We start from the raw sequence: 70,687 nt of genomic DNA on the forward strand, positions 1-70,687 counted from the left end.
TTTCTCTGTTCTCTGTATCTCTGTCTCTTGCTCTATTCCCTTCTGACTAAATATGTGAAAATATCAGACATTGTCATATCAACCTCACTGAGTGCTATAATTCAGAATTCTCCACTCTTTAAAAGACTGTAGTAATTTCACTTACATGATGTTAGGTGTGTCTGTCACTTTGCACATAAAACACATCTTTTAGACCAAAAAAGGGCTTTTTTAAAATGAAAATGATTTATTTTTATATAAACCCAGTGGTGGATAATACAAAAATATCTACTTTTAAAAGACAGGCACTCAAATAACACATTAAGGGCTACAAACAGCTGGCAATTCTTCTCACAGAGAAAGTACTATGCATATATAACAAAATATACAACATATACAAACTATATGCATATAATACAAAATAAATACCATATAAATACAAATAAATACAAAACAAAATCTTTTTTTTGTAAAACACACCAAAGCTGAAATACAAAAGCAGAGTAAATAGAACCAGCATAATCCAAACACAGATCATTTTCACATATGCTGCATTGTCTACATATAATTCACAATTCATATTTTTGTTTGGCTTTTTTTGCATAAACTACAGCACATTCAGTTGGACTGACATTCACATTTAGTTTTATGAGATCTCAGCAGCACAGCAGACTCTGATTTACTGCTGTAATATCAGTAGATGTTCTATAGATGTAGATGTAATATCTGATGCTTTTATACTGTTCTACTCTGTCTGCGAGTGTCAGCTACAGTGTGCAGGTGAACTATTACCTGAATGCTTACATCCATAAACACGCGCACACACACACAATCAAAAGCTTCACAGAAATAAATATAACCGAGTAGAAATGTTTTCCTGTGCGCATACACAGTCCCTAGCTTCTAACAATCAGTATTATCTTTGCCAAAGTCACTTGACACAACCATTCAAGCACAACGTAACAGTCTGATATCTGACAAAAACAAACAGTTTGATGCCTCGCAAATACTTGTAATCGTGCACAAGAATGTAAGTGTACACATGCTGTGCACACACTAACTGTACCTAAATTTCTAAAAATGATATTGTTGTTATCATGCCAACCATTAGCTTATATTTGCTTTTAATGAAAATAGACTCTCTCCAAATCAAGGCAAAAACAAACAAATAAATGAATAAAATGTACAAATTATAAATAAATCATGACACCCCTGCTATAACAGACATAAATAAGAAGCTGTTGGTCTTCATCATTGTTCATTTATCAAATGTTAACCTTCCTTGTCCCAGAGATTTGTGTCATTTGTTTTGCATCATGTAAGCAATATCTTTGTTTCCCACATTAAAGACCCTGTTAAAGTCCCTTTGACTTGAACGATTTTACAGATATTTTATCTCCCCATATTAAGGTTAAAAAATAGTTCACCCAAAAACTTCTATCTTCATGTTAATCAAAACCTGTATATGACTTTTTCTACTCGGGAACACAAAAGTATTATGAGAAATGTCTTATTGGTATCTTTTTTGTGTTCTGAAGAAGTTTTGAACAACATTAGGATGAGCAAATTTTCATTATTGGGTGAAATAACCCTTTAAGGGGGAGGAGTGTGGTGCCGCCAGAGAATGCATAATCTTCTGAAATTTGCAGCATTGTCAGGGAGCATAAAATCTTGACTCCTATGTGTCATCCAACAATTTCTCTCCAGGTCAGGATTACAATTACACGCATAAGTTTAAAGTCTTAAAAATCTTGTGACATACTTCAGCGTTTTCGTCTCATGCTTCTCATCAAAATACAGAAGTATAAACGGGAGCATTCTCATTTACACTAAGTCTTTCCCCAGGCCATCATTGAAATGATGGGTGATGTTACAGACAGTTAAGGACTCACCGTCAAACTACAAAACACTTAAGAAGACACTGTTCTTCCTTTCTTAAGTGCTTCACGGGTCTGAAATGAATAAAGTGCATCTCACAAAGTGCACTGCTCCGAAGTGAAGATCCCCCCCTCCTTCTTTTCTCTCCTCCTGGACCTGTGCACCTTCCAGCATGCGGCCGCTATAAACAGCATGGCAAACCCCACCACCAGCAGCCCCAGAGACACCACTTTGGTTTGATGTAGTGTGTTAAAAGTGAAAGTGACGCCGGTCCCTGCCATGCCGATCACCAGTGAAATGACCCCGAAAGGAAACACGCAGCGGTACCATGATTTCTCAGTGCCGCCGGTGGCCTGGGCCAGCCGCTCTAGAGTGGAGAGATCTTCTGTAGCTTTGGGTACACGCATTGGTGCTGAGCCATCCGGGGTCTGGCAGAAGTCATGGTCCAGTGTGGGGAGCTGTACCAAGGCCGGAGGCTGGCAGGGCAATCGGCCAGCTGAGCAGCCCATCTCTGAGCTGCAAGCCAGGGGCGCGCAAGATGATGGAGCCACTGACCTCCTGAAGGCCACTTCTGATGCTGTTCCTTCCTCTGCTGATCACAGGATGTGATATTCCTGGCAGTGATCTATTTATAGAGCTGGATGAGGAGAGGACGAGTCATGCAATAAGAGTGCGGCATGCTGGGATGAAAGAAAATGTACTCACTTTCTCTGTCAGGCTGTGATGTGTTCCTTGCTCAGTTACATTGGTGTGTCTGCCCTGCTTGAAACGGTGGCACATTGTCTGTTTTGCTACCAGAGATGACTGGAGTATACAAAGCTGAGAGCCAGGGAGAAGCCAATGAGAAAGGAGGGGTTGGTACGAGGCATCTGATTGGCTGCCTTTGTCCTGTGACATCATAAATTGTTCAGAGAGCTCTTAACACAAGTGTGATTGATGATGCTGATACCCATAGTATATACCACCTACATTCATGCCCATATCTTGCTTCTCACATGTTTATGTTTCAGTTTTTTTTGTACATAAGCACCAAAAGTTTTTTTCTTTTGCCAATTAAATTTTATTGGAATATATTGAGCAGATGCTTTAATCCAAAGCATTCAATGTGCGGTATACATTTTATCACTATGTGCGTTCTCAGGAGATCGAACACATGGTCTTTGCACTGATAATAAAATGCTCCACAATTGTAGCTACAGAAATAAGAGGAACAAGTTTGTAAAAATAACCTGACCTTCCACTTCTGTGATAGTGCATGAAATAAATCAATTTTAGGTTACAAATTAACTAAAAATCATCATAAAATTACATTTAAAAGTAAATAAAAAATAAAATATTTTTTTCTAGAATGATAATAGTAAAATCCAAACTCCGCATCACCACCTCAACGTGCTAAAGTGATAGTTCACCCAAAAATGACAATTCTGTCATTGTTTACTCAACTTCACAAAAGAAGATATTTTGAAGAATGTTGGTGACAAAACAACGGCGGTACCCAATTCACTTCTATTGTATGGACACAAAACCAGTCAATGGGTACCGCCGTTCTTCAGTTATCAGCATTTTTCAAAATATATTTTTTGTGTCTTTCAAAAACAAGAAGGCCAAAAAAGTTTGAAATGAGAAGAGGGTGAGTTATGACAGATTAATTAATCAATCATTTTTGGGTGAACTATCCCTTCAAGGACACAGGAATGTCTCACACATTGCCAAATTGTACACCCTATATCCAAATTATAAAATGAGAGCTGTTTCTCTGCGAGTAGCGATTTGATGAAATGAAAAGAGATGTTGCACATCTGCAGCCCAATGTGGCCTGTTTCTATTTCTACCAAACCAAGGATCTTGACGTAACAAGCACAGATTAGGAAGAAGGTGATCTGATTTTCTAACAGCTTGGCACAATTAGAGAAATTACAGAGAGTTCCAAGAAGAACATTTGAGAACATGTTGAAGTGTTTTCTGTAAAAACACAGAAATGAAGCAACTGGTCATGTATGTATTTTACACCAGCATCTGTGTCTTTTTCCTTTATACATATGTGGGGATCAGTTCAATACTAGGGGAAACAAAATGCAGCCTATGGGGTTTAATCTACTAACCTTAAATAATTACCCTGAATCTTGTAGGTGACTCGACATGGGATGCGTGAGATGAAGGACAATGTGGAGACTTGGGAAATTAGGAGGAGCTAAACACACAAATACATTTTCCTGACTTTCAATATGCCATGAAATTAGTGATGAATAGGAAATTGATGCAAAATATCAGATGTACCAAAGGACTATTACAGCAGCGAGAAGATGCCATATGTCTACCTGACCTCAGAATGGTGACTCATGGCATTCAGGGAGATGCAATGCCAGGCTTGGCGCACTGAGATAAACCATGAGAGCCATGCTTACAACGGCCGGGGGCGGCCAGCTCCACCTGTCACCCGGTCGGGTGCCACTTTGTGCCAACTGATCAGTTCCTTGTAGTCACCATTGCATCACATGCAAAATCTATTTGTATTTATATGCGCTCACGTCTTCACAGAGTCTGTACATAATACACTAGTGAACTTGAACACGCACCGACTGCGGTAAATTGGATGGGAGTGTAGAAGCCTTTGCGCCGGCTTCCCCACACACTAGTCACGACCCAGAGGCTTGGATGCTGCTGATGGCTCATTAGCCCAGTTCCGTGGGAGCCTGTGAGCATGCACTCTTTTTTACTTTTATTATTTGGCTGATGCCTTTATCCAAAGCAACTTAAAAGAAAGAATACAAGAAAATTATTTTAAACAGTGCTAACTATAAAAGTAAACATTTCTGTCTGTGAAAGTGTGTGGTGTCTAACAAAAATAAATAAATAAACTACATTCAATTGATAATTAGCTAGGGCTATTGGAAAATAGAACTGTACTGATAAAATATATTATCTTTGTATTGTAAATATCAACCCAATCTTGTAGAAAGACAGAAAATGTTGTAATATTATATGTATATTTATTTATACAGTGTTTTCGCCATTATTGTGAAAATCATGTCTTTTGAAAAACTGAGTAGAACTACATGATGACGTGTGATGAGTATTCAGTAGAATTAGTAAATATATCATAAACATTCTTTAACAGTAGATGATATAATTGTTATATTAATTAAAATAATTTCAAAGGTTGAGATCTTAAGACATTTTAAACAAGTTTACCAATGTCATTAATAACAACAAATATCTCTGTGGTAACTACCATACTATTTATAACACAATGTGCCCACCCACATTATCTTGCTTCTTTTTACATTACAGCGTAAATTCGATACATCTAATTTATCCAATGAATGAATCAATTGCTTTCAGAGGAGAAACTGAAATACAAAATAACCATTTTGAGAACTAACAAAACAGTTCAGACATAATAGTTTATTTTTGTAAATGCAGATGGGAAAAGCAATATTAGTATGAGGCTTATTGTATCCTAGCCAAAGGCAGCACAAACTACAAGTGTCATTGTAGTCATGGAGACAGAAATATAAGTTCTGTATTTGCAAAGACGTTGTTTTTTCACTGCAGAGAGCCCCTTTTACACCACAGACAGCATGAAGGTCTGTCTCCATGGTTTTTCATATGCATTAAACAGGAGGAAGACAAAATATTACATCACAGAACAAGGATTGAATGAATGATACTGTCACTGATATTCAATGCTCTTTACAATGCTTATCAGATAGAACTACAAATAAATGTGATGACACCTTTCATGTATATTTTTTGAAAGTGATAATTTATGTACCCAATATATAACACTTATATGATCTACATGAATTTTTACTTCATGTAGGAAAACACTGAAAGCTTTCAGTGGGTGATGATAATTTAATTGTGTATTAGATAGTATTTCAGAAAAGGCAATCTCATGCACAAAATTTCTGTCGTGAGTAACATTACTGCCAATGTGGACTGTACTTTATCTCACTCATGTGAAGCAATGGCCCCTAGCGCCATCTGGTGGTCGTAAGGTCAATTACTGTGTTAGGCTAACGTACGGCAAGCTTAAAGCTCCGTACAGACGTATAAATCCCTAAAGTGGTATACAGTGCACCAAATGAAGCCAAAAAATGGCATTTTTACGTATGATAATAAGAAAAACAAATATTATTGTATTCTTTCATATGTAACCAAATTTTACTAGGATTAACATAAAGAAATGTATGTCTGTGACATACTGGTTCTTCTGCTCCATCATTCTGGTTATTTCGCATCTCTAGCAGCCAAACACTTAATAAAAGCATTAGCCTTTTTCTTAAAATTTCTTCTCAAGTGTTCGGCAAAACATTTTTTTTTACAGTTTTTCAATGAAATGAGGTTGAATAAATGAAGACAGTTTTTATTCGTGGTAAACTATTCCTTCAGTCTTAACATGCAACAAGTAACATGTGTTACTTTTTGTAATGATAACGTTTTATTTACAAAATGCTAATTATAGTTATTATTATTTTACAAAAGACATGGAAAGCACAACAGTTAAACGTTGCAAATATATTTTACATGTGATTATAAGATTATGCAATATACGTCTGCGATGGTGCACATACTGCGTGTGACGTAGGCGATGAACAACCAATAGCAAGATACATATGCGCAGCAGAGTTGCGCAGTTGCTATGTGAGGAGCGCAGCCATTACACATGGTCCTAAATCTTTACAAACCGTCGGACAGATTACATTGCTTAAACACTTTTTTTGTGCAAAAACCTTCCAATTATACCGATGTTAGCTCAAATTTGGGGAGTTTTATACATTTCTGCGCAGGAAAGTTGTGAAGCAACCTGGTTAGTAAAGTATTGCCAGGTTCAGCGTGTTTGCTAGTGCCAGTATAGGTTCACGTTTTGCGAATATTTTTCTTATCGCATACACGGTTTAATTTACATCATAGTCGTGTAATAATGGGCACACCTCTTAGAAATGAATCGTCTGCAGGTAGTTGCGATGACCTCACAACTGCAACCGACTCGACTGCAATCTTGTCTTCTGCACGAGCTCTACAGCAAGGAGAGCAACTAAAGGCCCCGACTCCTGTTTTGCTGTGTGAGTAATTATTGCATTCTTTCTTTAGAGTTAATGCATTTTTAAATGCCTTTAAATTCTACTCATTGACGACATTTACATTGCTTTGTAGTAGTTTAGTGTTATATAATTGTAATATAATTTCTTAAAAATATATTAAATGTTATATTAATTGTTATAATTGTTATGTATCACTTATCGAAGTACGAAACCATTGTATTAACCCATTGTTGTTAAAAAATGATGCTACTTTATTGAGCTAAAGCAGGTTATATCAGGTATATATATATACACAGATGCTGCTTTAATATTTTAAGAGCCAAGCCATGTTCTGAAATTAATCAGTATTATGTTCATTTATCACAGATGTTAACAGTGCTATATCATCACCCTCAATATTTACCAATAGAGACAATAAAGTCCCTCATGGTAAGTGTACAGTCTTTAACTTAAAATATATTATGTAACTGTAACATTTTCATGGAAGTATCTCAGCTATGTCTTTTTAAAGGTTTGATTGTATTGTCAACTAAGAATGCCTGAAAACTTAACAGGTGGTCAAGGAACTGAAGCAGTTTCGACATCATCTGAGTTTACCCATGGGGCTATTGTGCACCTCATTGAAGCAATGCAAAAGTGCAAGGATGTATATAGCTCCCGTGAGCGCGCACTTCTCTTCCAGAGTGTTCAGAAAGAACTGGAGAGCCACGGATATTCCTTACCTATAGAGAAGATTCGTCGCAAATGGAATAACCTCATCGTTACGTACAAGAGGGTTAAAGATCGTAGTTCATTGTGTGGGGGACCGACAAAGACCTCATGGGAGTACTTTGAGGTATGTATGCATGGTTGAAAGATTATAGAATTATCATGCTTTGTAGTTTATAAATTTAAACAAACAAAAAAATATTAAAATTTAGGTGGTTACACCAAAAATACCAAATATTTTAAAATGTTAGTCTAACAACAATAATACCATACTAGAATCTGAATTATTAACTAATATTTTCATCTTGATTTTATTTTTACACACAGATGATGGATAATATTTTAGGGCAAAACAGATTTGTTCAAACAAGCCCTGCCTCAGCCACTTTTGTTGGATTTGCAACCACAACTAAAGCCGCTGGAAAATCCACAGGACGTTCATCTAACAGCGTGCCAGTGGCTGCAATGACCACCCCATGCCTGCTTCCCAGTGGTATTATCACAACATCTTCCCAGATCCCTACAGTGGTGACTTCCCCAGTGCTGTGCAAAGTTACCCCCAAATCAAAGCCCAGTATCTCTTATAGCACAGACACACCATTGCCCTCCATTTCAAGCAGGCCAGGTTCACTGGTAAGCCGTCAGCCGCTGAAACGTAAATTAAGGCATCTTCGGCTCAACTCAATGGCTACACGGGCAGCCCAGCACAATAGCCAAGCTGGGGAACGCACTTCGATGCTTCGGAATTTTCTCAGCAGTCAAGATGAGCGTACTGAGTTAGAAGAGCAACGTCAGTGCAAGATAGATACACGAGAACGGCGCAAGGAAAAAAGTGCACGTGTGATGGCTGATGCTATGGGAACGATGGCAACGGCACTGGAGTTGATCTCATCTAAGCAGGATACCATTATCGCTCTACTTCAGAGACTCGCTGACAAGCATTAAGAAAAAAATCACCTTCCTTTTTCTCTTTTTTTTATATTACCTAAATGCTGAACTAAGTTTCATTTTAGTTGCATTGTGAAGTGTAAATGCAATCAAAATTCTAAAAGTAATCATTAAGTCTACATTGTAGATATGATTTTTTTGGCCTGTTCAAAAAACTTGATATCATATAGTGTGTAAAAATTAATACATTTACTTAATACATGTATTTTTAACTTGTTAACAATATGTATAATGCAGAAAATAGTTAGAACGGAGATTGAGTGAATATTAGGTCATATGTTTGTTAAATAAAATACTGGTTTTCACTTTTCAAAATAGTTTAAAATAATAAACGAGTGAAAAAAGAAAAATTGTATGACTCTGCCAGCTATTTATTCATTACATTTAAAAAAAGGTTGTAACAGGTGAGTGTCTCTACACCAGAATACATTTCTTTTATCAAAAAAGACTGAAAGAAAATCGGAATAAATACAAATTAAATAAACGTTAAAAATTTACAAAGCACATACTTGTAGCTAAAAAAAAGAATAGACGTGGACAATGGTTTTCAACTTTTCGTAGCAGTAAAAAAGGCTTTAGTATGTAAGCAGTCCTAAACTGAACATGCTGTTCTTGTTTAAAGTTGGTCTTTACTGGATCTTCATAAATACCTTACAAAATCATTTTAGTTTTTAACAGCTGATGTACTTGTAATACATTATATTAATACATGTTTCAATAGGGTTTAGATCTTCATAGGTTTAAAAACAAGTCCACAGATATCATTAATAATAGCAACATTTCTCTATAGATATCTCTGTGGTAACTAAGCCATGTATAACACAATGTGCCCACTCACATTATGCCAAAGGTACATCAATGCTTCTTTTTACATTAAACAGTAAGTTCAGTATATATAATTTATACAACTACTGAACCAATTGTGTTTAGAGGGAGTACTGAAAATGTGTAATGACCGATTCTCAGACGAATAGATTTTATGTTTAATAATTTATTTTGGAAAGTGTAGAAAATCAAAGCTCAAAAGTCAAAAACTGTCAAATAGTAAACAGAAATATCAATTGTTGAAAGTTGTAAATCTGCAAAATACCTTATGTAGTTGTACTGTGTTTACAATTTACAGATGGCACAAAAGAAAAGAAACAGAACGGTGACTTGTATGCTTTAAATAGGATGAAGACAACATATTACTGTACAGTCCAAAGATCAAATCGATGACACTGTCACTAACATTCATTGGTCATTTACTATGCTAAACAGCTGTACACGCTATTAAATACAATGACAATTTTAATGCGCATTTTTTATGTATGTAACGCCGCACCGAAAGCACGAAAGCAAAAAATATATAATAAATATAATACAACGTGTTTAAGGTCTGCAGTATACGTCTGCGAAGGGGCGCTTGCTGCGTGTGACGCAGACAAACAGCAACCAATTGCAAGACACATATGCGCATCAGAGTTGCGCAGTTTCAATGTGAGGAGCGCAGCCATTACACTTGGTACTAAATCTTTACAAACCGTCGCAGGACTACATTGACTCGTTTTTTGTGAAAATTTCGTCTATGTATAAGGAGTTTAGCTAAAATTTAGGGCGGAATATTTACTGATTTCTACTCAGGAAAGTTCTAAAACTTTATAAACCAGGTTTTCTCACAAGGTTTAGCGTGTTTGCTAGTGCCACTGGAGGCTTACGTTTTGTGGATTTTTTTATCCCATAGACGGTTTGATTTGATATTAATTCAAATAGTCGTGTAATAATGGGCACACCTCTTAGAAATGAACCGTCTGCAGGTAGTTGCGATGACCTCACAACTGCAACCGACTCGACTGCAATCTTGTCTTCTGCACGAGCTCTACAACAAGGAGAGCAAATGAAGGCCCCGATTCCTGTTTTACTCTGTGAGTGCGTTTTTTTGCTTTCTGAAAGAGTTTTAATGCATTTTGGTTGCTTTTCACTTATTTATGAAAGACACTCAGGTTGCTTCCTGGTAATATGCTAGTTCTGTTACACTGTGTTTAATTCAACACGTTGCTCTGAATTTTTACTTAAAGACAATTATAAAAGACTTAGGAGTAACTTTTAGTGGTAATATATCTCATGTGTGATTGTATTGCAGTCTCTAAAAATATCTGAAAACTTTACAGGTGGGCAAGGAACTGAGGCAGTTTCGACATCATCTGAGTTTACCCATGGTGCCATTGTGCACCTCATTGAAGCAATGCAAAAGTGCTGGGATGTTTACAGTTCACGTGAGCGTGCACTTCTCTTCCAGAGTGTTCAAAAAGAACTGGAGAGCAACGGTTATTCCTTACCTTTAGAAAAGATTCGTCGAAAATGGAATAACCTCATTGTTACGTACAAACGGGTAAAAGATCGCAGTTTATTGTGTGGAGGCCCAACAAAGACTGCCTGGGAGTACTTTGAAGTATGTATGAATTGTGGAAAGATTATATGAATTCCATTTTGATTTAATCGACCATTTCATAGTCTAAACACCCAATTATATGCTTTTTTTCCACTACAGATGATGGATAATATTTTAGGAAAGACCAAATTTGTTCAGACAGCCCCTGCTTCGGCCACTCTTCTTGGATTTGCAACCACAGCTAAAGCCGCTGGAAAGTCAGATGTATGTCAGTCTAACAGCGTGCCAGTGGCTGCAATGACAACTCCATGTCTACTTCCCAGTGGCATTATCACAACATCTTCCCAGATCCCTACCCTGGTGACTTCCCCAGTGCTGTGCAAAGTTACCCCAAAAACAAACCCCAGTACCTCTTTCAGCACAGACAAACCTTTGTCCTCCATCTCAACCAGGCCAGCTTCACTGATGAGCCGTCATCCACTGAAGCGGAAATTAAGGCATCTTCGGCTCAACTCAATGGCTACGCGTGCAGCCCACCAGAATGGCCAAGCTGAGGAACGCACTTCATTGCTTCGTAATTTTCTCACCAGTCAAGAAGAGCATACTCGCGTAGAGAAGCAACGTCAACGCAAGATAGATGCACGAGAAAGGCGCAAAGAAAAGATTGCACGCATGATGGCAGATGAAATGGGAAGGGTGGCAACAGCACTGGAGTTGATCTCATCCAAGCAGGATACCATTATCGCTCTACTTCAGAGACTTGCTGACAAGCAATAAGAAAACGATAGTTAACTTTTCTAATATTACCTATTTAGCTGAATAAAATTTCAACAACTATATTCTATCCAATTCTGAAGTAATCATCAAGTCCACAATGGATTTGAGAACATGTTGTCTGTTCAAACTGCGTGAGTTAATAGTCTGTAAAATCTTATTACATTTCTTTTAACTTAGTTTGTCAGTATGCCATTGCGGAACCTGAAATTAAGTGAATGTAATGTATTCATTACCTAAAAAACTGATTCTCTTTTTTCTGTATATAGTTTCAAATAAACAGTGTTTTTCTTAACTGTATGATTTATTTTGTTGCACATTTACTAAATTTAACGTTAATTTGTCTAACTAACTAATGTAACCCCATGGTAACACTGACGTAGCTCAGTAAAGAGCAAATACGTTTTTGTAAGTAACGTTACGTCGTGTGTTTACGACAAAAAAATACTTGAAAATGGCGCGTTGACGACGTTTTTTTATAATACTTTCACGAGGCCGTGATATCAATAAAACTAACACGCTTATAAATTATGAAGTATCATGAATTTACTGTTACAAACATGCCTTTCGATACGTAGACCGCGTGGCCTAATGGATAAGGCGTCTGACTTCGGATCAGAAGATTGAGGGTTCGAGTCCCTTCGTGGTCGGTTTTTTCAGTTATTTCTTCTGTTTTACATATAAGCAATAAAAGGGCAATGTTAAAGTCGCACAGATGTGTGTTATCCATTAGAAATTCTACAATTTCAGTTACAGTCATACCATGTTAGTATATATTGTATGACATGCACATTACTGTATCAGCAGAGTGGCGCAGCGGAAGCGTGCTGGGCCCATAACCCAGAGGTCGATGGATCGAAACCATCCTCTGCTAGTTTTTTCATAATAAAATAACATCTAGAAACAAATGCAAGCACCTTTGCTCAAAATAGCTTTTGTTTATATAGATGTTAGCGTGCTGTATATAATACTGTATAATACATGGTAAACACTTTATCATTAAAAAGCATCATGCAATAATTACAAGCACTTTTGCTCAACATAACTTTTTTTAATATGTTTAAGCATGTATATAATAATACTGTATAATGAATGGTAAACAAAAAAATATCATACAAACTGCAAGTTTTTTGTTTTTATTCTAATTCAACCCGTCTTGCTTGCTTTGTTGAAGAATTTATCTTCTTCTGTTTGAGTCTCATCAAATTTCTTTTCTCTAACCTGGAAAAAACATATGTATTAGAGAAAATTGACGCCACATTACATCTTAAATATTTAATAAGGACAACATTTTCCTTTATGCATTCTGACCTATGAGCCCTCAGGACTACATCCTCCTCTGATGGCTCAGGTGGTCGCCTACTAGCTTCAGTAATGATTTCTGAGATCTTCAGTAAACAGTCTTCTAAATTTCTCTGTTGGCTTCTGCTAATCTCGGAGGTCACAAATAACTCCCCCGCTTTGTTGACACGAGTTGTATTCTGTTGACATGAGTATTTAGATGTATTTGTAGTAATGCATAGGCCTATTTTTGTAGTCTTTAAAGAAAATGTTTTTTTTTACCTTCAAAATAATCCCTTTTCTTACTTCTTCAGGAATCCAATGCGCTGTTTGGACGTGGAAACGGACCTCTGCTTTTGTACTGACTGCAACAGAATATAAATCGATCAAATTAATTACTGTGCTAAATTACAGATATTGCATAATACATGCAATTTATGTTTTTGAAATGCTATGTCATCAACAACAAATGATGATGAAAAAAAGTGATTTATAATTTACCCTTGTTGACATGTTGACCCCCTGGTCCGCTGCTCCGACTATACGTTATCTTTAGTTTATCTGGAAGACAGTTTTAATACTTACTGTATTGGCTGAACCATACCATTTACGTACACATTATAATCCTGGCAATTATTCTTCTTCATTTTACCGATTGGGACGTGCGAAAGCCGACCATCCTAATGAAACAGAATTTTTTTATTATTATTTTGCAACGCGATTTTTGCACATTACTAATAACCATATACGTTACAGTAAAACGATTATTCTTCTGAATTAGAAAATGTTACCTCTGTTGAATGTGGGTATTTATGCATGTGCAAATGACTATTTGCTATAGAACGTTTCGCTCGTAATTTGTCACTATTAAACACGTTTACCAAACGACGGCACATATCCATCGAAAAAGGCAGACTAGACACTCGTAAGGAACACACACTTTTCACTACGGATGCCGCCATGTTGTAATTTGGCTGTCAAGAAGAAACATCCGGGTTGCGCACTGTTATGATTCACACGTGCAGCTTTCCTACCTAGTGCACTTGGAAGTAAAAGGGTGGCTGTGTCAAATACCCCCACTTGCGGTCTTTGCCTTTGACCACTTGACTACTTTCATGACGTATTTCCTTTTTTTGGCACTAGTGTTCTAGTGGGGGTGAAGAACCCGAGTGAGCAAGTAGTATCTCTAACCCGATGGGATACTTAGCAAGTACAAACATATAACGTTGGTTAATAGGGGGTTTCTAATTATGACGTAAAAAGAAGTTTTACAAAATACATAATCCTAGAGTTTTCACCAATAAAATATGTAACACTACGATTTTCCACGAAATTATTTGTAATATGGAATTATATAGTCAAGTCAAATGTATTTATATAGCACTTTATTTTTATTGTATCAAAAAAACAAAAGAAAAACATATGTTAGCCAAACATAGAATAAATAAAGATATAACTCTAAAATGTAGTAGTATACATACAAAGCTTTCCGCAACATCTCGAGAGACCCGAGCAAAAAGTCTCAGGATTCCTATCCAGAACATGATGCATGATGGGATACGCTTTGCCTAAATACCGCTCCGAAGCGGTATTCAATCTAGTGTGCGATTTGTTTTTATCGTGTTTCCGGGACGGATCGGGTAGCGACGTACACACTGCCCTTTGGCATTTTTGAGACATTTTTTTATATATATATATATTTTAATATGCTTCAGAAACAATTACAATAAGGCAATTAAATTTGACAATACAATTTCTAAGAAAGACCAGAGCACAAATAAAACAAAAAAGAATGTACATTTAGAAAAAAAACATACAATTACTGAGTAAAGGATAAATTAATTAAAATAAGACACAAGGATAGAAAAAAAATTAAAATGAAACTCTAATAACCTACATAACATCAGGGTCTTCTAAAAGCTCAAACTCTTCAACCTATTTCAAAAGTTTTCGTCCGACTTTCGATTTAATTTGACGAAAACAATGGTTTTGATTTTTAGGCACTTACACTTATGAATATGGAATTTTCCCAAAATAAGGAAATTATTTATCAAAAATCCAAAGTTTGACTCCTTTATAATAACTCCAAAAAATATATCCCTTTTGGAAAAAGCCAATAGATCAATTGAATTCATTAGCCACTCATACAAATCACACCAAAAAGCTCTACTGTATTGACAATTAAAAAACAAATTAGATTAGATTAGATTAGATTAGATTCAACTTTATTTTCATTACACATATAAAAGTACAGTGTAACGAAATGTAGTTTAGGTCTAACCAGAAGTGCAATTAGCAAGTGCAGGATATACAGTGTGAATAAATACAGAATACAATATTAGGAAAAATACTATACAATAGGCATGTACTATGAAAATACTTTACAGAAGGAATGTTCTATGAAAATATGACAGTCAGTATGTACTATGAACAATACATACAGATACAAAAGGCTATGTACTGTGGACATTAATGAACAGGTGGTTATGAACAGATAACAATTTAGACTATACAATAGTGCAAGTGACTTAAGTTTGCATTAATTATAGACATTAGCTTTTAAAGTTGCAGTGCAATAGATGAGTCAATGCGGTTATTAAAGGTACGGTGCAGTATATTAGTTAGTGCGGTTATTGAAGTTATAGTGCCATAGATGAGTAGATGCAGTTAATAGAGTTACAGTGCAGTAGATAAGTTAATGCAGTTATTGAAGTTATAGTGCAGTAGATGAGTTAATGCAGTTATTGAAGTTATAGTGCAATAGATGAGTTAATGCAGTTATTCAAGTTATAGTGCAGTAGATAAGTTAGTGCAGTTATTGAAGTTACAGTGCAGTAGATGAGTAGATGCAGTTAATAGAGTTACAGTGCAGTAGATAAGTTAGTGCAGTTATTGAAGTTACAGTGCAGTAGATTAGTTAGTGCAGTTATTGAAGTTACAGTGCAGTAGATGAGTAAATGCAGTTTGAAAGTAGTCCATTAGTGCAAATGAGCATTCAGTATAATATTCCTGGTGTGCAAGTGAGCAGTATAGAGTTCAAATGATGCTATGTGTGTGTAAACAGTCCGGTGGGGCAGATAACATAAAGTACTGGTGTGTACAGTTCAGTTATGCATGGCAGACCTGTAGTGCAATGTAAACAGTGTAATAGCAGCATTGAAGTTAAATTTATGAGGGGTAGTGGAATCAGTGGCGGGCAGAGTTCAATAATGAAACAGCTCTGGGAAAAAAGCTGTTTCCTAGCCTGCTGGTTCTTGTCCGGAGGCACCTGAAGCGCCTACCAGGAGGCAGGAGAGTAAACAGTCTATGAGCAGGGTGAGAGGAGTCCATGAGAATGCTGGGAGCTCGACGCAGACAGCGTTTCTTCTGGATGTCCTCAATGGAAGAGAGTGTAGTCCCTGTGATGAGCTGGGCTGTTTTCACCACCCGCTGCGCCTTCTTGACCAGGCATGAGGTGTTGGTGGTCCAGGACAGGTCCTCCGAAATATGGGTCCCCAGGAACTTAAAACTGGAAAAATGTGCTGTTGTTTAAATTAATATTAAACCTATATCTAAGAAATTCCAAGGAAGGATAAATATCATTAAATACTTTATAATGTAACAGACTAAGAGCGGTTCAAAAGCACCGTATGACGACAAAAAATTCAAGGACCGTGACGTCGCCAATTCAAGGACCGGAGCCAGGCCTGGGGTTGGGGCTCGTATGCGAGCGCCTGGCAGTCGGGCCTCCCCCCATGGGGTCCCAAGGAGCGACGTGGGGCCACACTCCCATGGACCCACCACCTGCAGGAGGGACCGTAAGGAGCCGGTGCAAAGTGGATCGGGCGGCAGTCGAAGGTGGGGGCCTCGACAACCCGATCACTGGACACGGAATCTAGCTCTAGGGACATGGAATTCGTCCTCTCTGACGGGGAAGGAGCCTGAGATTGTGTGTGAGGTTCAGAGATTCCGACTAGAGATAGTCGGGATCACCTCTACGCACAGCTTGGGCTCTGGAACCACACTCCTCGAGGGAGGATGGACTCTTCACCACTCTGGAGTTGCCCATGGTGAAAGGCGGCGGGCTGGTGTGGGTTTGCTTATAGCCCCCCAGCTCAGCCGCCATGTGTTGGAGTTTACCCCGGTGAATGAGAGGGTCGCTTCGCTGCGCCTTCGGGTCGGGGATAGGTCTCTCACTGTCGTGTGCGCCTATGGGCCAAACGGCAGTGTAGAGTACCCGGCCTTCTTGGAGACTCTGGGAGGGGTGCTGGAAAGCGCCCCGACGGGGGACTCCGTCGTTCTGCTGGGGGACTTCAACGCCCACGTGGGCAACAGTGACAGTGACACCTGGAGGGGCGTGATTGGGAGGAACGGCCCCCCTGATCTGAACCCGAGTGGTGTTCTGTTATTGGACTTCTGTGCTAGTTACAGCTTGGCCATAACGAACACCATGTTTTAAGCATAAGGGTGTCCATCAGTACAAATGACACCAGGACACCCTTGGCCGGAGGTCGATGATCGACTTTGTGGTTCTTTCATCTGACCTACGGCCGTATGTCTTGGACACTCGGGTGAAGAGAGGGGCGGAGCTGTCAACTGATCACCACCTGGTGGTGAGTTGGATACGAGTCAAGAAACTCCTCGGTGGCAGGGCACCGGGGATAGATGAGATCCGCCCTGAGTACCTCAAGTCTCTGGATGTTGTGGGGCTGTCTTGGCTGACACGCCTCTGCAGCACCGCGTGGCGGTCGGGGACAGTGCCATTGGACTGGCAGACCGGTGTGGTGGTCCCTCTTTTTAAGAAGGGGGACCGGAGGGTGTGCTCCAACTATCGGGGATCACACTTCTCAGCCTCCCCCGGAAAGTCTATGCCAGGGAGAGGAGAATCCGGCCGATGGTAGAACCTCAGATTCAGGAGGAACAGTGTGGATTTTGTCCCGGGCATGAAACGCTGGACCAGCTCTATACCCTCTCCAGGGTGCTGGAGGGTTCATGGGAGTTTGCCCATCCAATCCACATGTGTTTTGTGGATTTGGAGAAGGCATTCGACTGTGTCCCTCGCGGCATCTTGTGGAGGGGGCTCCGGGAGTATGGGATTCGGGACCCTTTGCTAAGGGCTATCCGGTCCCTGTACGACCGGAGCTTGGTTCGCATTGCCGGCAGTAAGTCAGACTTGTTTCCGGAGCATGTTGGTCTCCGGCAGGGCTGCCCTTTGTCGCAGGTTCTGTTCATAGTTTTTATGGACAGAATTTCTAGGCGCAGCCAGGGGCCGGAGGGCGTCGGGTTTGGGGACCACACGATTTCATCTCTGCTCTTTGCGGATGATGTCATCGTGCTGGCCCCATCAGACCAGGACCTTCAGCATGCACTGGGACGGTTTGCAGCCGAGTGTGAAGCGGCTGGCATGAGAATCAGCACCTCCAAATCTGAGGCCATGGTTCTCAGTCGGAAAATGGTGGCTTGCCCACTTCAGGTAGGTGGAGAGTTCCTGCCTCAAGTGGAGGAGTTCAAGTATCTGGGGGTCTTGTTCACGAGTGAGGGAAGGATGGAACGAGAGATTGTAGTAATGCGGTCGCTGTACCGGTCTGTCGTGGTGAAGAAGGAGCTGAGCCGCAAGGCGAAGCTCTCGATTTACCGGTCAATCTACGTTCCTATTCCCACCTATGGTCATGAGCTGTGGGTCATGACCGAAAGGACAAGATCCCGGATACAAGCGGGCGAAATGAGCTTTCTCCGCAGGGTGGCTGGGCGATCCCTTAGAGATAGGGTGAGAAGCTCGGTCACTCGGGAGGAGCTCAGAGTAGATCCGCTGCTCCTCCACATCGAGAGGGGCCAGCTGAGGTGGCTCGGGCATCTTTTCCGGATGCATGTCCCACCGGGAGGAGACCCCGGGGAAGACCTAGGACACGCTGGAGGGACTTTGTCTCCCGGCTGGCCTGGGAACGCCTTGGTGTCCCCCCGGAAGAGCTGGAGGAAGTGTCTAGGGAGAGGGAAGTCTGGGCATCCCTGCTTAGACTGCAGCCCCCGCGACCCGGCCCCGGATAAGCGGAAGAAAACTAACGAACAAACTTTATAATGTACTTCCTCAGACTTGCGCTCTTCCTGCCTGTCGCGTACATGCGCTATCAAGTGGCCAAGACCGCAAGTGGGGTATTTGAAACCAGCCTGTGTGTTTTCAGAAACGTTTGTAATGGACGAAATTACTTGTATCCATTTTAAGAATTATAGTATTCAGCTTGTTTTATTTGTCGGGGTTTTACTTTTTTACTTCTCTTACATTGTGCAGATTATAAAAGTTTCATTGCCAATCAGTTATTTTATCACGTTATTTACTTACCTAAGGCAGTGGTTAAACGTAATCCTTCACATAAAAGTAAGGTTCCACCGAGATTTGAACTCGGATCGCTGGATTCAGAGTCCAGAGTGCTAACCATTACACCATGGAACCTGTTGACTCAAAACGTCTCAATAAATTGGTGTATTTCTACAAATACTACGTGTTTCACAATCAATTTAGATTTAGTCAATCAATCCCTGTACGGCCCTTTAAAATTTAAAGAATCTCGATGCCTATTTAAGAATCTTACTGAAAATCCAACACTTGAAATGAGTCAAAAACGCTCCACCCCAGATGGGACTCGAACCCACAATCCCTGGCTTAGGAGGCCAGTGCCTTATCCATTAGGCCACTGGGGCCACGTTGAATTGTTGGAAAATCACTTTGTAGTCAATCATGAGCCAAATTTTAATATTTAATATAATATTTTATAATGTACTTTATTTTCTGGAGTAACAACTTTAAAAAATTGTTTTTCCCAGCCATTATTTGCATAGTGAATTCCAGTTGCATAAATCAACGTATGTTGGGGATCGCTGTAAATGACTTTACGTTACGTTACGCCTTGATTCTTTAAAACGCCCTGATTGATAGAAGACCTTAACAAGCGTGAACATCGTGCGTATTGGAACCAGACTCTTAATGTTTACGTTACCCTTCCCGCAATTTGTCCGTAGATAGGATATAGGAGGAACAACAGGCGCTTTGCCAACTTTATTTCCTGGCTGAAGAGACAATCCTGATATTAAATCCAATGTACCTAGCATTAGCCTGCATACTCTAGCCTTCCTCGCCGGCTAGAGGAATGCTGTCATTTAGTTAGGCTGATATATTTTCCCATTTAGATTACCCACATTTCAGCAAGCACAATGAATTTACTACCATCCAATCCACACGGCAATGGATTACTTCATGCTGGATTTAACCAGGATCACGGTAAGAAGTTACTCTTCACTAGAAAGCAAGCTAACGCCACAAATTCACAGCTAACGTTACCGTTATGAATCGTAAAACGTACGACGCCAGTGAGCTGTGATTTATTCATCACGGTATAAACATAATTGGGGTTTGATGTGGATGATACATTTAATTGTAAGGTTTGTTATTGAAGTTAACTAATTGTTTTACCCAAACAGACAGCCAACTAAGAGCTGGTTAGCAACAAGGATGTAGTCACATGAGTGTTTTGCTTTAATGGCTGGGGTCAGCAATATTTTGTTTTATTCTTTCATTTTTGTTCTGTTTGATCCCCAGCTGCATGTTTGACTATAAAATACAATGTTGTTATAAAGATACGGTTTTGGCATATTATAAATTCAATAAAGACCGCAATTCCCTTGATGTTGCCAAGCTAACCCAATGCTAGCTAGCTATCTTCGCTACTGTTTTGTGACTTGCGATATGATCATTTTGATAACGAATACTCAATACATTCGACTATACTTACGTTATATGATTGTACCACAATAAACATATCATCGTGTGAGCATTAAGTGTGATTGGGTAACTATTTCGAAATAAGCTTTTAATGACGCATCCCCAAATCTTAACGGGATCGTTCGTGCAGTTCGCTAAATGTCATATTTTAATTTACATTTTGCTCTAGCCTTTTATTGCACTACTTGTTGCACTACTTGAGGACCAACATCATTGCTGCTAAAGGAAGGTCTGCACTTTTGTCACCAGGACCGATGTGCTAACGTCAAGCTTTCAAAAGTTGCCACAAAAACGTACATATTGTCACATGTCCTTGAGAGCAAATAATGCCAAGGTACAAGTTTAAACATTCTACTTAGTAAGCATATATTAGATTTTCATTATGTTCTGATATAATGATGATAACGAAGACAAACAGGCCTGAATATTGACAAGCCTTCATGATGGCATGCGACATGCACATATGGTTTGTTTACACGGTCTAGAGCAGTCGTCTCCATCCGTCTTGTAAGCGAGTTCTACCTGAGCGAGTGCTACCTGAAGAGATATAATTCATTTAGAACCCAGTCCTACGTGGCACCCCTGACAGAATGTTTTAGATCTTGGGAGAGATCCCAATATGTTGATAACATACTTTCAAACTGTAAACATGCGATGCATTATTTTTTTGGCTCACAGGATCAAATTGAGTTTTGTTTAATATATTTTTGCACTTGAATGTATTAAAGCTTAAAACATGTGCTAATAATAACATTTCATGCTGATAGAAGCACTTCCTTGATCGGTATAGTCACATATTCAGCAACTGTCCTGAGAATTATCGTTGAGCCCTGTGTTATGCGGGCGGGCACCTTGGATGTCCTTGGAATGTCCTGTTAAAGGTTATGCAGTTTGCCGGTGAGCAGCAAGGAAATCTAAGTGTTGAGACAGGGATTCTTTATTTACAGTTAGTTTTTTTTATATTTGATTTTATCCTTCCAGGATGTTTTGCATGTGGAATGGAGAATGGATTCAGGGTATATAACGCCGATCCCCTCAAAGAAAAGGAAAAACAAGGTGGGTTTTATTAATACATGTAAATATTTTAAACATGTTTAGCTGAGCAAAAGTTCTTTGTTATAAATCCATGATGACACATCATAGATTTTTCAATGCATGCATTTTTAATGATCTGAAGATCTTGTTTTTTTTAAATCAAATCACTTTTACTGTAACATCACCACAGCACAAGTGCCATGGTATGTGAAATTCTTGAGAGCATGCTCCAGAAAGTGCAGAAACAATTTACATATAGACGACACTATTTACATACTTGCAGACTTATGCAGATGACAGTGAGCAATATACACATACATAAACTCCGTACACACAGTGTACTATTAGACATACTAACAGTTATCAATACATATTATACACCATATGTTCACATTCTGCATTATGTACACATATATATTATATTATACATAACCAATATTTAAAAGCGTGTGTCTATCGTAGACCGTTATACTAACATGGATATAACAAATAAAACATTCAATAAACTTTTGGGTGGTGAAAAAGCAAAAATACACATAGAGACCACACCAAAAACGTAACTATCATTACATTTATAACACGAGAACGTCTGTTTTGCAGTCACCATCCACACAATGGTATCAATGTTTTGAACATTTAGGCTTTATTATGTTGTAGGTGTCTCATTATTTTGTGTCTTTGCTCTCAGAGTTTCTTGAGGGAGGAATTGGTCATGTGGAGATGCTTTTTCGGTGCAATTATCTTGCGCTTGTTGGTGGTGGAAAAAAACCCAAATATCCTCCCAATAAAGGTATACTTTTCTCAAAGACAACGGTCTAAATTGCTCTATATGTAGCACATATTGAGAAGCACATATTGAGAAGCACATACATGTAGATCATAATGAATCGTCATGCTTTAATTCAGTAGATGAGCTAGGGTTCACAGTAAAATAATTTTATCATGCAGATGCAAGTACACATGTAAAACTATTTTCCTCTTTTTTTGTGTAAGTGATGATTTGGGATGACCTCAAGAAAAAGACTGTGATCGAGATTGAGTTTTCAACAGAGGTTAAAGCTGTAAAGCTACGACGTGACAGGTAGTTATAATCACCCTTATATGCTCTTGATGTTTTTATTTCTTTTTAATATTTGTTAGATTTTGATCTAGAAAGTATTTGTGCATAAACATAATAGGAATAGTTCATCCAAACTTAAAAATGGGTTCATAATTTACTCACCTAAATGCCATCGCTTTATGCTCCCTTCGTTTAGATAAACGCAAACAAATAATTTTACTCTAAAATACTGTCACCTACTGTGTCACCTTATCATCTTCAAGGGAACTAACTGTGTCTTAAATTGTGTCAAATATTAGTCTTTCATTTAGCCTAAACTTCAACCTGTATAGGTCTTAGAAAATCATTGAAGGCATACTGTTTGCCTTGCAGAATTGTGGTCGTCCTGGATTCCATGATCAAAGTCTTTACATTTACACACAATCCTCATCAGCTGCATGTCTTTGAAACATGCTATAACCCTAAAGGTAGATTGTACACCCCATCACAAAGTATTAAATGAAATGAATTCAGTGTACCGGCTTGCATTCTGAACTTTTAATACAAATTGTTCAAAAGTTATTCACAAAATTACAAAAAACACCTATATCTTTGATTTTCTCTGCAGGTTTGTGTGTCTTGTGCCCGAACAGCAACAATTCATTGCTAGCATTCCCTGCAACTCACTCTGGACATGTTCAGATTGTGGACCTGGCCAACACAGAGAAACCGCCTGTTGATATTCCTGCCCACGAGGGGGCTCTGTGCTGCATCGCCCTCAACCTACAGGGCACCCGAATAGCAACAGCATCTGAAAAAGTGAGTTTTGAGTTGAGATTCACTCTTCGATTATTCTAGGACTAATAACGAATGCATATGTGATTGGATAATAGAGAAAGTGTCTTTTTCTTTAGGGGACTTTGATCAGAATATTTGACACCTCAGCAGGTCATCTTATTCAGGAGCTAAGAAGAGGATCACAAACTGCCAACATATACTGGTAAATCTTGATGTGCATACCATCTACTATATTCTACCAGATGTGTAATGTGTGTATGTAACTGTGTGTCTTTCAGCATCAACTTCAATCAGGACGCATCTCTTATCTGCGTATCCAGCGATCATGGAACAATCCATATATTCGCTGCAGAGGATCCCAAAAGAAACAGGCAATCCAGGTTTGTGATGATCAATTGTCGTTGATTTAAGCAGATTTTAAGTAATTATTTTTTTGCTTGCAGTGTTTATAAATATTTTGTTTCTTGCAGCTTGGCATCAGCCAGTTTTCTACCCAAGTATTTCAGCTCCAAATGGAGTTTCTCCAAGTTCCAGGTCCCATCTGGTTCTCCATGTGTCTGTGCCTTTGGAACAGAACCAAATGCTGTTATAGGTAGACTGAAGTTTATGGTTTTGATAGCATGCGGTTAACAATTAGCTATCTGGTAGTGCAATTGTAAGCGTTTTTGCATGGATGGTCAAAGAAATTGTTTATTAGACTGTAATATTCATACAACCATATGACAATACTGTTCAATATAAATAATTTATCATTTAACTAACATTTCCACCAAATCATTCTCTTCCTTCAAGCTATTTGTGCTGATGGCAGCTACTACAAGTTTTTGTTCAACCAGAAAGGGGAGTGCTCAAGAGATGTTTATGCACAGTTCTTGGAAATGACTGACGAGACGATCTGAGTGTCAACCCTACTTCACTTTATACGTTTCTGTTTTTTCTCCAAGTTAAAGGATATCCAAGGACTCGTGTGGCATTCATGTGATAGACTCCTTTTTTTTTTGGAGATCATCATGTCACTGACTTGGAGGAGAGACCAAAAGATACTCTCAATGATCTCTTCATTCAAACTATAAGAGACCTGAAAAATCAGAGAGATTACTGAATAAATGGGACTTCACAGGACTGAAGTACTGTGAGAAAGGGGAGATCTTTTTTTTGGAAAACTGGTTTTTAAACGTCTTCCATGGGATTTTTTTTAAAGCGTTGGATGTCCTTGGCTAGGTAGCAAGAGCGATTTTCTTTGTCCACTAACAGAAACCTAATCTAATGCAGTGCCTCTGTATTAATGATGAGAGGAGCATCATTTATAGTATGTATTTACAAACTACTTAGTAGTGTTAGGTATTGTTTAACATGCTGTATGAACACAAAATACCATTGAAAATTATGTAACTACAGACTTTCAGTGTATAGACTAGTTTAACAAAAACATTTTGTGTAAACGTGTGCTCCTCATTTCTTGTAATGCAGTTTTCTTTATTTATTTTTTGCAAGTTGCTGTTGAACTTTAAGAGGAAGAGATGTATTCTCCTTCCTCTAAAGAGTTCTGTCGTTTTACTTGAAGGGATACTCCCCCTGGTTGTTCCAAACATCTATACATTGCATTGTTCTGATAAACACAACAATGGATAATTGTAAAAATGTTAATGACTGACATTTCTGGGATATCAATGACTGCCATAGTAGAAAAAAAATAAAATGATAGTCAACGGTGCCCGGTTTGCTTTCCTAAATTCAAAATTTGCATTTAACGGAACAAAAAAATGAATTAAATAATTTTTTCTACTATGGTAGTCAATGATGTCCCAGAAATGTCAATCTTTCTCGGAGTTCATCAGAACAAAGAAATGTATGCACCTTTGGAACAACTTGAGGGTGAGAATATGATGACAGAATTTTGGGTGGACTATCTCTTTATGCCAATTTGCTAAAACAAACACAAAGGGTATAAAATTAAAATTTTGTCATGCATATGTTTTGGTCCTCATTAATTAAAATGAAATCTACGAAACTGTAATAAAAATATAGGTTCTCATCCGAAAACTAATCGAGAATAACTGCTTTGCAAGGTTATATGTAAACAATTGTCTGGATGTAAATTAGATGCATCCAGTGGTTGGAACTGAACACAAACCACAATGAGCACTTCATATGTTAGTAACAATACTTTTTCATACCAAATCAAACCACTAAATTCCCTCACTATTGCACTTAACAGTGTGCCTGGTCTAATCGTGTAATGATTTTGTATTTTAAATGTATTCTTCTTTTAATCATAACTGTTATTTGAAATTTATATGTAAGCAATTTTGTTACTCATTTAATGCTTAAATGTGCAAGTGATTGTTGCTTTATTTTAAGAGTATGATGTTCATATGTTGTTTGACTGTGAGACCTGAAGGAATGGCCACAGAAATCAGCCACATATGACTGATTAAAAGCAGATTGTACAAATAAGAATGGAAAATCATTTCTTTTGAACTCCAAGCTGACACTATGACATACAAGTCTACCTGAGCTGAAATTACTCACTTGCATTTGTCATTTAGTATTTATGTTACATGCAGATTCTCTCTTCAGCTTATCCTTCTCTTTAATTGTTTAACTCTATGATAAGTATTATAATGTCATGGTGAATGTGCAATGCAACATACTAGCATCATCGCAACGGCACGTGACCTTAATATCAGCATTGCCGTAATGTTCTACTCGGCTATGGTGAATTAAAGGTGGGTGCTATAAGTTTTTTAAACATTTTATTAACGTTACATCGCACAATCAATGTCAGGGCGATCAAATCAAAAGGTTATTAGTGGGTCAATGTAACAAAATTTCAGATATTTTGTAGCTCGTCATCAAAATGTTAGTACGCTGCTGCCTATGTAACCCCTCCAGAGCGTGTCAGCACCACTACCCTAAGCTCCTCGCATCGCCAGCCAAGACCCCAATCCCTCTCTTACAACACACACCAATTACATGCGTGTCAACCAGCCCACGGTGCAACCAACCTTAAACACTACACGCTTGTTCTTTTCCTCGCTGATTGGTGAATAGCGTTTCTCTCACTTTCTAAGTTAACGCCCCATTGGCCGTCCTCCATGTCGCTCATCCCAGCCCCGCCTCCTCTGTTTGTTTGGTAGAGTTTATCCTTTTCTCATTCTCTCTGTCGCGGCTGTGGGTTGGAGCCGCCGTCCCTGGGCTTGCACGTTCCTTAGTATTTATTTCTCATCATTTGATTAGATCCCCCCACTAAATTTTGCAACCAGGCCTTCCGACTGACAAACAGTCGTTCGGTCCTTCATTTTGATAGTCTGAAATTTACGTCAAGAGAAATACTCGTAAAAAGATGGCGGTAAGCGGGATGTCAGGGTCGGTTGTCGCCCGGCTCGAGGGCCGAGAATTCGAATATCTGATGAAGAAGCGCTCGGTCACCATCGGTCGGAATTCGTCACAAGGCTCCGTGGACGTTAGCATGGGCCACTCGAGCTTTATTTCACGGAGGCACCTCGAGATCTTCTCCGCCGGCGAAGACGGAGCGGGCGGCGGAGATTTCTACCTTCGATGCCTTGGCAAAAACGGGGTGTTCGTTGACGGGGTGTTTCAAAGACGAGGGGCTCCTCCTCTCCAGCTTCCCCGCATGTAAGGTCATCATCTTTGCTAGGAATTACCAGCACCGCCTGCGATGCGGTGAAGTAGATGCGTTTGCGGTCAAAGCGTGCTGCATTTGTTTTGTTTCGCAAGGCAGCACGTGTTGATTATGACAACCGCTACTAACGCAGGTCTCATGTTGCCTGCTAGCACCGCAACCTTTGATAAGCACACCGGCTAATCGTTTACCTCGGTCTGTTTACACAACAAATCCAGTGGTCACTGTGCTTTCCCCAATTTCAAGTTTTGTTTTAAAATCCTTGTCTACGAATTGATTAAACTGAGTTTTGCTGCCCCCAAGCACACAATAATTCAATGACCGAATTGCCAAATTGGAAATTGTAGTTAAGAGTAAGTCTAATGAACAAAACATATGTTTTATACATGCTAATCGTTTTTTCGCGGAGAGAGTTTTATTTACACATTGCATTAAAATTATATATATGCAGGTAGTTAATGTAAGTGTGTGTGTTTTGCTTGGAAGCTGCGGTTACATCCATTGCTGAAATGAACGTCAGTAGGATCATAGGATGTTTTAATTGTATAGTGTTTTTTTTTATTCATTAATTCTATTTATAAGGCATATGCACCAAGTGTGTGCCTTTGTATTATTCTTGTATAGAAGTGGTTTTGTATCAAACTACATTCAGAGTTAACTTATAAAGATAAGAGGTTTGGCATTATTATAAACATGCACTGCCAAGTACTTCACGTGCACCTGGGGGCCAAGTAGTAAATTAAAAACACCATTGGAGAGCATGCACACAGAGAGGTCATTGTCTTTGAGCAGACTCAAGTATGTCTCTGATTAAATATATATATCTGTCATGTAATCAGGTCTACTTCTGTCTACAGTTCCTGGCAGTCTGCTGTACAGCTGTATAATTCAAAATGCACTTTGACGCTAAATGGTCATCTGCAATATATTTGACAGATTTGTTTTATTTCTGTGTGTAGGTGCTGCTTCAGATTTCCCAGCACAAATATTAAAATTACTTTCACTGCCCTGTCCAATGACAAGAGAGACCGCAGGAACGCTCCCGAGTCTCCTGTGAAGGCGGTCCAGCCCCAGATCTCACCGCTGACAATCAACATTCCAGACAACATCGCCCACCTGATGAGTCCACTACCATCTCCAACAGGTACAATCAGGTAAGCTGATCATTCAAAATTTCAACCAAACAGTTTTTTAAGTTGCATGCTTACAGTATTACAGCTTTGAAAATTCTGATATAATTTGGATATATTTGCCTGTCAGTGCTGCCAACTCATGCCCATCTAGTCCTCGAGGGGCAGGGCTATCCAGTTACAAGATGGGTCGTGGTCTCACAGCTGAACTCATCAATGAGAATTCTCAATCTGAAAATGACAAGGAAGCTTCCGGGGGAGACAGTCCAAAAGTATGGGATATTTTGATAATGCTCACAATAAATTGATTTTACAGATTATGTGCTGTTTATCAACATGTAGGCAAATTTGACATTGATTTTTCATGGTTAAAGGCTTAGTTTTTTATTTAAAGCTGCCGCTAACATTATACTATATATTTGCAAGGAATTTCACAGTCCAAACACGACAGTGGCCAGCACAGTACAAAAAGATGTCGTCGGCTGAGATCGTGCAAGCATTAGAAAGACTGCAGAAAGAGCGATGTCTTATTTGTGACCCTGGACAACAAAACAAGTCTCATTGGTCCATTTTTCAAAATTGAGATTATTACATCACTGTGTCAAAAATTAACTTTCTATGGATGTATGGGTTGTTAGGATAGTACAATATCTGGCGGATATACAACAGTTTAAAACTGTAATCTGAGGGAGCACAAAAAAATATTGTGAAAATTGCCTTTAAAGTTGTTGATCAGAGGCGCTGCAGCAGGCCATCCACTCGCAAAAATAAAGTTTTTATATATTTAAGGTAGGAAATTTACAAAATATCTTCATGGAACATGACCTTTACTTAATTTTCTAATGATTTTTGGCATAAAAGAAAAATCAATCAATGTGACCCATACAATGTATTTTTGTCTTTTACTTAAAATGTTCCCGTGCTTAAGACTGGTTTTGTGATCCAGGGTCACATTTATTGCATAAAATAAAAGGTCTGTTGATTTTAAGTATATAAAGAAGGATAAAAGTCAGGCAGGAGCTAGGTCCTGTGTTAATATTATAAAGACTTTCCGGCATAGACAGGTTAGGACCTGCAGTCATAAGGCTTTAATTGGAGATACTCAATGGAGATAACCGCTTAACTATTTTACTCTGCCAGATACTGCAGAGAGAGAAAGAGAGCGTGAGTGTGTTGACGCTAAAACTGGAGAGAGTGAGAACAGGATTTACTCTTTTACTCAATGAATAATCTTACAGATAATCAGCGGGTCACATGCGTTCCGAACCATAGAACATGATCCGTACGGATCATCCGTGATCCATTTCACCACTTTACCACGAGGGAGAGGAAATGCGAGTTGTAGAGTAGTTTGTCCGTTTAGGGCTGCTGCTCAAAACATGCTGGCAAATTCAATGTATGTAGGCCCGCTCTACGTGTAGATATAAATAAATAGCTTATTCTAAGATATTACAAATATAACTGTTCATTACTACACCTCTGAAGAAAGTTTTGTATATTATATTGCATTTCTGTCAATAGATCCTCCTAAAAACCCTGTATTGTTCTATTAATATGTAAAATCTTATAATGGTCTTTTTTTTGAACAGGATGACTCCAAGCCTCCTTACTCATATGCGCAGCTGATTGTCCAAGCTATCACAATGGCACCAGACAAACAACTGACACTGAATGGAATATATACCCACATTACTAAGAATTATCCATATTACAGGACAGCAGACAAGGGCTGGCAAGTGAGTGTATTTCTGTTGTTTGTTCAGTGTCTGGAGTCAGAGTGTGTTTGTGTATTCAGTCATTCTGCAGGGCTGTTGTGCTTGTGTTCAGATGTGATGAATCTATTGGCCCAAGATCAGGCCCAGATGGGATCTGTGGTTTTCTGCATTTTCTACAGGGATTTTTAAGAAATGAATAATTTTGCGGTATGGATTTACACATGACAAAATGTGTTAAGGGGATAGTTCATCCAAATTCTGTCATCATTAACTCCCTTTCAGATTGTTCAAAACCTGTATATATTTATTTGTTTATTTGTTCACAAATGAAGATATTTGTAAGAATATTAAGTAAACGAGCAGATCTCGCCCCTACTATTGCAGTAAATGGGGGGCGAGATTTGCTCGTTTACTGACATTCTTACAAATATCTTCAGTTGTGAACAAATAAACAAAGAAATATATAATAATCAAATCAAATCTGAATCAAAATATGCTTTGCTGTTAAAAAAAAAAGTGACAATGCAAATGTGAATATTAATGAAATGGCTGCAAAAGGAACTTTACTGTTTTTGACTTAAGATAAATATGTGCCCATCCACATTTACGTGTCAGTAATGTCTGTTGGGTGATGAGAAACCTTTTGGTCACGATACTGGATCATTCTTTAACACCATAATAACAAATAATTCGAGTTAAACAAAGGGAAATGATCCAATCTTGTGATGAATCTGACCGTGTTTAGTGTTTGTTACTCTGAATAGCTTTCTAAAGGGTCCCAATATTAGAAAGGTTTATTTTGAACAGTCTGATCAATTTGAATGCCACTTGTCTAAGTGGATTGTTTTGTGATGCTGTCCCAGTGTAATACAGACATTGCTAAGATGTTGTTTAAGAAATATGAAGCATTTTAAGGCTTTATTTGACATGACGGCAAGCGGCACTTAGCTTTGTTACTCATTTCACTGTTTACTTGCCACTATCAATGCTAAAGCTTCTAATACAGCATACACAATTATTCGCTTCTTCGGGTCTTGCCTTGGTTACACAAGCAACGTGCCTGTGGACACTGACACCTAATGTTGACGTGGACAACGAGGCACAAGTACAAACGAAATCCGGCGCATTGCCTACGCGTAGGTCCGACGCAAAAGTTTTCTGTTTTTAATATAGACTGACTATATAGATAGACTTTTTCACAAAGCAGCTTTACAGAAAACTTTAGTATAAGAAACAGGATATATTTTTTTTATATCAGAATCATGTAGAAATAGGAAAATGTTACAACTGGCAGGAAAGACGTGAAACAAGTAATTTAGGAATAAATACAACTGTGACAGTTATAAATTCCATAAAGTGCTGTAAGAATTAAAGGGATACTCCACCCAAAAATTAAAATTCTGACATGATTTACTCACTCGCTAGTTGTTCCAAATTGGTATACATTTCTTTGTTCTGATTAACACAGAATTTTTTTTGAAAGAATGCTAGTAATCAAACAGTTCTTGGCCACCATTAACTAACATTGTAGGAAAAATTACAAATGTAGTCAAAAGTGCCCCAGAACTGTTTGCTGTCCTACATTCTTCAAAATATATTATTTTGTGTTCATCAGAAAAAAAGAAATTTTTACAGATTTGAAACAACTCGAAGGTGGGTATATGATGATAGAATTTTTACTTTTGGGTGAACTTTCCCTTCAAGATCCATTCACATAAAGAATAATAACTTAATATAATGTAATTATAATAATGTGTTTATTCTGTGCTCACGCGATAGTTTTACATTTTAAATGCGCCAGCCCATTGAATGGATTTTGATTGGCTGTCTGTGTTTTCATATCATAAACTGGTAAAAATCACTCTGAATGTGATCTAAACTGCATCTCTGTATCACTATAATTGTGGTTTGAAATCGAATCATTTTTAAACTTAATAGATGTTGTCCTTGTTACCTTACTGCTTTAAGCCAGGCTAATTGTGATGCGACATTCCTCTTCCCAGATGTGAACATTTCTTTTTTTATTTATCTCCTTTCTAATTAGTGGTAAATTAAATTTGACTTGAAGTTTTTTGTCCTTTTTTTCAGAACTCAATTCGCCATAATTTGTCCCTAAACCGCTATTTTATCAAAGTACCCAGATCACAAGAGGAGCCAGGTAAAGGCTCTTTCTGGAGGATAGACCCCTCATCTGAGGGCAAGCTCATTGAACAAGCTTTCCGCAAGCGCAGGCCACGCGGTGTGCCGTGTTTTAGGACCCCACTAGGCCCCCTGTCTTCAAGGTAATTTTTTGCAAACTCACCTGCGGTTATTTAAATGCCTTTACGAGGCTGATAGCAAATAAATAAATTCTATATAATCAGAAGTGTTTCTGTATTGCATTGACAAATCCACAATAGAATGACTTCTGTCCATCATAAACCGGTGGCTAATTTGACAAGCGGAATAAAACCAAAGCATCCAGCTTTCTGCAAAGATGTTTTTTTTCTGCTTGCTGTTAATCCGACGAATTTTACTTGATAATGTAAAGCGATGTTAAACCTGTTTACGTCCTATGTTTACTTTTCTTGACAGCATTATTAGGTGTTTGTAGCCAATTGGTCAAGTAATTGTAATTTGCATTCACTTTGTTTGGATCTAACTTCAAAATACATCCAATACCAGGATAGGTATATTTGTTTCACTCAACCAGTTTAAACAATAATTTGAACAAAATAAAAAAAAGATACATCATATTTGCTTCAGGAGATCTTATAGTCTAATCCTTATTTTAAAAACAGTTGTCATGAAATATTAACAAGATTGGTTTGAGTATGTTATGGTGTTGTGGTGATGGGTTCAATCCATTTAGTTTTTTTTCTTACAAAAATTAAATCCAAATATTTCTTGAATATATTCACAGTTTGTTTTGTCCTTTCAGGAGTGCCCCAGCATCACCTAACCACACGGGGGCGCTGTCAGCCCACTCGAGTGGTGTACAGACCCCAGATAGCCTATCACGAGAAGGCTCACCTGTTCCCATGGACCCCGAGCCCACCCCTGCCTCCGCTCCTGCTCCAACTGTCCAGCCCAAATTAGCAGTCATACAAGAAGCTTGCTTTGCACAAAATGCAACAGGTAAAAGATCCCAAATCAATAGGAATCAGAATCAATCTCACAGTTTATGTTTGCTTTAAATATTTTAAAAACACACATTCTCACTCCAGGTTTGTTAAGCTAACTTAAATTTTTCTTCACAGGTTCAACTCTCAACACCCAACCAGTACTCATCACAGTCCAGCGGCAGTTACAGCAGACCATCAAACCCGTCACCTACGCAGTAGCCACCCCAGTGTCCACTCCCTCATCCCACCAGCCTGTCATGCAGACTGTCCACCTTGTGCACCAGATCCCTGCCGTTTCTGTTGCCGCCGTAACGCGGGCTGTACAAGCCCAGGCTGTTGCCTCTCAGGCTATGACCATTAAAGCAGAGCCACATGAGAACGGAGACCATCAGGGGGTCAAAGGTAAGGTGCACAAATTATTAAAATGTGGAACTTACGGTATCCTGTTTAAAAATTAAATTCCTTATTTTTAATTTTGTAATGTTTTTCTCAGTGAAAGTGGAGCCGGTGCCTGCTATCACTGCCACTTCTATAGGTGGAACAAGTCGAATCCTTCAAACATCCCAATCCGGCCCCATACAGACAGTTACTATAGTGCATCAGGCACCATTAGGCCAACATCAGCTTCCTGTTAAGGCAATCACACAGAATGGAACTCATGTGGTTGCTGCTATCCAAGGGTCAGGAAATACAGGTGAGGATATGGACTTATTTTTTGGATTATATTTTACTATTTATGATACAGATTTCTTACATGCTAACTAGACTCTAGTCCAAATATTCCATTCTTGTGAATCGTTAAGATCCCAAGAGTTTTTTTTCCCGGAGAGGGTGGGGTCTTTTGTGATTTGCGAAATTTGTAAAAAGTCTTTGGGTGCCATATTTAGAAAATTCTAAACACCGTAACGTCAGGTAATTGGTCTGCAGATACGTCACAAAGAGTGCGTTTTGAATGTCATTTTTGCACCCTTGAAAGGCACCGCTAAAGATGACGTAACGTTAAGTATCGTCTCTGATAAAGAGAAATTTGCCAAATGCTATGTTATGAGATGCAATTGTCAATCTCTGTCCAAGACATTCAATTTATCAAATTGTATTCCTTGTCATGCACATCAGCGAGTCCTCTCCATATGCTGGCAACCCATGCCTCTGCCTCGGCGTCCCTGCCCACCAAACGTCAGAACGGAGACCAAGCGGAGCTACCTGACACCAAAAGGGTCAAAACTGAAGACGGAGCTGTCCCTTTCCCAGCGGAGAGAGACAAGCAGAGCACCATTGATTAGAGCAGCCGTGTCTTGACCTTTGACCTCTGACCTCTGACCTCAACCCTTTTTTTGTTTCTCCCCCCACCACCCACTGGCTATACTCACATCACCTGTCAGTGAACCCAAGGTGCCAAAAAGTGAGGTGAGCTGAAACGTCAGCGGATTTTTGGAGCGGTCTAATGATTAGGGGTAAATGTAAAAAGGTGGATACAGGATGTGAAGGAGACGATAGAGATACTGTTGTACTTCGTGAAAGACTGTTGAAGGTGTGAAGGAAGGCGGGCAGTGGTCCTTTTACATAAATAGGTAAATACTCACAGATATATGTACACATATATTAATATAGCCTACTTGAAGTTAAGAAATTAAATGTATTTTAGATTCGAACTGGGTGTGACTCAGAAGAGAAGGTCTCCATCACTAGTATCTCTGGGCCGAATGTGAATGGAGAGAAGAGCATGGTGTATGGGCAAAAAGACAACCCCTTTGTGTTATGAACAAACAAACAACCGGCCAATGACGTATGTAAATTTATGAAACGCACACACGCATGCGTATCAAATGTGTGGTCACGATTCCCCCTTTGCCCCCGCCGTCAGAGGTCTTTAACATATGTATTAACCTGATGAAGACTGAAACATTCAGACAGGTCAAACGTGGACTTGCCAAAACATTTAAGATGGATTAGCTCTTAAAAATGTGAACCTGCTCATCATTTCAGCTAAATATTCACCAATGGAAAATTAGCTTGTTTCTCTTTGGCGAAGAGAAATGTCGGGAGTTTTCTTTCATGTATCATGGCAGCTAGCTACCATGTCCACCTACCTAATGCAGTCTTTAGTAGATTTGCAGTATTTTGTCGTACATGTGTACATTAGGATCTTATTTGTGTGTGTGTTCGTTTTCTGAGGCACAAGTACCCAACAAAAACAGGCAGTGCTGAGGTCATTTGGCAATTTTTTGTACTTAATTTTTATTTCACAAGGTTTTTTTTTTTTTAAAGACGTAGACTCCTAGTCATGGAAATGAATGTAGTTTCTTCATTTTTTGTTCCAAAAACACTATTAATTGAGGGTTTGAGTTATTTGCTATAACATTGAATCAAAATGATGATTACTTGCATCCTCTTGTTTTCATATTTTAACCAATAACCTATGAGATTTATATTTCAAATTGTACTTTGTTCAAAGATATGAGTTTGCATGAACTTGTTGAGAAAATGTGCTGTACCTGATTAGTTTTCCTGTTAAGGGAACTGCAGAAGACGAATGAAAAAAGCTAACTAATATTTTATAAAATTTGGGATCATTGCTGCACTTACATTTTTTTTTGTTGTTGTTTCCCTTTCTCCCTATTGTTTTTTATTTCCTTTATATTCAGTATGTCGTTGGCTGTGTTTGTTATCTTTGTGTTAAAGTTGTCTCTTTGCCTGTTAATATTATTTTATTCTGTTCAAGCAACTGAAAGACTACACGGATAGTACATGTTCCACAAGGAAAAATAAGTGGTAGATGTTGTTCAGCTTCAGTGGGTATATGCATTTTTTATAAATTAAATTAAAAACTCCATCACTTCTGTTCTGGATTCTTGACTGCTGATGAGGGGTCTGACTTATGAGTTTCTTGTGTGGTAGCTGTCTAAGGGACATTTAAGGGATAATCCATGCGAAGCCCCACGCCAAGTGGAGGGTGGTTGCCTCCGCGAAGTGCATTTAAATCCTTTAATACACGGCTAGCCGTGGATTATCCCGCTTATACCATGGTTATTTGACAAGTTTAAGCTTTTTGGATGTTTACATTGTCATTTTAGATCAAACAGATGTAAATTGTTATAAGAGTCAATATTATATGTAGTCAAACTGACTGGAGCTACCCATGCGTTAATGGCTTTTAATTCCAGCCAATCATAATCCAGTATTCAAACAGACCATTGTATAATTTTTGTTATTTTAGCTGTGTAGTACCATGATGTTCAAGTTAAAGTTTTATAATGAATATTTTTGGAAAGTACACAGTCTCAGCTTTATTTAGAGTTTGTTCACATTCAGATTAGTTGAAGGGTTTTGGAATCACAGCTCTTTAAAGTGTAGCTACACACGCTTTTCAAGGGACCAAAAGTAATTGGACAGTCAAATCAAAAGCCATAGTTACAACTCAGACCATAGTTAGATTTCAAAGACACAACAAATCCACCAGAAAAATGCCAGAAACATTAAGAGTGGCCAAATCAACAATTTGGTATATTCTGAGGGGAAAAAAACAATGGGGAGCTCAGAAACTAAAAAAATCCTGGGCGTCCATATAAGATAAAAGTGGTTGATGATGCCATTATCCTCTCCATGATAAAGAAAACTCTCTTCACAACGTCCAGACAAATAAGGAACAAACTCCAAAAGGTAAAGATGTCATTGAATTAAACAATAAAGAGAAGACGAGGACAACTACAGAGGGTTCACATCAAGTTGCAAAAGCCTCAAGACTACATGGGTAAATTAGATTGATAAAATACCTGTACACAAGCATTTTTGGAGAGATAAAACTAACATCAACCTGCATAAGACTAATAGGAATAAAACTATGAGAAGGAAATCTAGAAGGCTTGGAATATCTCATGATATGAGCAGACAACATCTACAGAAAAATTGTTCAGGCAGTGAGATTCTATTTCCATGCATGGCTTTCGAAGGCACTGAGTCACCGGTGTTTTTGGTGATGTAACCGAAGACAGAGACATCTGGGTTAATTTATCACTTATCTGGACACTGAAGGAGCATTTTTCTTTATCATGGAGATGATAATGCCATCATCCACCACAATTTACATAGACGTCACAGATTTTTTGTTGCTGAGCTCCCCAGTGTTTTTTTCTCAGAATGTACCGAATTGTTGATTTGGCCACTCTTAATGTTCCTGTGATCTTTCTGATAGATTTGTTGTGTTTTTGAAATCGAACTACTGCACTCTACTTCCTGGGTACACGATGTCACTATTTCGAGTGCTTTTAATATCCTCCGCCCAAAGGAATACGCCAAAAAAGGGTCGAGGCCTTCCTCAGAGAAGTGGAAGAGCCGCGGAGTAGTGTTTGGTTATCAGAGATTGTAAACATTTGACTGAGCTACGCGCTAAACTACTCTCACTTTCATCACAGTCTTACAGCTGGTAATAAGAATTCAGCTACACGCATTCTAAGATAACCAACGGTCAAGTAACAGCTTCCATGACTTTAACATCGGCTGTGGAAGCTGTTCTGGGTAACACACTGATATTGTGTTTGTGTGCGCATACCTGTCTTAAACACTTTTATGAAACGTCCTCTGAAGTCCTGCTTGCAGTCTGCTAGTCAATCTGCTAGTTTTATTATCCACCTCGGGTCCAATATAAAAAAGCAAAACGAACGCTTCTGTTATTAGTGATAATATAACCACTCTGACGCCACCCGGTCCCGTGTCATTTCCCTCGCCATAGTAGAAATAAATCACAAACAAATATTGACGTTTGCGTGTGCACTGGAATACCTCGGTTACACTTCGATCGTTCCGCATGTTTTAATGGATGAGGTGAAGTTGACACCATTGTTACTGTTTATTGCTAAAAACCAAAGCTTTTAGGGGGACCGACCAATCACAACAGCTTGTGGAGCGTAACTCGCTGATATGGTATGGGTGGGACATCTTCACACACACGCACCCACGCACGCAAACACACGCGCACACTCTAAGCGGGGAACCAATCACGACAGAACTGGTCAGCTTTACCAATCAGAACATTTCGGAAGGCGGGACTTTGAAGAAACCGGAAGAAATCCAGTCGTTTTGTCAGAAAGACCTGGGTGACATAAAGAGTTTTTTTAAAACTGGAAACATGAACATCCATTGTTAAACACCCCCCAAAAACAGTCAAAACTTCGAAAACCGGGTGATAAACAAGTAAATTAATTAACCTGTCCATTTGATTCGATTGTCCAAATACTTTTGGTCTCTTGAAAAGGAGGGGAGCTTATCTGAATCTGAATACACTCGTAATAAAGATGAGATTGTGTACTTTAAGATAATATTCATTATAAAACTGTAACTTGAATACATTTTGGTAAACAGCTAAAAAATGCACCTCTGTCCAAAAATGTATGGAGCTAACAGTATATTTATGCTTACATAAAGACTTGGCGCAAGTCAGCCAATTTCTAAGCAATCTGGACCTACGAGTTGTCCAAAGAGAAACCTCAGATCCTGTAGACCAACCTAGATTGAAATGAGATGTAACTGTGCCTTTCATTGTATGAAAAATAATAACTCTGGGCGATACAGTATCAATTCAGGGACAAGCGTAAAGCAGAAGTCACTATTGTAAAACACTCCTTTGTTGACACTCTGTGGGAAGTTAAATAACGCCCTAAAGGGAGTGTTTGCCACATCTGTGACTCCATTGATATGAGTGATTTATTCTAAATCTATTACATTATCTCTTCCAGTCGGATCGGATTTTAAACATAGTATCCACAATTCTTTCTTTGACATTGCAGAAATGAACTGCCTTGGTTATTTGAAGGTAAACAAGGGCACGGTGTGTGAGTGGAAATACTTGTTTAACCGTAATTTTCCTTAGAGGACATCCTGAAAGAATTAAATTATACTTTTACACACCCACCTTTACATTTATAATTATTCCTGGGAGGAAAATAAATCTTAAATAGCAAAAAGGTTATTTAAACAGTTTGTTGACTAGATAGCGTTTCCAAAATCAGTGGTTTGCAGGGAGAGTTTTGAAGGTTATTTGTTCTTACTTTAAATAGCAATGTGTATACCAACATATGAAAATGTGTCATATCATTTAGCGGTGTTAGGACAGTTAGCTCGATATCTCGCCTGACACAGGTGTTGATGGGATACTTAACCTACAGGACAATCTTGGCCATCCTGTTCTGCTTGTTGTACAGGTTGTCTGATTTCTTGACATCTTTAATGAATTAGTAATAGGAGCCTTAATTTTTTGTTATGCTTTCAGGAACCTTTGAAACTGAAGCTTGCTAAAGGTTAAATTTTTCGATGAGCTTACATGAGGTCCAATTGCAAATGGATATGCATTTTATATTGCATTATAAAAAATACACAATTTTGCACATTTTGAACAACAATCATTTTTATTACATTTCCAGAGAGGCAAAGACATTATAGTTCTTCAGACTTATAGTGTTACAACCTCTTATTGTCCGTTGAATGTCATTGTGTAAACTCACGCATTTGTGAATCAAATGTCTACATTCACAGTAGGGTGTGTCTTTAACCATGTTAAACTGTAAATTAACAAGCAGGTTTAACTGGGTTTTTAAGTATAGTTTGTTAAAAAATGCTATTACTTCTTAGTTTGGTGTGGGTTTTGATATTTATGTACAGCTTCCCTCTGTTTGGTAAACATGTTTCAGAGGTAATTGTAAAGCTTTCCTGTTAGACAAAATGGGAGAATGGGTGTGACAGCTTCAGGTTGTTATAGCAAAAAAACGCAGGGTCTTGGCTCCTTAGCAAGGAAGAAGACTTTGATCCTAATAAAAGTTTGTAAAGGACTATGCTTGTGTTCACATTGCAGTTACACATGAGTGGTAAAAGAAAGCATACTGTATCTATCTTATGGATCATTCAGTTAACATATCTTTTTGTACTATTTTAAAATTTTTTGTACTATTTATGCAAAACATAAAGACTGTGAACTAATACAAGAAAATTTTATATATAACTTTTACTTTCTAAAAGCTTTCATTTGATAAAGATAAAAAATTGCCTTCATAAAATCAGATGTTTTAAACATTAAACAATCTAAAAGTAAAAACAATAATCACGTGTGCAAAGTGCTTTAGAAATGCATGTGCTAAAAATGTTGATTATATTACAAACAGTCAAAAAATGTAGGCTTGGTTTGAAAATTCCAGTTTTACTGGTGCTTTACCACATCTTAGCCAGACTGTATTGAATCGAAAACCAAAGTGCACCTAGGACAGACAATAAACATGTTTTGAGTCATACTGCCACACAAGATGGCATAAAGTTTCAAAGACAAATCATTGGATGAAAGCATTGTGTCCAATGTACCTCTCAGTTGATCAGAAGTATTTAAATGGTTTCAGATTCCAAACAGAAACACTTTACTGTTACAACAGAGGCTACACGTATACAGTTTGACATTGGCAAGATGTATAAAGTAATATTAACAATTATTGTATTATTAATAATAATAGCAATATTACAGAGGTTTCTTTGAGAGATAACAACATAGTAGGCCCTAGTGATCATTTTTATTTGAGTTTTTATTTCAGATTGAATAAAAAAGGTTTTAATATGCATAAAAACATAAGAAATACTATCAAATGAATCCATTGTTGTCATTATGATAGTTAGTTAAAATTATTAGAACCCCAATTTTTTTTAATTAACATCAAGTCCGCATTTAATACCATACGCACGAGACCACTGAACGCAACATGAAGAACACAATTCTTAAAATTATTATGGTAATTCAAAACATTAATTGGAGTTAAATAATTGTACAGGTATACCTGGTCAGAGGAATCGTTCTGCTTTTCCATTCGCAGTGCTCTGGAGTATCATCACCTCGGAGTTCTTCAGTATCTCCAGCTCCACGGTTTTCTTATTTGTTTGTTCGTCCAAACTTCGGTCGTAAGCTTCATTGACACACCCAGGAGTGCCCAAGTTTTCCCAAGTTATCCGAGATGGAGCATGAGGGGTCACGTCGCCTTTCATTGACTTTTTACCCTTACCAATGCACTCTCCTGCTTCCAGTGACTTCACTCCGCTTTTGGATAGTCCTTCAGAGAGCTTGCGCGCCCAGTGCGCAATGTTATCAAAACTCACTATCTCTCGATCCTCAGGGGAAACTGTAATATTCCCTGAGTACCACATGATCCACCAAATCAGACTTAGGAAAACTATTAATGAGCCAGTGTAGATGAGAAAATCTCCGTAAAATCTGCCATCCAGGCGCAGATTGGCAAAAATGCCGATCAACAGTAGAGCAAAACCGATGATGTCAAATGCAACCCCGAGGACAAATAATCCAGCACAACCCCCAATACACTTCGGGGCCATGGTTAACGTGAGCCCGCATGAAATGGCTCGGGAAAATGAGCTTCTTTATTTTTCTAACACCTGGGAAATTCACCTGCTGGTAGCGCCGCCCTTGTGCATGACGGATTTCAATAGTGCCAGTGCGCATGCGCGTTTTGACACGCGCTTTTGTTTTGAACAGGATTGTGGACAAACGCTTACAGGTTTTCACGTGAGTTTTGTGTTGCATTGATTTTAGTTATTTGCACCTCTAGTTGTTCAATAGTTTTACCCATTTTTAGGGAAAAAAAATCGTTTTTTAGAATATTAAATATCTACAAATTTTGCTATGGGCCTGTTTACGCGCAGTCGTTAACTACAAACATCAGTCGAACAGCAACATGTAATGGCGGAAACTACATTTTAGCATACATATATATGCTGCTATATATTATTTAAAAACACTAAAGCAATGTACAGGTTACAGGTTTTTCGGTGTCTTAGCGTATTTTAAAATAAAACCCTTGGCGTGGTGGCTACTAATTTTTTTTTAAAACTTGCTTATATACTTGGATAAAACTTAACCCATAATAAAGTGAAAAATAATTCTGGAATGTATGATTAAGGTACATTCTCTGCTCACATATATTAGGAGGTTTGTGAAACCGGCAGATGGCGCTATTAATCTTTGAAAGCTGCGAGCAAAGGCAAGCGTTTTGATTTAATCCAACGATTTCTTGCACTTCAACACAGAATGATCGCAAAACGAGCATTATTATATTTATTTTCCTACAATCAGTAAATGACAGAACGTTTAAACCTCCCGTACGTACCTCCTTAAGAAATGTGATCATTAAAATGTAAGGTGAAATTTCGTTTCCCACCACACAGTGGAGATATTCCCACAGAAATCTGCATCCACCAGGCAGAGCGATGATGCCAGAGGAGACAATCTTTTGACAGGGGCCACATTATGTGTTGGAAATAATTATGTCCAGGGGACAATAGATTTAAATGACTGCATTTTTGTGAAATGTTTCAGAGGAGCTGTTCTTCATTTTGACGGATGCTAATGCTGAATAGGATCATAGGGTGACACAAAGTGATAGAGTGAAAGATATAAAGCTGTGCTGGAAAGCCTTATTAAGATGTTCACTATAAACACATATTTGAATGTGTGAGTGATATGATTTGTGCAAGCTATGTGCCAAAGAAAAAATGGAGACATGGTCAGTGATTGTTTACTCTTTAACATGTTTAAGGGTACAGCTTTTAAACGAAGGAAACACAAAATGTTTTGTCCTCTGCATTGCAGAGACAGAGCTGCCATTTTGTTTGATGCTATGATTAAGATTCACAATAGCAATAGTTAATATCAGTCAGATGTTGTAATAATTATTGGTAATAGAATATGCTATTAAACAACTCTTTAAATTAGAATTTTTCTTAAACATGATCGTATTAAAGCTTTAATACATTGTTTTATTAGCATATTCATTTTAGTAAAGTTGTATTAAAACTTTTTCACCATCTTTACACATTTCTGTCATTGCCCATAATCGCATACGCACCCGCCTAAAAGTACTTGGATTTGGCATTCAACATCTTCAAGTGTCCTAAAGTCTATTGAGGATGATGTCAAATATTTATTTATCTAGAAAAGCTTTGGTCCAGAACAGGTCTGCGCTGAATAATTCAGAGTCGGAGGACGGATTAAGACGTTGAAATCACACAGTGATAGCTTGGGGATTGTTCTCATTACAAGAGACATTCTCAGCTAGAAGAATATCAGAGCCAAACACCAGATGTAACAAGACAAATGAGATCTTTCACAGCTCTTTCTAATCATGCTTCAGAACGGACCTCCATTTACAGCAGGTGGTCGAAAACTTCACATTTCGAAATGTCAGATCGTAGTACTTAGAGCTGGAGATCTTTCCAGAGAATCTGCCTCCTTCCAAGTTTTGATTTCCCAAAGGATCTGTAAGCCCTGACACGCTTGAGCTTCCCCAAGCATTTTAGCAGACATCCCTATTCTCTTCTATCAAAAGCACCGTTGCTTCCGCTTCTTTCCGCCTCTTACCTACAGTGAAGTTGCGCTAAGGACTTGGGGATATTTTATGTAATGAATGACAAACTCTAAAAAGTAATTTTAAGAATCAGATGGTCCCTGGGAAAAGTACTGCATTAAATAGTAGTTAGCCTATCAAGAATGGTTTAACGGCAAGGATGTAATTTCTGGATCAGACTATTGACGCTGCAGGTGAAGAGTGAAAAAGGAAGTTATCTTATCTTGGGTCCACTTGGGTCGAAGTTTGCTGCTTCTTTGTGTCATTCATTTTTAGTAAGATGCTGTCTCCACGGTCATTTACAATGTTGCATTGATTACTTCCAAACTTTGATACTCTGATACTAAAAAATGCTGTGATATTTTCAACCCAGCGTTGGGTCAAAAGGGATGAGGCTAATATATTTCACCCCACAAGCATTTTGGTTTAAAACAATCCAACATGGGTTAATTTATAACCATTGGTCGGGTTCATCCAGGGGTTGAATTGGGATTTGTTATGTGGCGGGGCCACAGGGTTCTGTGGTTTTTTTTTCAGGAGGGCGTATATAAGCTTATAATCATATTCATTGACAAATTGTAAGTATTAGTCGAGCCCTCTGCTATCAACAATACAATTCTGATCAAAATCATTCTGCTGCAGATGCCAGTTATGTGTTAAAAATCTTTTTATAGAAACCCTGTGTGTTACGCTTGCTTTAATAAAACCAGTACACATGTAAAGTAAACCAGCAAAGTTTGGAAGTCAGGGGTTGTTCTTGACAGTTTATGTATAGATAGTTTCAAAGTGACAACATAAACAACGTTACTGTGCATGAGTGTGTTCGTGGAACATGCAAAAGAAGCCAAGAAGAACCATTAGTACTGCTTTCGATACTGTAGACCATAAAATACTATTAGATCGTTTACACAATTATACTAGTATTATACGGTATTAAGGGACAGGCACTACATAGTTCAGATCTTACTTATCATACAGATATCAATATGTCCATTTAAATGGGGAATCGTCAAATCTCACGCAAGTAAATTATGGATTACCTCAGGGATCGGATTTAGGACCCCTGCTTTTCTACATATACATGCTGCCCCTTGGCAACATTATTAGGAAACATGGAATTAGCTTCCACAGTAATGCAGATGATACTCAGCTATATATCTCATCAAGACCAGATGATTCCTTCAAGCTATCCAAACTGGCAGAGTGCATCGAAGACATAAAGCATTGTATGACTAGTAATTTCCTTCTTTTAAACTCTAGCAAAACAAAAATATTACTTATAGCACCGAAAACATGTAAACAGAATATCTCAGATTACAACCTGCAAATTGAAGGCTTCACTGTTACTCCAAGAAATACAGTTAAAGACTTAGGCGTTATATTAGACGCCAACCTGTCATTTAAAAATCACATCTCAAATATCACAAAAACAGCCTTCTTCCGCCTTAGAAACGTTGCCAAATTACGAAATATTTTATGTGCTGCTTACGCAGAAAAGCTTATTCATGCATTTGGACCTCAAGCCTTGACTATTGTAATGCTCTACTTAGCGGTTGTCCTGTATCATCAATAAACAAACTACAGTTAGTTCAGAATGCAGCTGCCAGAGTTCTTACCAGGTCAAGAAGATAAGATCACATAACCCCAGTTTTATCATCGCTTCACTGGCTACCCATTAAGTATTGTATTGATTTTAAAATTCTTTTTAATTACTTAAAAAGCCTTAAACGGTTTAGCCCCTACTTACATAACTAAGCTTTTATCACATTACAACCCATCACGCTCTCTAAGATCTCAAAACTCAGGACTTTTGATAACACCTAGAATAACTAAATCCACCAAAGGGGGTCGAGCTTTCTCCTACGTAGCACCTAAACTCTGGAATAGCTTTCCTGACACTATTCGAGGGCCAGACACACTCTCCCAATTTAAATCTAGATTAAAGACACATCTTTTTATCTGAATCCATGTGGAACACCTGTTTGTCTAAGATTCGTTCCTGCTCTATAAACAGCAGACACCAATTATTTCAATTTAAGATCGTCCATCACTTACATTATTCCAAAATCAGATTACACAGAATATACCCATCTTTTTCCCCAGTGTATGATAGATGTAAAATGTCAGTGGGTACACTGTCCCATGCTTTTTGGTCCGGCTCTTCACTGGCAAACTTCTGGTCAAAAAGATTTGACTGGCATTCCCAAGCGTATCAGAGGCCCCTTCAGCCCGAGCCTGGACTTGCTATTTTTGGTTACTCACAAACTACAAGGACAATTCCATCTACAATGCAGCAACCATTGGAACTGGGATTGATAGTTGCCAAGAGACTGATATTGAGAGAATGGAGGTCTCCCTGTCCTCCCTCCTTTCAGGCTTGGATAACTGATATACTAACCATAATACAAATGGAAAAACTCTGGACCAGTCAAACGGACACCTTTTCCCGTTATTGGAATCCATTCCTAACACAATTTGAAAAAAGTAAAATACAGTAAACTAGAGTTCCTGTGTCAACAACCTTTCCTCCTACCGCTGTATCAAATGTGACTGTAATAACTGGTCATTGCTGAATGTGAGCCCTGTTTGTTTGTTTGTTCAATTTGAAAAATGAAAATAAAATATTTATATATAAAAAAAGACACATCTTTTCAGCCAAGCTTTCACTTAATGCACCGTTAATGAACAGCAGCTACGCTAATTATTCTCTTTCTGCCTCTGCCTCAGGATGCCCATCCCGAGGTAGGGAGAAATTCCGCCAGGTCCAGACGATCGACATATGTCCATCCCCAACTAGAGATTACGCCAGCTACAGCTGCAGACTGACTGACCATCCCAGCTCCATCTAAGGCAATTCCACCACCACCCAAGAGAAATACAACCATCTGACTATCCCAGCTCTGACCACTCAATCCCCAACTAAGAGTAAAGACGGACTACTTGTCACATTAATGCTGAAGTTACAATATTTGGTATTTAATGCTAAATTTACATCACATGCCAGTAAGTTTGAAGTTATAGCTACATTCAGTGGCCCTGATTGGAGGTTCCTGGGTGGGTGTTTGTGGGGAGTGGGGGGGCTCGTTGGTTGTGGTTGGGGGATTCATTTGCTGGGGCTGTGTGGGTCCCGTTTGGTCTTGTTTTGTGGTCGATGTCGGTAAACAGGGGAATAAAGTTACAACATGCCATTACTATTTTCCCTGGTTGTTCCTCTGTTTTCTGGTGTCGATCGTGGAGTGGGACCGGGTTGAACCTGCACGGTTTTCGGCGAGTGGGATTTTCTGGGTTGCGGATGGTGGGCTCTCCCTCTTCCACGTGGAAATTTGCTCGGTGGCTTTTGGTCGGGGTCAGTGATTGCAGCTATGACACGTCAGAGGGGATCTGGCCCTCCCGGCTGATCCTGGTTTCTCCCAAGGTTTTTTTTCTTCATTAATCAATCATTGGAGTTTGGGTTCCTCGCCACAGCAGGGCAGTGTTGGCTTGCTCACCGGGAGACTGCATTTATTTATTGATTTATTAATTAAATATTATACTGTATATTAGATTGATCTTGCTCGTTCTATAAACAACATGCACTGTGCTGTGTTTTACCTTTTCTGTTTTTCCTGTTTGCCCCTGTAAAGCTGCTTTGGAACAATGCACATTGCGCATGAACGTACATGAAATGCGCTATATAAATAAACTTGAATTGAATTGACTATACTTGTCTCTCCAATATTTTAAATTTAGACTGCGATACCAAGCTCCAACTCTAGATGTGAAATTTACCATACGGTTTCTTCAAATGTGACCAAACGACAGTACACATTCAACAAATTTTATATTTAATAAAATAAACATACAACAAAATTCAACAAATCGTTTATTTTATACAACTATTACACCAACAAATAATGCACTGCCCGTCCCAAAAAAAGTCACCACCTGGATTTAATTAAGCAAATAGGTAGGAGCCTCCTTCTGGATTGGAGGTCTAGGTTCAGCAACGATATGTGCCCAAAGAATGATGTCAGCTTATTACGTGAATATACTGAATGGCCAGGTTATTCCATCAATGGGTTCTTTCTTCCCTGATTTCTTCCCAGGATCCATCAGGCTCAAATTGCGAAAGAGTGGTTCAGGGAGCATGAGACATCGTTTTCACACATGGATTGGGCACCACAGAGTCCAGACCTTAACCCCAGTGAGAATCTTTGGGGTGTGCTGGAGAAGTCTTTGACAGCGGTCGGACTTTCCCATCATCAATACAAGATCTTGGCCAAAAATGTATGCAACTCTGGACGGGAAAAAATGTACATTCTGGAGATTGCAGAAGCGTATCGAAACGATGCCACAGCGAATTAATCAAAGCTAAAACCGGTCCAACAAAATATTACAGTGACTTTTTTGGACAGGCATTATTAAACATAAATAAATAAATAAATAGACACCAGCCAAACACAGACCGGTAGTTACCTGCAGTCCTGACACGTGTATATATATATATATCTTCAATATAAGTAGTGAACTGTTTTCTTTAGAAATGACTTGAAGACGCATTTATAATTTGGTGCTGATACATCAAAAGACAACCATTTTTAAAATTAAAATTTTAAAATCAGTAAATTTTATTCTGGTTTATGTCTTTGAACTGATTAAAGGCTGGTAGGAAGTCCAATATGTAATCATGTAATCCATAAAAAAGAAACAGCCATCTTGTTATGCATATTTTAAAGTACTTTTGTAATGTGTTTATTTAATGCAGATAAGTTGCAGTCTTTTTCTACACGATGCTATTTATTTTTAGGATGACCATGCAATCCGCTCTCATCTTCAATAATCACAGTTTACACAAGAGGACTCTGTTCATCACCTGCCTGCGAGCATTCAATATCAGTTCAGCCACAACCACAGCGCAGTAATTCGGGGGAAAAGATGGTGTGGGATGGAGGCTAATTTGTTTTTTTATTATCCGTCTCAATGATGGCTTACTCTGTGGGATTTGTGTGGCTGCTGAAGCAATCCTTCGAATAATAACTAAAGTGTCAGGGTGCGAATGCGATCGCTTGAATTTGCTGTTTTGCTGTACGTATGTACTCATGGTGCGAAACCCATTTTTCTTATCTGACAGGTGTGATGCTTGCCACTATTTTACGTGTTTTCATTGCACTAAAAGACAATGGGGCTGGTGTTCCATGACATCAATAGTTATGCTCATACCCATTTTTTCTTCGGCAAGGACCAGGTGAAAAGGGTTCGATTAAACTGGAAAACAGATTAAAACATGTGTTCAGTTCACAGCGAGTAGCAGAATGTAGCTTCCCACCCTGGAGCAGCATCAAGTGCAACCCTGTCCTGTTCAACCCACACACAAAAGTTGATCCCCACGCGTTTGATTTAGTGAAGATAAACACAAAGCTTGTAGCTGGACGAGAGAAAAAGAGATTGGCCTTATCTCGCTGAACAGATAATCACATGGCAGGTTAATCTGAACTCGCAGGCACACGTGCTAAGATTTCACTCGTCCAATGTGGTGATTATGATTTTTCTCATAATTCCTGGTTATTGTTTTGCATGCTGTGGGAATATATGTGAAAGAGGCCCACACGAGGCATTAAGCTGGATCTCTATTGATTTAGACCCATCCAACACATAGTAGTGGTGGCCTTTGCCTTCTGACATATATTCTGTAGTGTGTTTCCACACGTAATTAATTTAATATGACTTCAAGTCTTTCCTTAAGTTTCCACTGCAATCATATGGAGCGGTTATCAATTTCTATCCTGTAAAGTTATCATGTAAATAGTCTCTCTTCATCTCTGGAAGGGAGGCATACTAAATATTTGACTGCTAATAACAGATCATGCAGCATACAACATTTTTGAATCATCCAAATATCCACTAAACGTATGTCAACAGCCACAGTGAGAAATAAAAGAAAAGTGTCCTCATATTTAAGGAAGGGTAGGTGATTTTGAAAAGGCTTACAATACAGCAAGCTAGCATTGAGCATAGGGCGGGCGGTGTTACTATGGAATGCAAACGCAAAATTTTAAGGACCAGTGGGACATCTTATCATTGCATTCAGAACGAATGCAAGGATTGCATGACCAGTTTATGATCCTGTATGCAGGGGCGCCGTATAGGGGGAAAAGTTAGGACAATTCCAAGGGCCCCAAAAATAGGTAAAAACTAATATAAAATTATTAAACCATCATCATTCAGTATATATATTTATATAATAATACAATTAATGATCTCTTTGTTTTTGGCAGTTAATCTAAAAAATCCCTATTAACCAAAAAGTAAACATCCATATTGACCGACCACCCCCCTGTATCTGCATGAAATGGTTTGGTCCTGCCTTAGCATTCTCAGTGACGTTGTTTAGTTGCAGTCAGTAGATGCGACAGAACTACAGTGACCACAATGTTGCCTAGTAACGTTAAATCAAATTCTGATTTTCAAAAAAGGAAAGAGAGAAACGAGAGAGAGGAAAGACAAAGGAAAGGGTGTCAAACTGTAACCCAGTTTTTCACCAAGATCACCAACAGACTAGTGTTAGCCTACATTTAATCACTCATGTTCAGCACTATAATAACCCTGGTGTGGAAATTCCATTTTACATGTCCACTTTATTTTCTTGTTGACATATATGTGCAGCTAAGTTAAAAAATCTGCTGTTTTTATTGTTTTGAGAGGTTGGTGTTAATTTATTGTGATTGAAAAGTTATTATATGTTTAAGTTTGTTCGTTTTTCTTTTTTAAAATCTTTCATTAATAATTACAATAATAATTTATAACAATAATTTATTTAAAGATTTTTCCATTTTGTCAAATTTTCCCTGCCTGTATGTGGGTAAATTCAACGTTATTGATGTGCCACCATATTGAAATTCAGCTCTCAGATTTGCTTGTTTACATTTCAGTTTCGCTAAATAAGGTTAAAGCAACACTTTGTAGTTTCTCAACCTTGAAATAATGTCTCTAAAATGTCTCTTTTTTTGGATTGAAACAACATGACAACATTATAATTTAAAAACATTGATTATGTTCAACTGAAGAAACACAGTCATATATATCTGAGATGCCGTAAGCAAATTAGGAGAGAATTGTTACATACCATTACATGCTTCTCCATGATCATTTGAAATGATCTCTTTGGTATTAAAACTTTTTTTACCTTTCTTTATGTTGCTGTTTTGCCACACACTCAATGTTGCATGCTTTCTCATGAAATATTTGTTACAGAAATGGCCTTTAAATCTATATTATAAACTCAAAACATGTCTTCCCTCAGGAAACAAGACAACTGCTTCTGTTAAGGGGATTTCAACTGTCAGAATTTTGAGAAAAGCAGAGACTGGAGAATTTCTCATTTTGAGTATTGCACCAAATACTCCTTTGCATCATCTTTTATTTCTTTGTTGTTGTTTTATCCTTACAGATTGTTTATGAGTTTCTTATCTTTTGAACATAACATGCCTGCGGCACCACTTACCAGTCACTATGTGTGTGGGAAAATATAAATAATGATAATAAAATACATTTAGGGCCAAAACAGATTTACTTGCCTGGTTTTGTGCAAGGGACATTCTGTGTTTACGTCTTTACTCAGCTGGATCAAAGCAGGTTTCAGAGGACAAATAAGATTAGTGTTATGGGGTCAGAGTAGAGTTATTTTCTTTTAGGAAAATTGCTTTTTATAGTTTAAAAATATACTTGGGCTTATCTTCAAAAACCTTTTTCGTGTCTGTTCATCTCAGTTTAGGGCATAAAGTTCTGGTATTACTCCTTAGTGGCATTTTTCTAGAGACATTTTAAAGTGGAACAGATGGACCGTATAAAAAAGAGAGAGAGAAATATGGTGGATAAAGTTAGAAAAGCGAATTGCCTTTTATTTTTGTATATGTGTATTAGAATAAATAGCATTCATACTATACTGCGTACAGTTTTATGCATGTGTCCTCTCTTTGTGAGTCGAACCCATGACCTGTCAGTTGAGCAACAGGAAAGCTGAAATAAAAAGACATTCTGAGCCACCAACATTTTATTTAGCCTTGAATGCAGCGCAGACGTTTGATTTAATTGGATTGAAGCAGTTTTACACATTACCATTGCTTTGATAACTTCAGTTAGATAAGCTAGTGCAGAACTGATCTATTCCGAATCGTTTTAGCTGCTGTCTGTTTAATGAGTCTGCGGTGGTAAGCTCTTTTCATTTATTTGGGGACTAGGGGATCTGAATCTGAGCATGAATAATCGCTTCATAAGTATGATAATGACAAAAGGCATTTGTTATATGCATTCATATTCTCACAAACTCTGGTTTACCCAGGGATCAAGATGTTTTGAATGAGCTGGACTGTGCATTAAAATGCACGCCACCCAATGTACCCACATAGCAGTTTTGCATTGGCCCAGCTCCGGTCCACCCTTTTCTCTCTGCCCACATGCAACACAAGCACGATGGCCCTAGGGTGGCCCAGAATCTGTATTACAGTCAAGGGCCATACATGCCAAATAAAAGGCCGTAACTGGCACTGAACTAGGCCAGAAGAGGTTTTAACATGGGTACCAAATCTCTGCCATAAGTTAACCACATTGATACCAGCTTTTAACCAGAACTCCCGGAACTGAGCCATAGCCCGGCAAAATCATGCCCAAATTTTGCGAACAAATCTTTCACAAGAAAACTGAATTCATAAATTTGAATTTTCAAAAACAAAACTACACACGACAGACAGTTTTAACATGAATCTAACAACATTGGCATAATCATTCTTCACAATGAGAAGGGTGGATCACATGTTATTACATCACATGGCTAATCTCTAGCCCACACTCCAGTACAGTAGGTGGCGGATATGCACCTCAAACTTGAGTTGCCACCCGGGCATTGAAAAATAACAGTAGAAGTATCACGCCACATGATCACGTCAATATGGCTTATGACGGCCGGATCGCATTCATACTATACCCATTCAGGCAAAACACTGCGTAACCAATTAGCCCTCGTTAAGTATGCCATTTTGGATTCAGCAAATGGGTTTTGCTAGCCGATACTGGTTCTCCAATTGGAAGTATTTCAGATACTTATATAATAAGAGTATCTCTGGTAGAGCCCAGCTTCTCTTGGCGCATTGGGCATAGACGTAACGGCTCAGTGCTCTTTGCTTCAGTGTTTTATTTTGATTTTTGTGTATGTGTTGTTATTCATTATGTGCACCTTCGGCCAGTAAAAAAACAAATATAGACGGCAAGATCTCTTAAAGACAGGACTACAAAGTAAACAAGCGGTTACAGACAACTTTTCCGTTCTCACAATATACTGGTGGATATAGCCTGAATCCCTAGCTCTCCATGAATTATTATTCCTGTGGGGAAGAAGTGAGGCGGCGTAATGATAGAAAACAAATTCGAGGCTAGCGAGCTGGCGTGCTGGTGAGGCTGCGTAAGAACCAAAACAAGCCACCGCTCTCTAGCATCTTTCTTGCAATTGCGAGATCCCTTGCCAACTAAATAGACAAACCAAGGCTCCTCGCAGCAACAAACAGGCTCATTAAGGACTGTTGAGTTTTGTTTATTACTGGGACCTGGCTTCATTCATCTTTACCGGACGAGGTTATCGAGCTAGCAGGCTGCACTGTACACCATCACTACAGAAACAAGGACCCCTGTAAGAGCAAGGGTATGAATATATGTAAACAACAGCTGGTGCACTAACTCTAGAATAGTGGATAGTCATTGCTCTCCGGTTTTAGAGTACATTACTGTTAAATGCAGACCCTTTTGTCTACCGAGAGAGTTTACTGTCGTCATGGTAACTGCTGTGTACATCCTGCCGGATGCTAATGCTAACTCAGCACTGGGGGTTTTACATACCATCACTAGCAGCCAACAAAACAAATATCTTGCACAGTGCATATTATTGCAGGGGATTTTAATCATGCTGAGCTAAAAATAGTGCTCCCTTAATTTTACCAACATGTGAAATGCACCACCAGAGGAGAGAAGACACTGGACAAGATCTACTTTAATATCAAACACGGCCACAGGGTTTTACAGCTTCCACACCTGGGCCAGTCAGACATATGTTCCTGCTTTTAGTACCAGTATACACCCCCCTGAGGAAACAAGCTCTTATCATAACAAAATCTATTAAAACTTGGCCTTAGGGTGCCTCCCACCAGCTGCAGGACCTGGGAACTGGGAACACTTGGAACTGGAAGAACATAAAGAACATAAAGCAGCTGTTCTATTCTATATAAAACACTGCACAGAGACCATCACGGTGGACAAACGTATCAGGGTTTATCCCAACCAGAAACCCTGGATGACCAGAGATGTCAAAAGCCTGCTGCGTGAGAGAAATACAGCCTTCAGGTCTGGCGACAATATAACACTGCCAGAGCCAAACTGAAGAGGGGCAAGGTGGAATATAGGCGGAAGATAGAGGACAACTTTAACACCAACAACACAAAGCAGGAGCTTAACTTCTTCTTTGTCCGTTTCGAGGTGGAGCAATAGAAACAGCTGCACAACACCCCCCTGTTCTCGTTGCCTCAAGAAGGCAAGAAACATCCTTCAAGACTCATCTCGCCCCGGTCAATCTTTATTTGAAATATTGCCTATTGCCTATTGCGAACTATATCAAGTATCAGATAAAACATCTCATTAGCTATGTATTATATCTACCGTTAAGTACAAACTTTAATAGCTTCACTTACCTGGCTCAGAATGAAGATTGAAATCTTCAGAAGGGATATCCCATAATTCGAACTTCACGTGACCTCATCGACCAATCAGATGAGAAGCCACTGTTACCATGGAAATTGTGCAATTTCTAATGACAAATTTTATTTACATCTCATTTCAAAAAGCACAATGATGGGTGGAATACACTACAAGACTTTTAAAATCTGAAGAGATTTTTTTTAACTAGACATAAACTTGCAGACTTTTTGAAAGTTTCAGATAGAAATGCACCAACTGATCAAATATGCAGACTGGCACAGACTTTCAAAAACAAGTCGAGGCTAAAATATGGCCAAAATGTATTTTAGCCTTAAGGTGGTGTTTCTAACAGGGCGACTAAATTACAGTTAAAATTACACATTTCGATAATATAAGTAATTAGTAATCTTAGTAATAATAATTAGTTTATTAGTAATAAAATAGTAATTTAAAGATATATATAAAATACAATAATAATTGTGTACGTGCATGTGTGTGCGCATGAATGTCAGAGAGAGATGTTTTGGTTTGTACCAAGGGGCAATCTTCCGGTCTCTCTCGTGAAACCAACACGGAAGTGACTTTAATTGCAATTTATCGACTTGTCGCTAGAGGCTGGCTCCAAAAGAGAGCAGAATCTCATTGAGCTCAATGTTAAAATGGGCAACTTTACAGCAGAAAAAAACATGTTTACAGCCTGGTACAAAAAAATATTTTGGTTTAGGTATCTAATTTTACGCTTCATGACAACTGTGAGGAGGGTGATTTTTTTTATAACTTACCCGTTTAACTTATATCATTAAATTCTGCACATTAGTTGCGTGGCCACACTTGGTTGAGCAAACCATGCGCCTCACCTCTAACCACGTCCCGCCCATTTTCGATTATCTAGGAGTGATGTGCGATGACGTGACGCCAAGATGGCGACAAGCTTCTCCGCCTACTTTAGGTTTAATTTTTACTCTTCGCAAACCTATGGGTGACGTCACGGACCCTACGTCCATATCGTCCAAAATGTTCTTTAGTAAAAATAAAAACATGATATTGATGATCAGATAATATTAATATAGCTTTCTCTTTCTCTCTCTCTTCTCAAAATGTTTAGACATCCCAAATCCTTAAATTTCTATAATTATTAATTGTATATTAAAATTGTGGCCCACAATCACTAAACTGATCTTCGGCCACATACCTCCCATCCACAACCAGCCCAACTGTTGTCTGCCGTTTCGCATCCAGTACATCTCTCCCACACTTGGCTGACATATTTGCATGCCTGTGTAGGTAGTGCGCCAGCAGTGACATCCTGAGGCCACATTTGTGCCATGTCGGTCTGCAAAGTGGGCAATCACGACTATATTATTGTGTGTGTGTGTCAAGTCAGGGATGCAAACTTGTCACGTTTCAGTGAAATTCGCCGTTTTGGATCCGGAATAAGTCATTATTGTGATTTGTCTAGATCCGATGAGTTTTTGAAAATGGGGTATAAGGGGGAAGAAGTTCTTTGTTTAGAACCAGAGACTCTGTTCTTTCATTGGACATATTGTTTGTCCATATATTCTTTACAGAAAATGTACTGTGAGCCATTAAAGTTTGGTGAAAATGTTAAAAAAACGCTGGCGTAGGCTGGCAACTTTTTTTTTTAAGGCTAGCGGGGAAAGAGTTAAATTTAAATATTTTACTATGGTTAAAGGCTTCATCTGTTGTCACCTTGTTTTCACCCTGATGAGTTTGCACCCCTGCAAGGACATGTGGTAAACCCCATCAGGAAAAGGGGCGAAGGTCTGGCATAATGAGATTTCAGCCAACACTTATGAGAGACCTAACTGTCAGACACTCAAGTAAGCCAGTGGTAAACAAGATTTACTCCTAAAGACAAGTCTGCTTTGTTTTGCAGCACCAAGCTCACACACCACCTGGAGATGTCTAATTGTTAAATATATCCACTGACAGCAATGCAGATGTACCATCTATCACCTTTGTCCTCTGAGTAGCATGAACTCTTCACTGTAGCATTTAATATGTTCTGTGGATAAGAATAATAATGTGTAGTGCTTCCCACACCCCGATAGGACAGCCAAGAGCAGTCTCTTTTTGTACTCTGTCTTATAACTAAAAATGGACCAGTGTTTAAAGAGCTCTCCTGGTGGCCAGTTAATGGATATTGGTACTTGTGAGGACATTTCTGGACCTTGTAGTGGTCCGTTACTGGCACTATTGTTAAGACTTACTCACTATTAAGAACTATTTACCTCATCTTTATTCACTTTGATATTTTTAATTTTGTGGTCTTGAGAAATTTCATGCATTTTAACTGGGAAAACAAATTTCTACAGTTATTATTCTCATCTCTAATAAATAGATTGGACCAGTCACCAAATATTTGACAACAAAAGCAAACTACTGTAACAAGTTCACCCCGCTGCAAGCCACGTCCCCTGCATCAGCGCCTTCTCCTGCCTATTCCCGTTCCCTCTCACTGGACTTTTGATTTCACAGACTACACTCCCTGTGATCCTTTGCACCCATTTACACCATGATTACACCCACACCTGATTCACATTCCCTTGGACTCAACATATACCCTGTGTTTGTTCTCACTCGTTTTCAGGTCTTGTTGTCTAGTTGTCTGTTGTTACTAAGCTTGTGTACCGACCCTTATTACCGGTGGACGTTTACCGACCTGTGGATGTTTACTTGTGGATGTTTACTTGTGGATGTTTGCCAACCTGTGGATGTTTGCCAACCTGTGGATGTTTGCCAACGAGTGGATGTAAATCTGTGGATATATGTTTACCTGTAGATGTATATGTAAACTAGTTCGTTTCGGACTTGAAGAAAGGAGTCGGGGTCGGCGTGGCTGGGAAAGCAGTAAGAATTTATTTCTTTTTACTTCCGGGTTTCATACACTTCCGGTTCTTAAATAAACTGCTTCTATGGTTCACCATAAACAGAGATTCTTTCTTGCTTCTTTGGCCACGACTTGGCTCCTGTGTGACAACTTTCCCAGCCGCTCTCTCTCGCCTTTCTGCCGACCCGTCGGTTCCTTTTGAAGCGTCTCCTCGCCAATTACTGTAACAAGAAGCAGGTGATTTCACTAAGTGGTTGATCTGCCTACTTACCGTCTTTCTCCCGGCTCTCTCTCTCCCCGCAGACCGTGCTGAACCACGCCCACCTCTCCACATACCCCCACCGCCCGACTCAGGCCGGGGCTCCATCCGGCCTGCAGCCTCCCCCCCCCTCCTGGAGAGGAAGTCGGCCACAACCATCTGGGTCCCCGGTCTGTGGACCACCTGGAATTTGAAGGGTTGTAAAGCGAGATACCAACGGGTGATCCGCGCGTTGGTATCCTTCATCCGGTGGAGCCATTGGAGAGGCGCGTGGTCCGAACAGAGCGTGAACTCCCGTCCCAGGAGGTAATAGCGAAGGGTGAGGACCGCCCACCTGATCGCCAGGCATTCCTTTTCAATGGTGCTGTACTTTGTCTCTCTCTGTGAGAGCTTCCGACTAATGTACAGCACCGGACGGTCCTCTCCACCCACCTCCTGGGACAGCACCGCCCCCACGCCTCTGTCCGATGCATCAGTCTGCAAAAGAAAGGGCAGAGAAAAGTCGGGAGAGTGCAATAACGGCCCGCCGCACAGAGCAGCCTTCACCTGGGTAAACCCCTGCTGACACTGCTCCGACCATTGGACGGTATCTGGTGCCCCTTTTTTAGTGAGGTCAGTCAGCGGGCTGGTGAGGTCCGAATAATTGGGTACAAACCGCCTGTAATATCCCGCCAGCCCCAGGAACTGCCTCACCTCCTTTTTGGTCTTAGGCCTTGGTGCGGTTGCAATTGCGGCTGTCTTATTAATTTGGGGACGCACCACTCCATGACCCAAGTGGAAGCCCAGATACCTTACTTCCACCCGCCCAACCGCACACTTCTTCGGGTTAGCCGTGAGCCCCGCACCTCTCAGCGAAGCCAGGACCGCCCTCAGGTGCTGCATATGTCGTTCCCAGTCATGACTATATATGATTATGTCATCTAGGTATGCGGCGGCATATGCAGCATGTGGTCTGAGTATGCGGTCCATGAGGCGCTGAAAGGTTGCTGGGGCCCCGAATAACCCGAACGGAAGTGTCACAAATTGGTGTAACCCGAACGGCGTGGTGAAAGCTGTTTTCTCTTTGGATAAGGGAGATAGAGGGATCTGCCAGTATCCTTTAGTCAAATCCAATGTCGAATAAAAACGAGCAGTACCTAGTCGGTCAAGTAATTCGTCAATTCGTGGCATTGGATAAGCATCGAATTTCGATACTGCGTTCACCTTTCGATAGTCCACACAGAACCGGACGGAGCCGTCGGTTTTAGGCACTAAGACTATCGGGCTCGCCCAATCACTGTTGGACTCTTCTATTACTCCCATCTCGAGCATTGCCTCTAATTCCTTCTGAACCACCATTTTTTTGTGTTCAGGCAATCTATATGGGCGACTTCGCACGATCGCACCTGGTTTGGTCTCAATGTGGTGCTCTACGAGATTTGTACGACCAGGTAGGGGCGAGAAAACATCTGCAAATTCTGCTTGTAATCTAACAACATCTGCGACCTGGGAGGATGAGAGATGATCTCCCCCTGGGGCCAGAGCGAGGGATTGTACTTTGGTGTTAACCTCCGGCCCGAGATCATCTTCTCTACTCACTGTCGTCGCCAGCATCACAGTGTTCGCCTCGCTCCATTTTTTGAGGAGATTGAGGTGATAAATTTGATGTGCTCCGCTCCTATCTGATCGAACTACCTCATAATTGAGATCCCCTATTCGTCGTGTGACCTCGAACGGTCCTTGCCACTTGGCGAGTAATTTGGAGCTAGACGTTGGGAGCAATACAAGAACCTTTTCTCCCGGTGCAAATTTACGCAGTCTAGCGCCCTTGTTATACTGTCGGCTTTGTCTATCCTGGGCTTGTAACAAATTCTCCATTGAGAGCCGTCCCAGTGTATGGAGTTTTGTTCGCAAGTCCAGGACATACTGAATTTCATTTTTACTCGCGGAAGGTCCGTCCTCCCAAGCCTCTCTCAGGACGTCTAAAACCCCACGAGGTTGACGACCGTAGAGAAGCTCGAAGGGGGAAAACCCCGTGGAGGCTTGGGGGACCTCGCGGACCGCGAATAACAAGGGCTCTAACCACTTATCCCAATTCTTGGCGTCTTCGTGGACGAATTTCCGGATCATCGTTTTTAATGTGCGATTAAAACGTTCGACCAGCCCGTCCGTTTGTGGGTGATAGACGCTGGTCCGAATCGTTTTAATCCCCAATAATCCGTACAATTCGCGGAGTGTCCGTGACATAAACGCCGTGCCTTGATCGGTGAGAATTTCCTTTGGGATTCCCACCCGGGAGATTAGGCGAAACAGGGCGTCTGCAACACTGGTTGCTGAGATATTACGTAACGCCACTGCCTCCGGGTATCGTGTTGCATAATCTACGATGACTAATGCAAAGCGATGCCCTCGTGCGGATCGTTCTAACGGCCCGATCAGGTCCATACCAATTCGTTCGAAGGGGACCTGCATAAGAGGGAGTGGGCATAATGGTGCCCGTGGAGTGGCCGGTGGGTTTACCAGCTGGCATTCAGGACAAGACGCGCACCACCTGCGCACGTTCTCATGAATGCCCGGCCAAAAAAAACGGGTCGTTAGACGATTGACAGTTGCAGCTTGACCTAGGTGCCCTGCCATTGGATTACAATGAGCCGCCTGGAAAAGCATTTCCCGACGGCTCTTAGGTACGACCAATTGGGTTATATCTTGTTTTGACTGAGTGTCTTGGGTCACTCGATACAACCGGTCCTTTAAAATAGCAAAATATGGGTAGGATACTGGTTGATCAGGATGGAGAGGTTGTCCGTCGATGGAACGGACCTGATCAAACGCATTTTTGAGCGAATCATCCTGACTCTGTTCCAGAGGAAAATCATCGCCCCGGAAAAGATTTATCTTCTCCCCAGCACTCCTTTCCTCTGAGTCAGACGTCAGTGATCCCGGCTCAACCTCCCCAAACTGAGCGACCGCACCCCCCCATTGCTTTTGGTTGCGCCCAGAAACATCCGCGCATAGTTGTCCCAATAATACCGAAAATAATGGCCAATTAGTCCCCAAAATTAGCGGATGTTTGAGGTGCTCATTAACAGCCACCTCTACTCTATGTTTGAACCCCTTAAATTTAATGGTTAACGGCACCAACGGATAGTTCACCACATCCCCATGTACACACCTCACTTTAACCATACGGCCCATATCCCTTGCCACAAATTGAGTCAGGCTTTGGTGTATTGAGGTTTGGTTACATCCTGAATCCACCAGAGCCTGGTATGTACCCCCTCTTATACTCACAGGTATTTGGTACAGCCCGTCTTGACCGAGGGCAGCCGATGGGTTGTCGGGCACCCGGATCATCATACCGACCTCCATCATTGGACATCGGTCGATAAAATGTCCGGGATCCCCACAACGCCAACAGGCCGGCCCAGAAGTCCCCGCCGCCCTAGCGGCAGGAGGCAGACCCCCGAATTGGCGAGGAGAGGCAGACGGGGGAAAGGGGGTGTTGTGCCCCTGGCCCTGTAGATTCCCGGCTCCCTCGACAGTCCGGGTCACTCCCATCTCTGGCGACATCCGGGTCCGTGGAGCTGGACGGGGAAGGAAACTCCCCCGGGTCCTGGGAAAGGGTACAGGGCGAGGAGAAGAATAAGGAGAAGTGGAGAGAGAGAGAGATGTAGAATTTTGGGGTACGCCGACCCCGGGGCACGCCATCAACTGGTCCTCCGCCAGCTGGATGGCCTGGGCCAGCGATGATGGTCGGTGACACTGGACCCACTGGGCAGTTTTCCTGGGGAGTCAACCCACGAACTGCTCCAGTGTCACCTTGTCCACTACCTGGTCGATAGTGCTGGCGTCGGCCATCAGCCATTTGCGGCAGGCGTCCCGGAGCTGGTGAGCAAAAGCGAACGGGTGACCGCGATCCCCCATCTCCAATGACCGGAACCGCTGGCGATGTTGTTCCGGATTGAGCCCCACCCGCTCAAGGATCGCCTTCTTGAGGTCCGCGTACTGAAGCAGACTCGCCACGGGCAGCTGTTGGGCAGCCATCTGGGCCTCGCCCGTCAACAGGGGGATTAGACGGGCTGACCAGGCGTCTGGCTGCCATCCCGATAGTTCCGCGGACCTCTCGAATAGTTCCAAGAAGGCTTCCGGCTCATCTTGGGGGCCCATCTTGTGGAGTGGGATGTTGGGGGACGCGATCGTTGACCCGGACGCGGCTCCTCCCTGACTCACCCAGCTCCGGAACGACTCGCGGGATTCCTGCTGAGCCTGGATAAGAGCCTGGAAACGGCGCTCTTGGTCCTCCCTCAGACTCAGCAGAGCCTGATGTTGTTGCTGGTGAAGTCCCGCGAGCGATGTGATGACTTCCGCAAATGGCGATCCTGGCGGAGTCTGCATATTGACGGCGGCTGCTCCTTTCTTCCCGGGTTTCGGCACCAATGTAAACTAGTTCGTTTCGGACTTGAAGAAAGGAGTCGGGGTCGGCGTGGCTGGGAAAGCAGTAAGAATTTATTTCTTTTTACTTCCGGGTTTCATACACTTCCGGTTCTTAAATAAACTGCTTCTATGGTTCACCATAAACAGAGATTCTTTCTTGCTTCTTTGGCCACGACTTGGCTCCTGTGTGACAACTTTCCCAGCCGCTCTCTCTCGCCTTTCTGCCGACCCGTCGGTTCCTTTTGAAGCGTCTCCTCGCCAATTACTGTAACAAGAAGCAGGTGATTTCACTAAGTGGTTGATCTGCCTACTTACCGTCTTTCTCCCGGCTCTCTCTCTCCCCGCAGACCGTGCTGAACCACGCCCACCTCTCCACAGTATACTTGCCTCTGGATGTAACCTATCCATTGTGCACCTGTTCATTTATTAAATCTCCAGTTCCGTTCTTGTGTGCTATCGTGCATCTGCCATGTGTAGTGACAGAAAAGACCTGACCACCAATAACGATGTCCACTATATCAACATCTACGTCTCCATCCCCAGACCCCATCGCAGAACTGGTCAGATTACTCAACTCCCTTCTCCCTCTACTGTCTACTCACACATGTCCTCTACCAGCCCCATGGCCTCATCCAGCCATTACTTTGGAGATTCTGCATTGCAAGCTATTTTTTGAGATGCAACCAAATCTTTTCCCGACCAACAATTCCAGGATCACATATGTCATCTCCCTTCTAAACGGTAAGGCCCTCAATTGGGCTAGGAATGTCTGGGAAGACACCAGTCCTCTCATGGCCACCCTTTCACCCTTCCAAGCCTTGCAAGATCAACTTCTCCGGTTACAGCACGGGCGGTCTTTGGTTGCGGATTACGCCATTCAGTTCTGGACCCTTGCTATGCTGAACACTCTCCATCTACCTCGGAAGCGAACAGCCAAATAATAATAATATAATTTTGCGAAAACCGTCGGGTTGTGGCCGGGTTTGCTACCATGGGTGGCGCACATGGAAACAATCTCATTCTGCGTTCTTAAGGTTTCAAATTCCAGGACCTGTTCTCGAAACAGCTGGCAAACAGACTTCTCCCTCAGAGGCCATGGGACTGCGCTATTAAGCTGCTGCCTGGGGCCATCATACCCTAAGGATGGATTAACCGCCTGTCGATCCCGGAACCCAAGGCCATGGATGACAATGTAAGCGATGCACTGGCACGAAACTTTATTTGTCCTTCCCCTGCGGCTTACAGCTTCTTCATTGTGGGCGAAAAATACGGAGGTTTTAGACTGTGTACTGACTACCGGATGCTGAACTCCCACACCAGAAAATTCTCCTACCCCCTTCCCCTGATCCCTGCTGCCCTGGAACAACTCCGTAATGCAACCACCTTCACCAAGTTTGATCTGCGAAGCGCCTACAACCTCATCCGTATCAAGCCCGGTGACGATTGGAAAACTTCTTTAATAACCCCCTCAGGACTTGAGTTGGGCATCATTTCAAATTGATCTATTCCGATTCCAAATTCGATTCTGCTTATCGATTCCGATTCTTAGTTTCGAATCCAAAGCGTTGAAAAGCAATAAAAGTAAAGCAAGAACCAAAATATTTATTTTGTGCCATTAGTTATAGCTGAATGCACAATAAAGTAACGTGTGTGAGCCTTCGTTTCGAAGCAAGGGAGAAGGGGGTCTCACGTGTAGCATCATAGCATCATGTGCCGGTGTTCTGTCGAATTGTCCTACACTGTCAGATTTTTTTACAGCAGGGTAAAATTTAATATAATCCAAACCGTAAACGTAACATTGATGTCCGCATGGCTCCAGCATTGTCCTCACGTTAGTCTCATTGGCGGCTTATGAAGTGCAATCAGCAGTGTGGGCACTCGGGATGTGCAACGCACCAAACACGGTGTATTCTTGTAATTCGATACGATGAACAAACTGCAGAGGCTTTTCCTAGCATGAATTTGATTTTGACCTTGATAGACTTTGAAACGCTTCCGTGTGTGTCTGTGTAGTATCATATTTAATGTGTAAGCACTAAATGCAAAACATTGCATTCCTTGCTTTATATTACTTGTGATATTGTTTGTTTTTCACATCACTTGCGCAAATAAAAACCTCACGGGAAACATAAGCTCTTCACACAAATATGCTGCTCAAGTGGCAATTTTCAATTTGTGGGGAAGACACAATTGAAGTAAATATTGTGTGTTTGCAGCAGTCATTCTGCCCACGTCTATTTGTGTCTTTGCATTGATTTTGTATGTAATTTCCTTGCAAATAGATAAATTCGCTCTTGATGTTAAGCATAATTCTTACTTTACATACTCTCAGATAATAAGAGGTTTAACTGCAATTATTAGTTACTTAGTAACCCATTACACCCAATACTGACTGCAACTAAATCCTGCTTGTAACCAGTGCCTCCCTACCATTTAAGTCTTTGTGTATCCGTTCCCATTCTTGATTTATGACGATTTGATTTTGTTTGCGAGCATCATGCCTCCGTGCAATTTATCAAGTGTGGATAACATTACACAGTGCATTAATCAGCAAATAAAGCAATCAATGACGCTGAACAACAAGAAGCCAAATTTCATCTCTAACCTTTTCTTGCCAGACTGGGAGCTGTGTTAGAGCAATTAACTGAACCGTTGTCATCCCAGGGCCCTGTAATTATCAGTGCACATTTTCCTGATACACGCCATCCACCTCACAGTGTGGGGCAAACACGCATTATAACCAAAAACTCCGGTTTAAACCAACAAAATGGATGACAAACTAACTGACTTTATGATGTAGCACAGCACAGTAACATAATGGCTCTTCCCACTGTGCTACTGCATTCATGCCGTCATAATGTCCTAACTCTGACATTATTGAACAATTTTGTTAAAAAAATTGTCATTGGCAGGCATAGTTTCACACTATTGCGAGGGTCTTAGCTAGCTGATCGCGTTTCTGAAAATTCCTCTAGTATGTTCCCCAGTTATGTGTAGCTCCTGCAACTTGGCCTTCATGAAAGGGCACAGTAAGACAATAATATTGATAGGCCTGCAGAATTTCTGAAACAAAGTCTAAAAGGCCCAACGGGATTGAGTGCTATGTTGTTTTTAAAAAAGGCATGCTATTATGACTTTCTCAAGCACTTTAGTTCTTCATGGTCAACTGGTCACTGGATCAAAAATCAGCAACATTCCTGATAAACAAGCAAGAAAATGGTTTTGCTGTTTGTTGCTCAGATGATACATTTTTCATTTACATACATATCTTTTTGGCTGCAAACAATTCTGGCCACGGCATCAGAATTCTCTAACTCGCACAATCTCTCATAAAGATTTTCTCCTCTTCCAGCCTACGCGTAGATGAATATAAGTAAGCCATTCGTAGATCGACTTCCTGACGACTAAACGCTCTTAAAAAGGTGCTACAAATGTTCTTCACAGTGGTGCCCTGGAAGAACCACCTTTGGTGTCCCAAGAACCTCCTTTTTTTTTTAAACAAATGTAATCTAGAAAAAAATTAAGTGACACAAAATTCAAAGAATCACTACAAACAATCTTACTTCAGTAGTTAAAGGTTCTATATGAAACCATTGAACCAAAAATGATGCTTCAATGGCATCGTAAAGTACATTCACCTTTAAGAGTGTAGAAGTTTTTTGTTCCCACCCCAGGTAAAAAACAGTGCACTAAATACACTGTATTTAATTACATTTATTTAGAAAACTTGCTATACTAAAAAATGAGTCCCTATGGTGAAAATCAAGTTTTTAATGTTGTTTATTTGGTGTTTTTAATGTGCTTGAAGACAAACCATGTGCAAATTTATAATTTTGAACCATTGCTGAGTATTTTCTTCATAAAAACTGCAGTTTACCAAAGACAGTTTAGAAAATGCAGTTTGAAAGTGCTCATGTTAATGACATCATAAACCTGTAACCAGTCACATCAATTCATTTGACCCCTGTGGATCAGCAGTTTGATGCATACATATGCAAAGATGACATATAGATTTGGGCTGAAACAATAGCTACACTGCTGTGTCAGCTCTCAGTTTCACTTTTCAGTTTTAGCAGTGTCTGGGAGTGCTGAGTGTGATTGAGGGGGGGTGGGGCTAATTTCCATATTCACGTTTCTACGTATACTTAATGAAGCTAAGGTGTAGAATTTCTTTCAAGCTATTCTAAGAAAGGAAAATTTTGTTTCACAAGAGAAAACTTTTTTTTTATTTTGATGTACAAAGATTAGCTTTTAAAGCCTGTAAAGTCGCTGGCTCTCTATTTAAATTAATGAGATCGAGTCACTCTGCCGCTGCTAGTTGCTGGTGGACTGAACTGGGCGTCAGGGATAAAATAATCGACCACAGGGGGACTTCTAAGTACTCTTTTTAAGTACTTCTATTCAAAGTGTCTCAAAATACCACAGTTAGTACACTCAGATCTTTTTAAGATCTCAAAAAGTACTAAAGAATATTTTTTAGTGGTGGGCCGTTAACGGCGTTAACGTGCTGCGTTAACGTGGGACTCTTATCGCGCGATAATAAAAATTCGCCGTTAATCTATTCTCAAAGTTGGGTTGGAAGCTGGGTCTATACTACGCAAGCTATGATGACTTTCAGCTTGATATTTTAGCGCGGATGTATACCTAGCTGAATTGCACTGTACCGGGCGAGAACGAGATTTTTTCAAGTCGCGTGATTCGCGCAATTCGCGTCATTCGTGATCTCATGACCAGGGCTTCATTCGCGCAATTCACGCCGCAAGTAGGTCTATCGCGTCTTTGCATTGACTTAACATGCAAATCACTCGTATGGGATCAGAATCCCGCCACAAGTATTGCGGGCATATTTAAAAGTATAATAAGTGTAAATCAAAAAATTTAAACCGTGAATCAGAACTTTAAACATATTTTAAATGATATTGGACAAATTTAATATATAAAGACAAAGTTGTTCAAGTCGCAACCAAAATAATGTTCTCCTTTGTTTTTTTACTCATTTTCGTGTCCTTTGATATTTCCTGCTAATATTTAAACTTTTTCTACGCATATGTTATTTTTTACCTTGCTTGTTTTTCCACGTTCTGCGCTTGCTTTTCCAAAAACTGCAGTTCGAGTTTCATGGTAATTAGTGCGGGCTTTTGCGTCACCATTGGTCCACTAGTTCTAGATTGACAGCTCCTCCTCTAGCTAATCAGACGAAGATGGTGTTGACGTCACTTCATACGCGTCTCGCGGCATATCCTTGGAGGTGGACTATAACTGTCATCTGCAAATCCCGGACAAGGTCCACATGTAATTGAACGTAATAATATCGTCACTGAGTGTCAGATACACTTCTGTTATGAATATGATCTGCCAGGTTTACCAAGTAATTTGATGTCCAATTCCACCATATAGTCCGATAAGTTAACATACATGTGTCCCGTTAGCTGGGTTTAGTCAGCGATGCTATAGTTTACAGTTACTTAATTAAGTTATTTAATATTGTTGGCTGTGTATTTAGAAATAAATACTGTATTGTTGTAAATGTGATGATGTTGCTAGCTCGTGACAATGATAATTCCATGCGAATCTGAACTCATTTAGACGAGCACATGATGCAGCGTCTTATCTCACAGTAGTGCATTAAGTCAGTAATAAGTGCTAATTGAACGTAGTGTTACCGGGGAACAGATGTGTTTTGTGTCAAAGAGCATGGTACTACACTAGTGTGTACATAGGAAACTATTTAAACATTTAAAACGGTCTTTCTTAATAGACAAAGTATGTAAAAAAGATGGCCATTGTTTAAAGCAGAATCCTAACCCAATCAGCTTTGAAACCAGGTGTCCATGTTACGATTAAAAATGCACAGAACAATGCATACTTCAACTTGTATATTTTTTATCCTAGGACCTTTTGGAGTAAGACAGCGCTTGAGGACTCATTGGAGGAGCAAAAACACTAGTAACAGTCCCTCATGTAGATGGAGTGTATGTTATCATGATATGGCTCAGTTCATGACAACCAATATTACATATCAGAGATATTTACTTCAATTTTGTGACGCAGTCCGTTGCAACTTGAATCTTAAAGCATCAGACTATTATTAATGTAATTTGTTTTATTTTTATGTCATTTAACACCATTATAAAGGTGATTAAAAAAGCAAACATCACTACAGGAACGTAATGAGACTGGTTAAATAGAGAACTTTAATACAATATACTAAAAACAATAATAAAATGAGAAAAAGTATTACAGCCGCAACAGAATTGTCTTTTTTGGTGGTTCAAAAGTTCACATTTGTCCATTCAAGTTATCCAGACAAGTTTAATCAATCAATGTTTGTAAAAAAGTTTCAACTTTGTCTGTTAGCTTAGCAAAATGCAAGTCGACAGAATTACAAATGTGTTCAAAAAAGACAATGCTGGTAAAGAAATGTAACTTACTGTGTTGTCTCTTGCAGAGATCCTGTCCATTAACATATCCAGCAAACCGTAAAGAGGATGTCTTGATGCAAGAGGCCTAGCACTGATGCAACTCAAAATGTTACATGGGGAACAACTGCTTTCCTAGAGAAAAACAAGTAACATGAATCATACAAAGCAAAACTAATAATAAATATCTTTTGAATGTGTTTTAGTTGTAACAAGTGTTGTAAACAGCACAAGACTGCAACTTAAATTAAAATGGGTCTAATTATGAAACCATTGCATAAACATTTAAATGGCAGTTACCCTGGATAACTTTTATTACTGATAGATGGTTAGCAGCCAGAATGTCTCAACAGTAGTCAACTAATGTTACCTTCTCCCAGAAAAGCGTGAGAAAAGACGCTAATGTTACACGATGTGCTCGTCTAAATGAGTTAAGTTCCGAATGGCATAATCATAGTTATGAGGTAGCAGCACACACATTTACACAAATTCAATCTTCACTCAGCGTACTTATAACAGATATAAGAAGTGTGTCTGACACTCAATAATGATTTAATTATGTTCAATTATGTTCATAAATGTTTAAATAGTTTCCTACACACTAGTGTAGTACCATGCTCGTTGACATAATTCCTTGCATTGGAGCAAAATTCACAAAACTGACAAAACACATCTGTTCCCCGGTAACACTACGTTTAATTAGCACTTATTACTGATTTAATGCACTACTGTGAGATAAGACGCTGAATCATGTGCTCGTCTAAATGAGTTAAGATTCGCATGGCATTATCATTGTCACGAGCTAGCAACATCATCACATTTACAACACTACAGTATTTATTTCAAAATACACAGCCAATAATTTTAAATAACTTAATAAAGTAACTGTAAACTATAGCACCGCTGACAAAACCCAGCTAACGGGACACATGTATGTTAACTTATCGGACTATATGGTGGAATCGGACATCAAATTACTAGGTAAACCTGGCAGATCATATTCATAACAGAAGTGTATCTGACACTCAGTAACGATATTATTAAGTTCAATTACTTATTATATTTTTAAATATGCCCGCAATACTTGTGGCGGGATTCTGATCCCATACACTCGCGCTTGATGCGCCATTCGCGTTTGGTATGAACACAACATAACGTAACTGTGAAATTACCACATCAAACGTGACGTGCTAACATGTATGCAGCTTTGAAGCCGCTGGGTTGCTTCAGGGAAAATGAGTTTTTAAGAAGCTTCCCATTGGAAACATCGACAAGACTAAGGTTGTTTGCACCTTGTGCAATGCGGAATTGGTTTAAAAAAAAAACTTTCTCTCAACAGGTAGTGTTCTAGCCTTAGTTGAAACCGGTAAATTTGTATTGGCACCTAATGTATTATGGCTCCTGTATGACATATCGCTTGTTGCTCCCTAACTCTTTGTAAATTGCTTTGGATAACAGCGTCTGCTAAATGACTAAATGTAAATGTACTGTAGGACCTCTTCCAGTAAACACAAGTACATCTTATTGAACATAATTTATTTTCATCACCAATTATCATAGTAGAACAGCTTTCTCAAGCAGTTTGTGATGCATTTTGGAAACAGGAGATGAGCCCCTGGTCTAATGCGCCACCTGGCTTGAGACACCCGTTCTCAAAGACTAACTTTTAGTCATTATTTGGGTAGCATACATATTCTGAATTAATTCCAAGATTAATCTAGATTAAAAAAAATAATCTATGCCCACCACTAATATTTTTGTATATTAAAGGGGCCGCTAATCCATCTGTTTTCTGCCATGTAAAAATAGTCAGTGGTATCCCCAGAATGTATCGGTAAAGTTAAGCTAAAAATACACCACACATCTTTCATTTCAATATTAGATTAGATTAGATTCAATTTTATTGTCATTACACATATACAAGTACAGTGTAACGAAATGTAGTTTAGGTCTAACCAGAAGTGCAATTAGCAAGCGCAGGATATACAGTGTAACTACAGAATACAATATTAGGAAAATACTTTACAATGGGCATGTACTATAAAAAATATGACAGTCGGTATGTATTATGAACAATATAAACAGAAGGCTATATACTGTGAACATTAATGTACAGGAGGTTATGAACAGATAACAATATAGACTATACAATAGTGCAAGTGACTTGAGTGTGCATTAGTTACAGACATTAGCTATTAAGTTTACAGTGCAGTAGATGAGTTGATGCAGTTAATAAAGGTGCGGTGCAGTAAATGAGTTAATGCAGTTTTTGAAGTTATAGTGCAATTCATGAGTAGATGCAGTTATACAGTTACAGTGCAGTTAGTGCAGTTATTGAAGGTACAGTGCATTAGATGCGTTATTGAGGTTATTAAGGTTACAGTGCAGTAGATGAGTTAGTGCAGTTATTGAAGTTACAGTGCAGTAGATGCGTTAA

The 70,687-nt window shown here is 39.7% G+C and overlaps 6 protein-coding genes and 4 non-coding genes across 12 annotated transcripts; 6 read left to right on the top strand and 4 right to left on the bottom strand.

The window, feature by feature from the left end:
- Positions 1-203: 203 nt before the first annotated feature.
- On the bottom strand, positions 204-2,643 carry LOC130439110 (transmembrane protein 100-like). Its single transcript, XM_056771539.1, has one exon. The coding sequence runs from the start codon at positions 2,364-2,366 to the stop codon at positions 1,953-1,955; it is 414 nt and encodes a 137-aa protein (XP_056627517.1). The 5' UTR covers positions 2,367-2,643; the 3' UTR covers positions 204-1,952.
- A 1,759-nt stretch (positions 2,644-4,402) lies between these two features.
- Positions 4,403-8,917, top strand: LOC130439376 (uncharacterized). Its single transcript, XM_056771982.1, has 4 exons — positions 4,403-6,926; positions 7,272-7,334; positions 7,460-7,740; positions 7,941-8,917. The coding sequence occupies exons 1-4, from the start codon at positions 6,785-6,787 to the stop codon at positions 8,556-8,558; spliced, it is 1,104 nt and encodes a 367-aa protein (XP_056627960.1). The 5' UTR covers positions 4,403-6,784; the 3' UTR covers positions 8,559-8,917.
- A 777-nt stretch (positions 8,918-9,694) lies between these two features.
- Positions 9,695-12,001, top strand: LOC130439377 (uncharacterized). The gene is made up of 3 exons (XM_056771983.1): positions 9,695-10,465; positions 10,712-10,992; positions 11,092-12,001. Exons 1-3 carry the CDS (start codon positions 10,324-10,326, stop codon positions 11,707-11,709), a joined length of 1,041 nt encoding a protein of 346 aa, XP_056627961.1. The 5' UTR covers positions 9,695-10,323; the 3' UTR covers positions 11,710-12,001.
- Positions 12,002-12,283: 282 nt separating this feature from the next.
- On the top strand, positions 12,284-12,356 carry trnar-ucg (transfer RNA arginine (anticodon UCG)). The gene has a single exon. It is a non-coding gene; the product is annotated as a tRNA-Arg (tRNA).
- Positions 12,357-12,508: 152 nt separating this feature from the next.
- Positions 12,509-12,580, top strand: trnam-cau (transfer RNA methionine (anticodon CAU)). Its single transcript has one exon. It is a non-coding gene; the product is annotated as a tRNA-Met (tRNA).
- A 189-nt stretch (positions 12,581-12,769) lies between these two features.
- On the bottom strand, positions 12,770-13,984 carry mrpl58 (mitochondrial ribosomal protein L58). Of its 2 annotated transcripts, XM_056771749.1 has the most exons (6): positions 13,779-13,984; positions 13,640-13,667; positions 13,489-13,548; positions 13,270-13,352; positions 13,018-13,187; positions 12,770-12,927 (listed from the first exon to the last, which is right to left on the bottom strand). In XM_056771749.1, exons 1-6 carry the CDS (start codon positions 13,947-13,949, stop codon positions 12,843-12,845), a joined length of 597 nt encoding a protein of 198 aa, XP_056627727.1. In that variant the 5' UTR covers positions 13,950-13,984; the 3' UTR covers positions 12,770-12,842. The 2 variants fall into 2 exon arrangements, with proteins under 2 accessions (XP_056627727.1, XP_056627726.1); XM_056771748.1 differs by having other exon boundaries at positions 12,774-13,187.
- Positions 13,985-19,342: 5,358 nt separating this feature from the next.
- Positions 19,343-19,414, bottom strand: trnaq-cug (transfer RNA glutamine (anticodon CUG)). Its single transcript has one exon. It is a non-coding gene; the product is annotated as a tRNA-Gln (tRNA).
- Positions 19,415-19,589: 175 nt separating this feature from the next.
- Positions 19,590-19,662, bottom strand: trnar-ccu (transfer RNA arginine (anticodon CCU)). Its single transcript has one exon. It is a non-coding gene; the product is annotated as a tRNA-Arg (tRNA).
- A 208-nt stretch (positions 19,663-19,870) lies between these two features.
- On the top strand, positions 19,871-26,072 carry wdr45b (WD repeat domain 45B). The gene is made up of 10 exons (XM_056772078.1): positions 19,871-20,239; positions 21,722-21,796; positions 22,464-22,565; positions 22,769-22,856; positions 23,208-23,302; positions 23,443-23,633; positions 23,729-23,814; positions 23,891-23,992; positions 24,083-24,204; positions 24,405-26,072. The coding sequence occupies exons 1-10, from the start codon at positions 20,173-20,175 to the stop codon at positions 24,509-24,511; spliced, it is 1,035 nt and encodes a 344-aa protein (XP_056628056.1). The 5' UTR covers positions 19,871-20,172; the 3' UTR covers positions 24,512-26,072.
- A 451-nt stretch (positions 26,073-26,523) lies between these two features.
- On the top strand, positions 26,524-36,048 carry foxk2a (forkhead box K2a). Of its 2 annotated transcripts, XR_008909426.1 has the most exons (10): positions 26,524-27,251; positions 28,218-28,412; positions 28,519-28,660; positions 29,978-30,124; positions 32,192-32,385; positions 33,024-33,220; positions 33,343-33,609; positions 33,701-33,901; positions 34,324-34,778; positions 34,853-36,048. XR_008909426.1 is itself a non-coding variant. In XM_056771751.1 (9 exons), exons 1-9 carry the CDS (start codon positions 26,959-26,961, stop codon positions 34,488-34,490), a joined length of 1,803 nt encoding a protein of 600 aa, XP_056627729.1. In that variant the 5' UTR covers positions 26,524-26,958; the 3' UTR covers positions 34,491-36,048. The 2 variants fall into 2 exon arrangements, 1 of the variants encoding a protein (XP_056627729.1); XM_056771751.1 differs by having other exon boundaries at positions 34,324-36,048.
- Positions 36,049-70,687: the final 34,639 nt, after the last annotated feature.

The sequence above is a fragment of the Triplophysa dalaica genome, chromosome 17 (assembly GCF_015846415.1).
Source record: "Triplophysa dalaica isolate WHDGS20190420 chromosome 17, ASM1584641v1, whole genome shotgun sequence".
Classification (NCBI taxonomy): domain Eukaryota; kingdom Metazoa; phylum Chordata; class Actinopteri; order Cypriniformes; family Nemacheilidae; genus Triplophysa; species Triplophysa dalaica.

What these genes read in the sequence shown, in the direction of transcription:
- LOC130439110 (XM_056771539.1), bottom strand. Translation starts at nt 2,366, where the DNA reads ATGGGCTGCTCAGCTGGCCGATTGCCCTGCCAGCCTCCGGCCTTGGTA.
- LOC130439376 (XM_056771982.1), top strand. Translation starts at nt 6,785, where the DNA reads ATGGGCACACCTCTTAGAAATGAATCGTCTGCAGGTAGTTGCGATGAC. An exon ending in CCCGACTCCTGTTTTGCTGT is followed by an intron (nt 6,927 to 7,271) that starts GTGAGTAATTAT and finishes CATTTATCACAG; the next exon opens with ATGTTAACAGTGCTATATCA. An exon ending in CCTCATGGGAGTACTTTGAG is followed by an intron (nt 7,741 to 7,940) that starts GTATGTATGCAT and finishes TTTTACACACAG; the next exon opens with ATGATGGATAATATTTTAGG.
- LOC130439377 (XM_056771983.1), top strand. Translation starts at nt 10,324, where the DNA reads ATGGGCACACCTCTTAGAAATGAACCGTCTGCAGGTAGTTGCGATGAC. An exon ending in CCCGATTCCTGTTTTACTCT is followed by an intron (nt 10,466 to 10,711) that starts GTGAGTGCGTTT and finishes AAAACTTTACAG; the next exon opens with GTGGGCAAGGAACTGAGGCA. An exon ending in CTGCCTGGGAGTACTTTGAA is followed by an intron (nt 10,993 to 11,091) that starts GTATGTATGAAT and finishes TTTCCACTACAG; the next exon opens with ATGATGGATAATATTTTAGG.
- mrpl58 (XM_056771748.1), bottom strand. Translation starts at nt 13,949, where the DNA reads ATGGCGGCATCCGTAGTGAAAAGTGTGTGTTCCTTACGAGTGTCTAGT. An exon ending in GCTTTCGCACGTCCCAATCG is followed by an intron (nt 13,549 to 13,639) that starts GTAAAATGAAGA and finishes ACTGTCTTCCAG; the next exon opens with ATAAACTAAAGATAACGTAT. An exon ending in GAAAAGGGATTATTTTGAAG is followed by an intron (nt 13,188 to 13,269) that starts GTAAAAAAAAAC and finishes TCATGTCAACAG; the next exon opens with AATACAACTCGTGTCAACAA.
- wdr45b (XM_056772078.1), top strand. Translation starts at nt 20,173, where the DNA reads ATGAATTTACTACCATCCAATCCACACGGCAATGGATTACTTCATGCT. An exon ending in GTAAAGCTACGACGTGACAG is followed by an intron (nt 22,857 to 23,207) that starts GTAGTTATAATC and finishes TTTGCCTTGCAG; the next exon opens with AATTGTGGTCGTCCTGGATT. An exon ending in CAAACTGCCAACATATACTG is followed by an intron (nt 23,815 to 23,890) that starts GTAAATCTTGAT and finishes TGTGTCTTTCAG; the next exon opens with CATCAACTTCAATCAGGACG.
- foxk2a (XM_056771751.1), top strand. Translation starts at nt 26,959, where the DNA reads ATGGCGGTAAGCGGGATGTCAGGGTCGGTTGTCGCCCGGCTCGAGGGC. An exon ending in CAGCAGACAAGGGCTGGCAA is followed by an intron (nt 30,125 to 32,191) that starts GTGAGTGTATTT and finishes CCTTTTTTTCAG; the next exon opens with AACTCAATTCGCCATAATTT. An exon ending in CTTTGCACAAAATGCAACAG is followed by an intron (nt 33,221 to 33,342) that starts GTAAAAGATCCC and finishes TTTTCTTCACAG; the next exon opens with GTTCAACTCTCAACACCCAA.